The 71,613-nt window shown below is 48.0% G+C and overlaps 1 protein-coding gene across 2 annotated transcripts; it reads left to right on the top strand.

The window, feature by feature from the left end:
- The first annotated feature begins 25,410 nt into the window (after window positions 1-25,410).
- Window positions 25,411-59,846, top strand: LOC144174765 (uncharacterized). 2 transcript variants are annotated; one of them, XM_077703633.1, is made up of 14 exons: window positions 25,411-25,538; window positions 28,431-28,647; window positions 31,323-31,475; window positions 32,695-32,974; window positions 34,248-34,401; window positions 39,504-39,592; window positions 39,728-39,940; window positions 41,007-41,184; window positions 43,937-44,127; window positions 46,199-46,432; window positions 47,374-47,763; window positions 49,976-50,131; window positions 52,145-52,358; window positions 57,962-59,846. In XM_077703633.1, the coding sequence occupies exons 2-14, from the start codon at window positions 28,458-28,460 to the stop codon at window positions 58,496-58,498; spliced, it is 2,979 nt and encodes a 992-aa protein (XP_077559759.1). In that variant the 5' UTR covers window positions 25,411-25,538; window positions 28,431-28,457; the 3' UTR covers window positions 58,499-59,846. The 2 variants fall into 2 exon arrangements, with proteins under 2 accessions (XP_077559759.1, XP_077559760.1); XM_077703634.1 differs by lacking the exon at window positions 25,411-25,538 and adding an exon at window positions 27,627-27,735.
- Window positions 59,847-71,613: the final 11,767 nt, after the last annotated feature.

Below are 71,613 nucleotides of genomic sequence, written 5' to 3'. Positions count from 1 at the left end.
CCTACCCGCTGTGTTTTGAGCCCAAGCGCGAATAATCTGAAGCTCCACTCTGGACGTCTCATGTACTAATAATAATACCTCTTTTCAAACAACTTTCAACAACTGCAGGGTCAAAATTAAGTGGCCATAACTGAAGATACAAAGCATTCTTGGTCATAAGTTTACCAGCCCTGTGCAATCCTTAGAGAACGGTGCCTTACCAGGCTGGTGAGATCCGTGCGCATGTCGAAAGTCTTGTCGTCCAATATCTTCTCTTGAGATACATGAAAAAATAGGAAGACCGACAGGAAGGTCATTCGCAAGTTCATAAATAGTGGGAGTTTAATTCTCAGCACTTGCACATGGGCTATAAGGTTCGCTGTAGGAAGAAGCACCTTAAAAAAAAGAAAAAAACGGCTATCTAGAGCACAACAAAGTGTCGTGAAATCGGTTGTTGTGCCATCATCGATATCTTCAAAACAACCCCCCCCCCCCCCCCCTTCACGGTCAAAAAAATATTACACACAGTGGCTCGGGCGAACATAGACAGATCGCGTCCTTGCCATTTGTTCACATTTTCTCTCACATTTTCTGTTTCTTCTTCCCAATACTGTAAATTTTCACAATAGGGCTCGAGCGACAAACCAAGGTAACTGTTCGGTGACTCCGACCACTTAATGTTTTGAAAAGCGGCTGCTGCATTGCTTTGTGCCATGAACCCAAGGTCTTATCCCAGTTGATAACAGCACCAGTCAGTTTGCAGAAAGAGTTCGTGATTTTCACCGCTGTGCGTACACTTTCCTGGTAACCACAAAATATAGCTACATCGTCTGCATATGCCAGCACCTTAACATGGCTGGATTGAAGTGTAAATGCCCTGATGTCTCGGTTACCAAGTTAATTATACTTAAACAAAATGGTTCTAGGTATAAGACAAAAAGCAGCGGTGACAACGGACAGCCTTGCCTCACAGAGGAACGTACCTCAATATTATCATTAAACTCTTTGTTTACAACAGTACGTGTTCTGCAGTTTGCATATGCCATTTTGGGACCTTCTAGTATGATGGTGCCAACATTTGTGTGTTCTAATATCGCAGTCATAACTTCATGCAACACCCTATCGAATGCTTTCTCCATGTCTAGTTGCAACATTGCAACACGACTTTCAAAGGCATCACAACACTTTGAGATACTCCTGGCTACGTGTGTACTGGTACATATGGTACGCCCTCTTATCCCACACGTCTGGTGTGACCCAACCAATTGCTGGATAACTGACTTCAAACTTCTTGCCAACACCTTCATGAATATCTTATAATCAACGTTAGTAAGGCTGATGGGCCTACAGTAAAACCTCGGTACAACGAACACCACATTAACGAACTTTTCAGATTAACGTGCGTTTAAGAAATCCCACGCCGACTGCTTATAGTTTTAATGTAAAATTATTTCACTACAACGTACTTCAGAATAGCGAACGTTTCAAAATAACGATCGTTTTATTTAGTTTCAAGGCCGGAGACTCTTAGAAGTCCGTTAAACAATCGCGGCAACCGGGGCAGTGTGCTAGTAGACGACACGGCAAAGCGCAGCGAAGAAGAGGACGTCTTGCAACTTGCTCCGCGGAATGCGGCAGCCGATGCAAGAGGGAGAAAAAAAGTGAGGAGAAGAGAAAAAATGAAGCATGGGTAGCCTTCTCCGTCCCGAAAGCCGCGGCCGCGCTATTCGCGCTCACCCCAACTTTTTCTACGTTCCGCCCCTGCTCACGTGGCTTGCTGGATCTTCACGGACATCAGCGGAGCTGACAACAGAGGACATTGCCCAGACCGTGAGCGTTCAGGATGAAGAAGTGAAGATGACAGTGAGGACGGCATGAACAACGATGCCTCTGAGGGTGCCGCAACAGCACTCGAAGACTACGACGAGCACGCGACGACTGTGGATGTGGTGGACAGCATACAAAAACTCCGCACATGTCCGGGGAAAAACCGCACGGCCACTGATTCACTCCCCAGGAATGTGTAAGAGTTTGAGTCCTTCGTGCTAGGAAGCTTGTGCTACTCGCGCTAGATGAAAATCGCCAACCACTTTAAATGAACGTGCTTTGTTTCATGATCACTAGTGCATTTTTTTTTGTGTGAAAAATGACTCTAAGGATGCACTGCTGTACACGTAGGTCGTTTTAGGCATTGAAATACTATTTGTTTTCTTACATTTTGCGATTTTCACTATAACGACCTTTCAGAATAACGAGCAATTTTCCACGGTCCCCTGAAGTTCGTTATATCGAGATTTCACTGTATAAGACTTAACAGAAAGAAGCTTCACAGCCTATAAGACTTAACAGAAAGAAGCTTCACAGCTTCTTCATACTTGTGAATTAAAATAATGAGTGACTGCGTGAAAGACAATGGTAGCACGTGCCTTTCATACGCTTCATCGAAGACTTGTTTAAAGGGACCCTTCAACGCTTCCGATAAACGCTTTCACTCTTTCCTTCGCTTCTAGAAGCACTGCGAAAGCTACAGTTATCGCCAGCACGGAGCGGTACTGCGTGATTTCCTCGTCGCGCCAGATACGCCTTCCGTTTCTGCTTTGTTTTTGTGGCTTTATTTTTAAAGTTGCTATCGAAAAGTGTTCATTGCTGCAACTTAAGGAAAACTTGCCAACAGTCGCTACATGGCCTCAATGACGTAATTCGGGCCGTCGAAGAACGTCGAGACCGGAAAACAGAGAAAAATCTTTTGAGTGAATTTCCAAGTTACCTGATGGGCATAGAGCGGTAATTTTTGTCTGAGGTACTATGCGACCCCCTAATCTAAGTACTGGGTGTGTTGGTTGTCTACGTTCTGCAAGCATTTGAGATTTCAAAAAAAAAAGTTGAAAAAAATGTTGCAGGGTCCCATTAAGGAAAGCGGAAGCCTCGAATTTAAATGCCTTATAAAACTCAGCATTCAAACCATCTGGCCCGGGAATCTTGCCGGAACTCAACTCATCTATGGATTTTCCTATTTCCTTAACTGAAAATGGTGTCTCTAAGTACTCCCGTACCTGTTCATCTAACTTTGGCTTGAGTGTAAAAAATTCCGACTTAAAACTCTCTTCTATAGGAACACTTTTAAAGACGATAGTCTTTCTCGGGCTACTTAAACCCAGAAATTTTGGTCTGTCTGTATGTCTGTATGTCTGTCTGTCCGTCTGTCTGTCTGTGACTCGATTCAGCCACCCGGCCAAAGCAAAACAATACCTGCACAATAGTCTTATATAGTCACAGCTAAATCTACCCGTCTATGTCCGGTGTAATGTTCATACTTGTCAACATTGTTGAAGAAGAACAAGACATTACGCAAATATGAGACAACAAACCAATACCGAAGTGATATTTGCAGTGTTCTTTTATGAAAAAATCAAACATGCTTGACTTTTGCGAAATTAAATACTTCATCAAGTGCAGAAAAATAATTCACTCCGCCGTCGCCTGCTGTTGCCCGCGCCACTATAGCTTCTGGCGCCATTTTAAGAAATCAACCGGCAACAGTTACGCAAGGTTCCACGAGATAGGTTCCAGGTTCTGCTTGCAACGCACGTGGAGTTGGGAAACGCGGTTCTATAAACGTTGAAGTAGGGCGCCTCGATTAACGCGCGTCTTCGCCGTACGGCAGCGTTCGCATCGAGACACCCGGTTTGGAGCAGTGGAACGCGGGATATTTTAAATGATTTAAGCAAACCTTTGACGTCTTTACCTTGGGAGGAGCGCGACGCAAGAGGAACAACATGAGAGGTGAGCGGGAAAGCGAAGGGAGGCATTTACTTCGCAAAATCCGATAAAGACTATCGTCTTTTGACGACATTTGCAACGAAAGGAGCAGATACGCGGCCAATTTTTTCCGAGAAGTGTGTGGAAGTAGTCTACAAAGGCATCCTTGCTTGATTGTTTCATTGTCGCGCACTGTAACTCCCTTGTAGCTGATTTCTTTAATTTCATTTCGCTGGGCATATCTTTTTTCGTCGTCTATAGCGCACGCTTTGTTGGCATTTCCCAGAACCTTACCTTATACGCTCGAGCTCGTACAATGGCACCTCTATATCTCTCCTCATTTATCGCTTCAAGCTTGCTTTTAATGTCTCTTATTTCGAATTCAAGCGCGCCTCGGTTTCCACTTTCTTCTATTGGTTTTACCGGCAGCATATCGAAATGGTAGAAACTCGGTACCAACCAGTGTTGTACGGAACGGCGTTCCAAGAAACGGCGTTCCTGGAACTGGTTCCTTTTTGGAAGAACGGAGGAACGCCACCGTTACATTAAGGGTCGGGGGAACTGTAACTCGTTAGGTTTTTGAAGGAACGGCAGGAACGGCGTTCCTTGTGCAAACGTTACATCCCTAGGAATTGGCTGTTTTTGATGCCAAGGCTCGACTACAGAAATCCACAAGTCGCTTCTATGTTTTTCCCGCCCTTCAGCGGAACGTGCTTCCTCGAAGGCCAAAGGCAGAAGAATAACCATGCAGTGCACCACAGCTTGTGCTTGCTTTCATGCCGGTTGAGCTTACGTGGCTCTCGACGGGTGAATAGCGCAGCCGTGAGTATGCTTTTCACCTTTCGTGGTTTGTCTGGGGATGCCAGGATGCGCGTCTGGCCGTTCCCTGCCGGGGAAAGGTTTCTAAGTTCGAGCGGCGCTGCAGGTACTTCGTGAAACCACCGTATATTGTCTGGATAATTACCGCATTAGTGCGCGCAAGCCGCGGGTGCGTTGTTGTTGAAGGATCTGCTCTCGCTGTGAGGTCATTCGAAGGGTCACCGGGATTTCAGGGTCACCGGCAATTGTTCGGGATTGCAGGTTTGGACCCCTCAAAGGAAAGCGAGCTCGTTGTCGCCAGTTGCTTAACCTCGCGGTTTAAGCCATCATGGATCCCAGACAGTTCTATGCGAGACAAGGCGACCAACGATATAAACACAGTGCTGGTTGTGGTGACCAAGCCATCCAGCGCATTTTTTGCCACCTCGTGTGCGCTCGAGGATTTCTTTTCATTTTGGCAGCAAGCCGAATTTCAGCCGAGGCACAGGATGAGCTGTCGCGGTACCTGCTGGTACCAGTTGACCACCTTATGTCGCAAATGAAGAACTTCGAGGCACTGAACCAACTTTTCTTCAAGTACAACACGTCAGTACCCTCACTGAGCGCTTCCGTTGATCGGCTCTTTAACATCGCCAACGAAGCGTTGACGAAAAACGGGGTCGTCTGTTTGAGTCCAACATCGAGATGCAACTCTTATTGAGTTCAAACAAGGGACTCTACTTAGTTGCGACTATGCAGTCGGGCACTTTTTTCCCCTTTGTTTTCCCATTTTTTCATTCGTTCTACATTTTTCGTTCTGCTCTGCCATATCCTGTAACTTTTTTATATACTTAACTTTTTTCTGCTTGAAGAACCAAAGAATTTGTCGTTTCTGTACCACGACACGTGTTTTCTTGTTTTTTAATTTATTGATTCATGCTTATTTCTGTCATTTCTGTACCACGGTACGCGTTTTTTTTTGTTTTTTAGCTACTTTTTATTTATTTGTGCTTGTTTATTTTACTTTATAGTGTCGCACTTTGTGTCTTATTGTATTTTGTTATAGTGTAAATGTGTTTTACGCGCATGATTAGGCTCCGTGTTATTTCCTGTGCTTTTCCCTTATGCGTATTTCCAACCATTGCGACTGATTCGTGCGTCGTCCACATACTTGGCTATCTTTGGTTGTTTCCTCTATTTACCATCTTGACTGTTTTCGGCATACTTTGTAATTCTTGTGCGTAGATTTCATGTGTGACTACACTGTTGGCTTTTTTTTTTCTTGTCATCGTCTTCTGACCTAAATTTGGATTGCAAACCTCGTAGTCATTACTTGTTCTGCTGTGTTTTGTTACTCGCAAACTTGTGCTGTATGATCCGCAAAGCTCCACTTTTGTAATCCTCTTACTAAATTCCCTGAGAAGGGGCTTGGAAGGTATTTTACATGAACTGCTATATTAAATCAGCATTCATTAAATGCATATGTACTGTTCCTTTCGACGGGGTTTCTAATGCAAGACATTTAATTATGTTCCTGCATGTGAGTAACTTTCTATTCGAATATCTAAAGCGCAGTAACCTCACTGCAAATTTGTAAGACCGAAGTGGGAAGTATCACATGTGTTGTACCTATTATAGACGAGCGCCAAAATTGCAGTTAGACATGCCTGAAGTTTGTCCGGTGCTCCCTGAAAAAAAATCGTCTAGGGGCGTTTCTTTGGATTCTTTTTATCTCCAGATAAACTGTTGCCGGCGGTGTTCATATTTCTATCATATACGTAGTTCGATGTGAGTTTTAAATTTCTCTCTTTATTTCGTCTCAGGAATTTGGCACCATATTTTAATTTAAAAATGAAATATAACGTTAATGTAACGACGCGTTCCAAAGTTTGAAGTGGAACTGGAACGCGTTCCTTTCGCAATACAGAAACTTGTAACAGGAACTGGTTTCAAAATTATGAAGGAACGAGGAACGGGATTTCGTTCCTGTTTTTGAGGAACGTGTACAACACTGGTACTTACTCAGACGACAACCAAAGAATTCGTCACAGAAAGCTTCGCGTTCAACCATCGTCGTCGTTGGACGCAGGGGTGCATGATTTTTCAAGTCCAGCAATGCGTAGCACGTATCAAAAGAATCGTGGCATGCAGTATATTTTAGGCATACCAAGTCAAATCTCGATGTAACGAATCACGCGGGACCACCGACAATTGTTCGTTATTTCGAAATATCGTTGTAATTAAAAACTGGCGGTAATAAGCCAGTGCTCAAACCGAGGAATGAAAATTACGTACGTAAGCAGTAGACGCATGTGCAGAATGGCAAACTATGAAATTAAAATGTTGCGCTCACTTCAAAGCTACTTTTTTTGACAAAATAAGTAATTTTCTTCTCGCGCGTGCAGCACGCACGACCGATTAGGATTGCCTCTACATATTCCACCTTCACAATAACTCATTGGGTACGTCATTGCACCGAGCAATGAAAGTGCGGAATTTATTCCTGTGCACCAGAACATCAATGTTCGACACGATCTCATCTTCTTCTGTGTTCGGTGAACCACAGTCGTCTTCCTTCTCGTCGTCATCGTCACTAAAGACAATGAACGCTCTCGCTTCTTTGCGTTTTCGCTAGCTGCATTCATCTTTAGATCTCGCACAAACTTCGCAGCAAAATCCCCCACAACAAAGAATTACCTGCCCGCACACGTGATTAGTGTGATTAGCTGACCGGGCACCGTCACCCAACACAACGAGAGAGAAAACCAAAGCTTTGTGGTGGCTCTAGCTGCTGGCATTCGACAAGGCGATGGTGATAGCTACTGCACTCAGGGAATACACGGAGTAACAGCGGTTTCTGTTTAACGCGAGAGTTCGACGCTGTTATTTTTAGCCGAATTCGTAATACTGCTGTTCCTCGATTATAATGGGAAAAATAAACTATGTGCGTTATTCTGAAATATGCGTTGTATTGAAATTCGTAGTTCTGAAATATTTTTACATTGAAAATATAGTCAATGTGGCGGGAATCATTAAATCTTTGTAAATTTGAGAAATTTGTCAATATAGGGTTCTTAGTAACGAGATTTGACTGTATAAGACAGCATTGTGACTAGATCGATGTACATATATAGTAGCAGCGGGCCAAAGTGTAACGAGTGTGAACTTGCACTGAGCGGGCAGACTAAGCGCATCGACGTTTCTTGTAACATCGTTTTTTCAAACCCATCCGTTTCGATCTCTTTTACTGCGCTGGTCCAGCCCGTCGGACACGTGCCTGTGTTGACATCCTGTGTAAGCGAGTTGGCGATCTTGGTGGCAATGTAGTTCCATGGATACGCGAAGCTGGTGTCGCGGTATATGGTGACGTTGCGTTCTCCGAGAAGCCCGCAGCCCGTCGTGGCGCCGGCTGCGCTTGCGCCCCCGCTCAATGCCAACGACACGGCCACGACCAGGGCGGCCATGCACATGGGCTCGGAACGCTGGAACCGCCTCTCGGGAGCACCTGCGCCGCGGAAACAGCCGCTCTCGTGTTCGCCGCACCACTTGGAACAGCGTCACCTTGAAGGGACCGTGAAAACGAAATACAGTTAACCTTTTATTTGAAAAAAAAAATGCTAGCTTTTATTCTGGACTCACTCAGCCCCATTTTATCACCGAAACAAGTTTTTAAACCAAGAAAGCGCAAAAAAAAATACAGGAAAACTTTCAAATATATTGCGCTGCACGACGTTCTATATAGTACAATGCACCCCATAATATTTTCATGTATTATAGAAAAGGCCAGCGAGGGATATCAAACAATATTTTACCGCCTGCAGCATAGGAGAGAGAGGGTGGCGGGGACCCAGAGGGTCTCCGCGACCTGTTGGGCCCTGGAGACGACGGTGGTCTGGGTCTCCAGGGTCGAGCTCCGCAGGGCCTGCTCCCAGTGGGTGGGTGTGGGGAAAGGGGGAAAAGGGGAGCGCGGGCAGTCACAGAGAGAGTGTAGTTGAGAGTCCCTGGCGCCGCAGAGTGGGCAGAATGAGTAGGGGAAGAGGGAAGGGTGTGAGTGAAAGAGGGGGGCTCTGAAGGGGAAGGAGTGCGTTTGGAGGAGGTGCCAGGTTCTGGCCTCCTCCTGTGTGAGGCTGGTGTGCGGGGGGGGGGGGGGGGGGGGGGGGGGGGAGGGATAGTGGCAGCGGGGAAGGCGGTCCCGGTACGAGATGAGAATGCCTCGGAAGCTGGGAAGGCCGTGGTTGCTCCGGCGAAGGGCCTACTCGGGTAGTCATAGCTCGAGCTTCTCGGTTGGCCGCCTCGTTGGCACCTCTTCCCGTATTGGCGGGGACCCCAACAAGACCACTAGGTGGGGAAGTGTTTTTCGGGGTAGAATTTGGAGGGCAATCCTGCCAGCTTGGAAATTTCTGATTGCGGCTTGCGAGTCTGAAAAAATGGTGTATGGACAGGGGTCTTGGGCTAGGTCGAGGGATATGGCCGCATCCTCCGCCGCTGGGGCTGAACTCGTGAGGACAGTGAGGGAGTCCCGAGGTGTGCTATCCTGAGAGAGTGCTGCTATTGAGAATGCAGCTCGGGAGGGGTGTAGACGCTGCTCAGGAGGGGAGCAGCGTCTGCGTAGATGGTATGAGGTGAGGGTAGGGGGGGTTGCAGGCGTTGCAGGTTCGCTGCGCGGGCAGCACGTCTGGCCGCATGTAATGTGGGGTTGGAGTTGCGAGGTAGTAGCTTGATTCGTATGAGTTGGTGAAATTGTCGGGGGATGGGGACGGAGGATGTGGGGAGGATAGGGGTTGAGATAGAGAGTCGAGCGAGTATGGAGCGCCAAGTGTGGGTGCGGACTAGTCGGTGGATTTGGGCCGTGCGGTGGGCTTCGATGAGTTCAGACGTGGTGTTATGTGCGCCAAGCAGAAGAAGGCGGTCGGTAGGGGCAGTGGGCGGCAGCAAAAGAGCAGCCCTATATACTTTGCGGACAAGAAAGTCTGATTTTGGCTTTGTTGGTTACGGTGAGCCTGTAGCATGGGAGGTGGTACGTGAACCTGCTGATTACGAAGGCATGGAGCAGCCAAAGTCGCTCCGGCTCCGTCAGGCCATGGTGCCGAGTTGTAATGCGTCTGAGGGGTCCTATGATCTGAAGTGTAAGCGTAGTCGTTGGAAGGTGAGCGAATTGCCGCAGTTAGCTTATATCGTGACGCCAAGTATGTGTATGGAGGGGACGATAGGCACTCGAGTGTTGTCAATCCAGACGGCGATGAGGGGGGGGGCGCAGTTGGTGGGTTTGAACGGGTGGGATGTAGGCTGAGAAGTTCTGATTTGTGTGGTGAACATGACAGACCGAATCTGCGGGTGACCATACTCACAGTTTGTGCTCCTAGCTGCAGCGTCTCTTCGATCTGAGCGTCACTGCCACTGGTCATCCAGAGGGTCCATATCATCGGCGTATACGGAAATGCGTAGGTTAGGAATGGTTAGTAGGATGGTGGCCACAGGGATCATGGCAAGGTTGAAGAGAAGGGGGATATAACCGAACCCTGGAGGGTGCCGACTGGTGGTAAGGGGAAGAGGTCTGAAATAAGGGGCCCTAGGGGAAGGATTGCTGTACTGTTACTGAGAAAGGAGGCGACATAGCAGTAAGAGCGTGATCCCAGGTTGAGGGAATTTAAAGACCGTAGGATGGCTGCGTGAGAGACGTTATCGCATGTTTTGTGCAAGTCGAGGGCTGGGATAGCCGCACTGTCACTGTCACTTTTGGATGGGAAAAGAAGGACGGGAAAAGAAGTAGGTCATTGTATAGCTGAAGGTGGGGGTCCTGAGTGGAGAGGCCGGGGCAGAAGCCGGTGAGATTGTGTGGGAGAAGGTCATGACCTTCTAGGTAGCTTGTGAGGTGGGTTGTGATAATGTGTACAAGGAGTTTTCCTAGACACGAGGTGAGAGATATCGGTCAGAGGTGTTCGATGTTGACGGGGTTATTGTGTTTGGGTATGAGATAGATGTCAGCAAGGCGCCAGGAAGTGGGGAGGGTGCCGGATCGCCAGTGGTGGTTGAACGATTCAAGATGGTGTAGAGGGTGCATCCGTCCAGGTTACGTAGGAGTTTATTAGTTATGTTATCTTCTCCAGGGGCTGTTTGGCGCCGAAGTTCTGTGATGGCATGTTCGATCTCTGCGACGGTGATGTCGGCGTCGAGGGTGGTGTTAGGCAAGCGCGTGTATGTACCCATAGGAGTAGAGTTGATAGTGAGGGGGATGTATTGGGACCGGAGTTCGGAGAGTAGCTGGGCTGCGGTACCAGGGTATGTGTGAATAAGGGAATGAATGCGGGATGACGTGTATGCATTGGTAGTGGTGGTGTCGAGTAAATGTCGTAGTAGCGCCCACGTGCGTTTCATGGAGAGCCCACCATGAGGAGGAGTTTTGTCGGCGACGTGGAGGGCTGCTTTGAAGAGGGGGTTGAAGTTGTGTGAGTGTTGCTTGGGGACGCTATTAAAGTTGAGGGTGTACAGAATTGGCTGTGAGAGTTAGGGTGGATAAACGGCGAATAACACATATTGAATAGGAGAAGGGGGAAGGGTTATGAGAGCTGTGCGGAGGTTGCGGTGAACCAGGGCGATTAAAATGACTGAAACACAGGGAGTTTGAGTTTAGTAGAAGGACCTGTTTCTTGGAGCGCGATGACTACTGGGGGCGTGGTCAGAGTGGATATGAGGGCATGTAGGACTGCTTTTTGGGGGGCGAAGCCCCCTGCAATTCTATTGCCATTGCAATTTCATTGGCATTTACAAAGAATTATCAAGAACTGTTCGACCTAAATAGGCAGTATTTGCTGTGCACTTAGTAGACACTCCAGTTGGTTCCACACGGCGACGAATGGTGATAGCCAGTACTGCATTTCTTGAATTGCACAACAAGGTGGACGATAGATTTCTTCATCTGCCTGCTAAGGAAAGGCTTAAAAAGCAAAAAAAGGTAAAATTCTCTAGCAAGTCTTAGTGCAGATGACTAACAGTTAGCGTATGCGTTGGAAGTACACTTATTCTTCCACCACCAAAATTTGGCTGCATTTCGTCGACAACATCTTCGGTTACTCAGGTTTGAATGTGGCAATATACACCCATGCATGGTCCCACACTTTTAACCATGACTCGTGTCTTGTACAGTGAGTCGGGAAGGATGCAGCCTTATTATTTGATGCACCGCATATCTCCTGTCTCACAGGGTGCATACGTGACGGATTCAGCGCGATACCGGTAAAGAGGAGTTAGAGCGCAGGCCATTTCGTACGACACGGTATACCTTGCGGTACCGGGAAGCTGCTGCTTAAATTGTGTGTGACACCGCAAAAGCGATGCCGGTAGAGCGGTGGCGATATAACTGGCCAGCACTTAATATCGTTTTCCATTAACTCTAACCAGTCTTGGCGATGCTTTCAGTAGCAAAACAATCCTTGGCGCAGTGCCGACGCAGAACGGCGGTGGAGATGCATGCTTCCGAGCAGAAACAGCAACAGGATGCGTTTGTACAATATGAACATCGTTCATATTGTACAATATGAACATTTCCTGGCGGGGAATTCTCTACAGCAACCATTCCGTTTGGAAATAACGAGGCATACGTGCTATTTTATGCACTGAAAGCAGGTGCACTCCTTGTCGATATTACTATGCTCTCCTTCTGTTACTCGCCGGATCATCATTCATATAGGACGAAAAAGCTGATGCTAGTTCCGAAAAGATCAAGGAATTGCTGCATACAGCACAAATTCTGTCCCTCAGAAATTTTATTCAAACATTCCAATATAGTGTAGTTGTCGCCACGGACGCCTCGGATTGCAGCATTGGCGCTGTTCTACAACAACAAGATGGAAACACAACCCTTACAATACAGTGCGCCCTTTGAGCATTCACCCCAGCCGAGCGCAAACATTCCACTGGTGAAAAAAAGAAACTTCCATGTATTTGGCCCTGCGAAAAGATGGCACTCGCACCTATAGTGTCGTCGGCTTTACTCTAACTGCTGATTCCGAGGCTCTTGTAACTATTCTGTCATCCAAATAATCTAAACTACGTCCCGTGCGTATTGGTCACTCTTCTGGTCGTCTTTTCAGCTGTGTACGTTTGGTGCTCAGCACCGGAGGGTGGCAACAATACGGTCACCGATGCCCTGTCACGTAATTCCCAAACATGAGAGGTGGAACTAACATCATCCGAAAAAAATAATCGCGACTCTTGCATCGATCGTCGATAATAAAGGAATCCAAGGCAGCAGTGCTGAAAAGCCTGTATTATCGCAGTTCACAGCATTCTTAGGCAATCAAAGCCCCGCAAAAAGGCAATTCCAGTCACATCTTCGACCATACTTCGGAGTGATGCGTGAACCCTCATTCGCGTAGGGTATCATTTGCCTGCGTCAGCAAATATAGTACCCCTTTTAGCTTCGCATGCGCTAGCGCATCTTACACTAAGGCCCTCCCGACATTTCCCGCATGCAGACAGCCTTCAAAACAGGATATTGGTGGCCTGCCACCCGTCAGGATGTTGAGGATGTTGCTGCCAAATGCTGAAAAGTCAGCGATAACGCAGCGGGATCCCTTATGTTCAGAGGTGTGTGCGGCTCGAATAATTCTCTCTCTCTCTCTCTCTCTCTCTCTCTCTCTCTCTCTCTCTCTCTCTCTCTCTTGAAAAGCGATGGTCGAAACCGTCTAACTGCCGCTGCAGCGCAGAGCATAGCTATCCACATCGACTATTTTTTTTTCAAATGGCCAGAAATTAATTTCACCGCGTACATCTCGTCAGCTGCAGTCATATAATGTCCTGCCGACGCTTTTGCTCCGGAGGGTCACCGGGTGAGCAAGTATTGAATAACAGGACACAGTTCACATCGCTTATGCGACCTATACAGCTCAAAAGCATACCATCACGTCAAGTAATCGTTATATTATCCATAGACCATTGTACAGGTCAAAAAGATTGAGCAGCCTCTTAGAGGGGTTCATAAAGTGCGCTATCACCTAACGAAAACATATCCAGACATCCAGACAACGCTGCTGTGTGACGTAACGCACGCGAAAAGTGACTACTCCCGTGGCATGCCAAAGGCGCATGCGCGTTGGCCCCGTGCCAGGCTGCTGCGCTGCGCGGATGGCAGTGAGTTGCGCGCACTCTCTGACCATTACAGCATTGGGGAAGAGCCGCGGTATTAAGAGATCTGCAGGTGGTAAAGGAACAGTCACAGAAGCAACAGGCCTTATTGGCTGTCACTCAGAGCCCACGAAATCGCGCTGCAAGCTTGATAGGTTTCAGTAGTTCCTGGTGTAGCTCCGACCTCAAATCCTTTTTGGTAGTTCAGGAAGCTCAATGGCGTCGAGCCTGAAGCCTTGGCCCACCTGTGTCCCGGACGCTTTTTTTTTTTTTTTTCCGGACTCCCGCTTTTTTTTTTTTTTTTTTTCCGGAGTGCCCGGACGCAGGGGGCATATATATACCTGCGTGTGTCTGTCCCTGTCTGGGCGCTGGAGGCACTGACATGGCAAGCGCGAGACTGGCACCTTGTCTCTTGAAGCGACCCGCGCCACAGACAAATTTCGCGCGCACAAGAAAGCGTGGCCGTAACTCACGTCCAGGGCGCCGATACGCCGAGAGGCGCGGGTTCATTCACGTATGACGGGCCCGGGGCAGCGCAGCGTCGGACACATTCTTGCTGCGCCTTGGTATGACAGCCTTTGTGTGAGCCAATGGCGCACAGCCACTCACCGGGATTGGCCGGGAAAGGAAGCGCGGGTTGCGCTACCCGGTCAGACAGTTTGACTGCAGGAAAAACAAAGCAAGGAGAAGAGGAAGATGAACAAAAAACATAATCAGTAATAAGAGCTTTAAATGAGCAACTATATATCGACACAACTTCATGACTTCCTGTACAGGACACAGCATGCTCCGACGGGGTCAACAATGTTCGAAGACGGGTCCTTCCGAAACACACATCCGCGTGAACGACGTTGTATAAAAAATTGTCGGAAAGGCCGTGGTAGTGTGCAGAAAAGTTGAGCCATTAACTCTGAATGCTACCGCATCAATTAGCTCAGCATACAGATTGTGTCTCTTTGTTCTTATGCCCAGATAACCCACGGACTGGGAGAACCAGCGGCAGAGGCTGTGCCCCAATGACAAGTACGAGGTGGTGCTGTCGTTTTTTCTTTTATTATTTTTTTTATTCATTTCTTCAATTCGCACTCCCGGGACTTCTTTTAAAGGGACACTGAAGTGAATTTGTCAAGCTCCCGTTTTTGCTTGCACTGCGTAGACTGGCTCAAATTAGCTCACTTTTCATCGTTTATCCGGTTGACAAATCGGTAATTATTTTACAAAGCGCGAAAGAAGAAAAACTACCATGCGCGGTTTGCGGCGGCCGCACCAACTAAAGCTGTGACGTTGGGAGGAGCGGGCACCCTGATTGGACGATGCCCAAGGTGAGCAACCAAACAAGTTTCGGTTTCGGTTTCGGTTCTGTAAAACACAACCGGAGGCGTTGTTGGATGGGCATTCTCAATAACTCAGTAATCATCGTACCGCACTTCTGCCATGTTGTCAGCTGTAAAAATGCATAAAGATAAGCCTCCCAGGGCGGCTTGGAATCGTAACATTCACTAGCCGAGGCCTACGCAGTGCATGGACGCCCTCCGCGTACCCGCAGACGCCCAAATGTCATGCGCTTTCCCTTCATATTTGGAGCTTGCCTCACTCATGCCTGTACCGTAAAAAGCGTGTTCGCACCAGGCCAAGGGTCTGTTCATTCTGGCCTGTGCCCACTGCCCGCAAGCAGTCGGTGCTTATGGCAACAGCACGCCAACGAGAACTCGCTAGCGCGCCAGTGCCAGCCTGCGCGCGTTCTGTGAGCTAGTTAGTGGAGCCATGAACGTTGCGGCCCAAAAAAAGGTGAACTCAATGTAGAAAACATCGGCAGAAAACGACTCATGACTTGCAAAACACTTGCGGCAACTTACCTAGCGCCCCAGACCACTCGGCCACGGGACGGGCTCCGCCGACCTTGGTAATATAAAGTATATATTGTACAACAAGTTTACACTTTTATTTAGTTTTGGCATTTCAAGCAGCTTAGGTGACTATTTGTTGTATTGCGCTCGTGCAGTAAGCGTCCCCCGAGTTTCCACAATAGCTCACGTCTAGCAATTGCATTTCGTAGACGGAAAAGCGTTCGCAGATGCGTAGTCGTGCTGCTGACCGCTGTGCTTGTTCGCCCAGCGCAAAAAAGTGCTTCCCGCACCCTATTTTTACGCTGTACGGTAAAAATATCAGTTGATTTTATTTCCTTAGTACCTATATTGACTTCGCTGACTCTTCTCCCGCCTTCAAGAGGCCTTATATTTTCCTACTGGCGTACCAGTCAGCGAAGCGTCGCATGTGCGCTTGTGCAGCGCTTGTGTGAAGCGACCTTGACTTGGAGCTAGATACAGTGTACAAACTAACCAAGTAAAGAAAGGCCCATTCTTCCATTCACAAACGTGTCCTGGCTTCGTTTCAACTGAGCGAACGAATTGCGACGACCCGTCGGCGGCCGGCGGACGAAACGCTGGGCCGACTGACTCTGTCTGAAGGCCGGGGAGCCGTGCAGTAGCGCAGCCAATTGCGAGCTCGGCTCCTCGCGACGTCACACGAAAACGCCGCAGAAAATGGGCGAGCGTAAAGAGAGGAGGACAGCATTTTCGAATAAATTTTTCTACTAAATAAAATCGCGTAAACGCGCCCAGAGTGGTCGTAACATGGCCTGGGGACTCCGGACTACAATTTACGCAAGTAATCCCGCAATGTTTACATATCACTTAAGTGTCCCTTTAAATGTGGCCTTCTTTGCTGGTCCACAAGGCCCACATTCTAGTAAAGCGAGCGTCTTCAATATGCGACGCTTTCGGAAGTACCACTTGCACAGTAAGGGCGCAAAATCGTGCCGTCTTCTTTTTTTTTTTTTTTTCCCATATATAGAAGGGTACAAAATGTCAGCTTCTGGCATTGTAATGTCTAGCTTAGCGAAGGTGTTTTGGCTCTGCTCCGCCGCGTCGGTACAGTGGAACAATCAAGCAGGATTTGTGTATTGTTCTCACTGTATTGTCCTCTTTACGCCTTGTGCGGTAAAAAAAACAAAAAAAAACGCGGTGGCTCAGTGGTCAAGGCGTTGTGCTGTTGAGCCCAATGATGCGGATTCGATCCCTGCCACGGAGGCTGCTTTTCAGATGGATACGAAAAGCGAAGACTCCCGTGTGCCGAGATTTCGGCACACGATAAAGGTCCCCAGGTAGCCAAAATAAATCCAAAGCGTGACTTATAGCCCAGTTGTAGCTCCGGTACGTTAGACCCAATAATTATTTTGTATGTTTATTTCTGCGCCTATGATTACTCATTTCCGCCCTGCGTGCAGCTCAGCGTATCGGAGGTAACCTTCTTGCAACGCTCCGGAATACTTCAATCTCCCAAAGTAGTCTGAGAAAGCAAGCTGTCTACTCGTATTTGCACTATAGAAATAGTACGAAATTGAGGTTTTTGAAATCATTTGAATCCACAAAAAATTTCCCCAGCGAGCACCTTAGGTGGAGATTTACGTTAATAATTGCCGAATTTCAAGGTTACCTAAAAAACGCCACTGAAGCTGAAAGAAAAAGCGTTGCAAAGCGCCTCTTTAATGTAATGTTATACTATGTCGGAGGCCGTTTCTAAACGTTCATAATTTAATGGTCAGCGCCCAAAAGACGAGACAAAAAGAGAAAGAACAGACTCTTATCTCCTTTTTTCGTCTTTTTAACAGCAAAGCTGATTAAGCGTTTAGTTCCGCCGTGGAGCGTTACCATAAAACTCAGCCCACCCGAGCGCATGAAAGCGTGCGCCTCGTGGGGAGCGCCCGGCGTCGGCCAGCTCGGCATTCGAGCTCACTCTGCCCAGCGGCCGTGGCGGGCTCTCCCGCGTCCTCTCCTTCTCTCCAGATCACGTCCGTTCGCGCTACAGACGCGGAGTTCGCGAAGCCGGTTGCCGCGGGTTCTAGTGCGTGCTGCTGACGCGGTCCACTTTCGGAGAGATGCGAAAGGGTGCGGACAGAACGATCCGGGCCTGCCGGTCACGAAGAATCTTCAGCGGCAAGTTCAGAAATCCCTGTGAGGTGCAACAGCCGGTTCTCCGACGAAAGCGGAGGGGCCGCCAGCTCTGCTGTTTCTCCTGCCTTGCACCGTCAGTGCAAGCTGCACGAATTTATTTGCTGACAGTTAAATTTGAATGTTGCCTAATTAGCCTAACTTGCAGTCCTCTTTGACCATATTTCCCTAAACATACCCTAAGGTACTCAATTGTCGGTGGGAATTCGCGGATGAAGGCGCAAATCGCTCTCTAAAGCCGACTTCACTATTACACACAAATAGTTTGTTGGGAAAACATTTAAACATAGGCAGTGTGATATGAAAGTAACAAATCCCCGGGGCCTTTTATAAGGTACCCTCTGAACAGTCCACGTATCCCTTCAAAGTCGGCCCTTCAGGTATACATAAATGTAGTGCCGAGAAGACGTCTTTTTAGGGGAAATATAAGGTGTTTGAGATCAAAGTATCAAAGCCGACCGCCTTAGTAAATACCCTCTCAAGGCCCCATGTATCCCCACAGAGCGCTACAAAAGCGTAGCTCCTTTTGAGTCGGCTTTAGTACTATACACAATTGTATTGTAGGGAAAACGTTATTTAGGGACAGTATAGTTGTTCATGCGAGAAATGAAGGCTCTAGCGGCTACTTTTAATATCATTTTCGTATGCGGCAAAGCAAAAGTGTTACACGTCAACTGTTACAGGCCGACAGGTGGGTTCCCTCGTTGACTCCCCATAGAAAAATTTCCCCGCATTTCCCCGAGGGGAAGAATGTGAAAGTGCGAATGCACGAGTTGAATTTGCCCGGTTCGGTAATGTTCGTGAAAGAGAGATCACACACACACACACACACACAACTACAAAGAAAGAAAGATGCATTTATTCACAGACACCTATTTGTGTTGTCGTTGTACTTGATTGCTAGAGCGGATCTCAGCTTTGAAATTTCGTGTCAGTACTCCTTTAAGCGGGTGCATTAGCCCTTCTCACGCCCGATTCCTGGCCAATCCCCCACGTGGGTATGCGCCATGCACAGACACCTATTTGTGTTGTCGTTGTACTTGATTGCTAGAGCAGATCTCAGCTTTGAAATTTCGTGTCAGTACTCCTTTAAGCGGGTGCATTAGCCCTTCTCACGCCCGATTCCTGGCCAATCCCCCACGTGGGTATGTGCCATGTCAGCGGCCAGGCAGCGCGCGCCCATCTCCCCCCGTTGCCAAGGAAGACGAGGAGATTCCTGGCCAATCCCCCACGTGGGTACGTGCCATGTCAGCGGCCAGGCAGCGCGCGCCCATCTCCCCCCGTTGCCAAGGAAGACGAGGAGCGCGCGCACCCGCAGCTGTTGCTATGTGGACGGACGGCGGTCGCCGGAATTCAGGGTCGCTTATAAAGTGCATTCGCACTTAAAACGCTTACGCATTTCAAAAGCATATGGCGTCCCGTAGTTGGTCTGTGGGATTGAGTATCGAACCATTTTAGCGATGCGCGTGCCGTGGAACGCGGGCGGCCTTCATTTTCCCCACTGTCACATAGTCAGGAACGACGCATTTGCTCTTGTATGGTTCAGTGGAGCGATCTTGTGCTCCGCAGCAAACTCTATGGCAATTGCGGAAGAAGCATGTCGAAAAGAGTAACGCCCAGAGTCTAGAGTCGGCGAATTGAATATCGCGACGTTAGAACCACATGCATTTATCTTGAAGCGCATCCCATTTCAAAAACATCTAATGGCAGCCGCAACATACGTTGTCAATTAAATCAGAACAACCTGATTAGTGACGGATGGTATTGCAGGGCGCAACGTTCGAGAGAGAGAGAGAGAGAGAGAGAGAGAGAGAAGGCTTTTTATTGGAGGAAAGCAGAGAGGTCTGCCGCCACACATGTTGGTGCCAACATGGTACTCTGCAGGGATGCAAAGGAGGGAATAAAGTCACGGTAGGAAGTAAGCGGAAGAGAAAAAAGAAAGGGGGAATAAATGAAGAGAAAAAGAAAGTAAAAGAAAAATACTGTGGTTGATTCCTCTGTCAAATGAATAAGTAAAACACGAAAGTGAAATGTGCAGCAAAATCTGCAGCTGAGCATGATTTGCGGGTCGCCGGCTGTCTTGTGGGTGTGCTTGGCGAGCGACGTCCGGCTGGCGGGTCGCTTCGGCAAAGGTGTACTGGCGTCATTTCCGTGACGGATATGACGTCAGTGAAATCTTATGGCATTGCGGCATAATACAGTTTCGTGCTAAAATATGAAACCCGAAAACGAGAAACTATAACGTACGCTTTCGTACTAAAGGTTGCTTCCCCGCAAGAAGACCCTGTGCGCCGGGGTGCACCCTTTACAGGCCGCTTGTTTCGTTTTACTGGCGTCACTTCCGCGACGTATATGACGTCAGCGAAATCTTCGTGTGTCCGGGAATAAAACACTTTCGAGTTAAAATGCTTCCCGTAGCCGGAATCAAACCAGGGTCCCTCGCGTTGTGAAGCCGGCGTCTATCCGATTGTTCCATTTCGACATGGTCAGCAGGTACCGAACAGCAAGGTACCGATTCGCGCAGTACACCCCAAACCCAAACGTTAGACCTACAGAGCGCACATCCGAGAGTTGCTGTGGGTATTCAAGGGATGCGCACCGACTACGTTTATTACACAGCTTTATGATCAGCCGCATACTCTACCACCACCTCCCCTACATGCATATCACAAACACTCAAACAAACGCCCTGGATGTCATGCTCCGCAAATCATATCGCGCGGCCTTGCTCCTTCCTCCCGGGGCTCCTACCAATCGCCTTATGTCACTAGGCATCCATAACACCATCCCTGAAATCCTTGAGGCCCACCGGACAGCCCAACTCGCCAGACTCTCCACCACACCCACGGGCCATTACATACTCCAAATCACAGGTCATACGCCCCTCACAACATCCACTACCCCCCAACCTATTCCACGCAACATCCGAGCTCTCATCCGCATCAAACCGCTTCCCCGTCACATGCACCCCATATTCCATGCCAACCGCCGGGCAGCTCGTGCAAGTCATCATGCAAAACTCCACCCCCCTGACAAACACACCCTGCACGTAGATGCAGCCAAATACCCACATAAACCGGCCTATGCCCTCGCGGTTACCGGACCTGACATCAATGTCCCGACACACACTGCCACCATCTCCACCTCATGTGCAACTACGGCGGAGCCATTGCCCTTGCGCTCTCCCAGAGCTCCACCCCAATGACCGTCCTATCAGACTCGCGGCAGGCCATCCGGCACTTCTCCAAAGGCTTTATATCCCCCGTAGCCCTCAAAATTCTTCTCCAAAGCCCCCCCACCGACCCCGTGCAGCTGGTGTGGACCCCGGCCCACACCGACATAGGTGCTAACGAGGCAGCGAATGCACAGGCTCGAGCTCTTACTTCCCGGGCCGCTGTTTCTCGTACAGCTATATACACGGGCCTCCCGAGACCGAGACTTCCGAGTCTCTCCTCAGTTTCAGGGAAATTACCCTTCATTATCGCCTCGGCCGCCGTACTCTCCCACCCCCCCATCCCCACCTATCCCCCGAGGCTGCCCACATGTGGCGGATACTACAAACGCACACGTTCCCTCACCGTACTCAACTAATACATACCCGTCCACATCAATTCCACACACCCCACTGCCCCAAGTGCGGTCAGCTGGATACTCTGTATCACTCTCTTTGCGAATGTCCTGCTGACCCATATTCCCCACCCCCTCCTCATCCCACTGGGAGCAGGCCCTGGGCAGCTCCGAGGAGTCCAACCAAGTGCTGGTCACCTGCCGAGCTCTGGCGGTAGCGGCGGACCTCTGGTCCTCCGCCCCCCCCCCCCCCCCCCCCCCCTCGCTAACCCGGTTTTCTTTTTTTTTTAAATAAAGTTTTGTTCTATCTCTATCTCTATCTCCCTCCAGAGTAAAGCTTTCTCGCAGTGTGGGATTGGCCAACCAAAAAATCCATCACAAGGAGGCTTCGCGTTTAGCATCGCCGTCGTTAGAGGGAAAGGTGCATGATTTTCTCTCACTTCACCCGCGATCATTCATCATCATAGTCAGAGAAAGTTGGCTTCCTGTGCGGGGCGTTTTCGCTTTACAGACACCATCAGTGAGAACACTAAAGCTTTGCTTTAGTGGAAATATGCGTACCACTCGCAATAGCAGCACTTACTCATTAACGCCGAAAATACCAAAAGCGTGAAAACATATACCCGCAAACCCATATAGTACTTCCCCGCACTACATTTTTAACATCACGGATCTTGAATGGTGAAGCGTGGGCTTGGTGAGGCTTGCTTAAGCGTATATTTGAAACCAACCCTGAGGCAGCAGGGACGTAAAAATGCGAAATGAAACTTCTGCTCGTCGTGTGCTTGTGAAGGGACGCGAACTCTGGCAAGTAAACATTGCACAATAGTAGACGCGTCAGCCCTAACAGTACGCTTTGTTTTAGTTTCGATTTCGTTAGAATGTATCACCATACGCACGAGCCCAATCAAAAGACGCATACACGCGGGTGAGCGCGAGAGCCTAACGCACCTACTTGGCGCCATCAGTACAGGAGCCTTTGATAAGTATGATATCACCTGGGGAGCCCTGTCAGGGTCCTTCCCCTTTCAAAGCCCGTATGCTAAGAAAATTTGAGGACGAAGAACTGTTAGTTCCAGTGTCAGCGAAAGTTATTATGTACTGAAACAATTGGTTGAATCAAACTTTATTTGTTTGATGGACAGATTGATTTATTGATTTGCTCATGTTATACACTTAGTCGATTTACCAAGCCTTGGCCAATCTCTTTTTGAGGGTAAGCCCAACTCTACGACGGGCTTTCATACAGTTCGTATTGTCAGTACCATAAACTTGGATCGGGTGTACACGACAGGCACGAAGGTGATCAAGCACGAGCAGACAATGGCGAAGAAGTTCCAAGGAGGTTCGTGCCAAGCTGTTAGTGGGTATGACGCGTCATTACCACGGTACACCGGCGCCAAGAATTCTTTCCCCCATGATCAGCACCGTATACGTTCTAGGCCACGCCGACCAAACCAAACAATGACATCACCGGTACCTATGACGTTACGCGACTTTTTTGGCGCTGGTTGTTACAGTTTTGGTAGAGTTAACTAGTTTTTGTGTTCTGGGTGCCTGGTATGTCACAACGCCTGGTTGGAGTTGACGGCGGAGTCGTTTTATTCCTTTTACAATCGAGCTTATATGCAAGATTCGCGAAGATTTTTCGCCTCTGTTTATAAAAAATCACAAATAAAACTACCCAGGCTCCGCCTGTCTTTGAAGCGCGAGCGTCGTTCCGTGGCCCGCGCTTTGACTCGGCAGTAGGGAATGGTGGCCATTGCTGTTGTTACTCCTTCATTGATGGCCTACACCCACGGGTGGGATTGGCCAAGAAACGGGGTAGCTTTTTGGGGCTAAAACGTCCTACTCAAAGCACTATAAAACCAGTCTGTAGAATTGAATTGAGGACACGGCCACGGAATTAAATAAAAGAATTGGAGAATTATAGATTGACGTCATCGTTGGAAGATTAGGGGAAAGACCGCGTTTTGAACGGGTCAACAAGACAGGCGTTTAGTGTCTGAAATGTGGCCGACCACGTCAGCACGAGCACGAGGCAGGTGGTATAGATTGTGCTGCAGTGGTATGGGAAGGTCTCGTGTAGTTCGTACAGAGCACGTCACTCACACTCATCGTCGTGAGCGTACACGTGAGCGCAAGGCAGCGCCGATCTGCCAGGAACAGCGAGGAGAATGCCAACGGAGCTGCTCGAAGATGAGAACGGTCGCCACGCAGATAATGCCGCTAAGCGACCGACCATGACCCAAAGTTGGTGCTGTAAGGGAGAGTACACAAAGTTTCAGATGGCAAACAGTCTGGCTTCATTTGTGCGGTAGGTGCGTAACCGCGAGTGTGGTTCTTCAGCGATCTAGCTACGATCTGGAGCATTCGAGATGGTACCAAACATCAATGCGGCTTTGACGTTTTGGCGCAAGCTTGCCGCCCCCACGAAGAGTGTCACGACCGTGCGGGGTGTGGGACGTCGTCAACCGACGGGTATGTGTATTCCCCCATACGGGGCACTTGGAGGCGATGGCCGAACTTATATGACGTAGCCCCCATTTGCCGTGTTGGTACAGGCTCGGCAGGCGACTCAAGCCGCCCCCCCACCCCAAGCTCACCAGAGCGGAAGCCGTGCTATACAGACAACTACAAACGAACTCGGTGATCACCCCGGTGCTGGCACGCCACGTGTGTCCAGAGGTCTACGAAAGTGTGCTGTGCAGTGTGTGCGCGAGAACGAACGCAACGCTAGCCCACTTGCTGTGGGGATGTGAACGACACTCGCTGGAGGCAGACGGTGCAACGCGCCTGCCCGAGGACATTACGTATGGCATGAACTCGGGTGAGCACGAGGTGCAACTACGAACTATCCAGCGGCTCGAGGCTGCTCTCGCAGGGCAGAAGCGCAGGGAAGCGTCGTCGGGGGGTCGGCGGGTCAACACCCGAACACCCACCACGCACCGACCGCGCCGACGCCCGCGAGGCACTGCTTCGGGGACGACCTAATACTCGTCTAGGAAGGGCAGGCCCTGCGTGGCCGAGGTCCCTACCCTCCGCAGGAACCTTCAATAAAGTCATTTTCTCTCTCTCTCTCTCTTGCCGTGTTCTCCGTAATTACTCAAATGATTGTTTTTTACTTTGCATACGATGCAAACTCACTGGACATGCATTCTCATGCACAGAGTGGAATGGCTGAGCAATTTTAACACTAAAGTGTTTTATTCTCGGGTACACAAAGATTTCGCTGATGTCATATCCGTCACGGAAGTGACGCCAGTACAACAAAGCCAGTAACCTGTAAAGGGTGCACCCCTGCAAACAAAGTCTTTTTTGCGGGGAAGCAACCTTTAGTACTAAAGAGTACGTTATACATAGGGTTGTTCGTTTTCAGGTTTTATATTTTAACACGAAACTGTTTTATGCCGCGATACCCCAAGATTTATTTCACTGAACACCTTTGCCGAAGCGACCCACCAGCAGGATGTCGCTCGCCAAGCACACCCACAAGACAGCCGCCGAACCGCGAATCATGCTCGGCTGCTGATTTCGCTGCCCATTTCACTTTCTCGTTTTTTTTTTTTCTGATTCCTATGACAGAGGAATAATCCACAGTTTTTTTAACACTCTGTCTGTACCCATAAACCCGTAGAGTTCGTCACTTAGAAGCTCTATGCATCAACCATAGCGTTTTCTTGCTGTCGGACGTAATCGAGAGTCCGTCCGTTCCGTCGTGTACGGAGTTACCGGGTTGACCGGGACCCGCCTGGGGACTTGTGCATTCGTCGCGGTAGGGGGATTAGTTCCGCGGGCCTGCCTTCGCATGTACGCGCATCCTCGCCCTTCCTCCTCGCCCTTCCGCGCGCGCAGGCGCAGACGGGGACCCGTCAACCCGGTAACAACGTACATGACGGAACGGACGGAATGCTAAAACTCTCTAATATAATTATTGTTCACTTTAGCGCGGGCAGATTGCTCATTCTCCTTCCTACACCGCGGGCAGTAGACAGGTAAATTAAATAAAAAACGAAATTCGTAACGCTATTTACAGGTTTGCCTGTTTTAAATCTAATAGTTAGGGCAATTCATATGTGTAATTTTAGCTTATCTGTTCGGCTTTAGTTAGGCTAGCTGATCCTGAGGTCCACCTGGCATTGACGGCGAATAGTTCGCGGTCTGGCATCAATGAGCCCATTTGTATTGTGCTTTTGTTTTTCTTTGCGAGCTAGCCGTAGCGGTTGTTGCTGATCAAACATGCCTTTGGAACTGGTGGTGCATATCAGATGAGTGCAGACCACACTCATCGAAGATATTAAGGTAAATGTAGTAACGTTACATGCATGCACGCTTGTTAGGTTTCCTTGCAACTTTTCGCCAGCAGTGGCCAAACAGGTCGGTGGGCCCATGCATGATCGTCTCCGAGTGCGCTCTCCTGTACTACTTTCGCGCGGTTTCTTTTGGCAAGTAAGGAATAGGCTCGCGTTTTGGTTTAGATCAGAGCCAGCGTAGCTTTTTTTGGCGACTCTAGTTTGGCCTACACGAGTACAACCACGCAAGGTCTATTCAAAAGTCTTCTATTCGTACAGACCAAGCATGCCTCGTACTTGTTAGTACCTTGTTGCATGTAGCTGCTTTCTCCAGCGTGCGAAAAGTTCTTCGCTTGCGTTCACCTTATTTTTTTGTACTAAGTAATTGGGAGTAATCGTTTCGTGTAAGTCAAGGCCCTTATGGTCTCTTTGCGAGAAAGCTTGACTCTACTTTCCCGCCCAATGGGCTACTCGCAAGAGCAGCTGCTTGTGCTAACTGCAAAAGAATGTTGTGCCGAACGTATTATGCCGCTCCTAGGCTCTGTCATCATAAGGCACGGAACGGTATGAAACGAGAAACATAGATGGAAAAGCTGGTTCATTGTGACTTGTAACTGGGCTTTCAAAAACAAATGGGACCAGGGATTCGCGCGGTAAAGTTTTAGTCGAATGGCAAAGGTGCTGTTGTCGCCGGTGACGTCTTGTTCAGCCATAACGTTGTGCCCCATATCGAACGGTAAAAATTTCCCAAGGACATCTGATCGTTTTAAGGCACACGTTCAAAGTTAAAACACGGTCGCGCTGTCAAATGAGCTTGGTACTAGAAAAAGTAGACGCGGGCGGCAAACTGTAACTTCATAAATTGTAGCCTGAAATAGCACGTATGCACTTAGAAAGGAACGAGGGAGAGGGAGAAAACTTCATGTAGCTGTAGGACGCACAGTGAAGTAGTTACACACAAGAGGGGTTACACTTTTTTCAGCAATGTGCACTATTTAGCTACTTGATTCACAATCCTAAAACTGGGAGCGCGAACATTCTGATAATGATTAGAAGCAATGACAGGACAGGCATTCTCTGTTTTTTTTTTTCAGTGTAGCTGTTATCACAGAGAGAGAGAGAGAGAGAGAGAGAAAACATTTTAATGAGCTCAAGTGTGAGAGTGGAACCCTAGTCCGGGAGTCCATGCGTTGCCCTCGCCGTCTTGGCCCGTGTCACCAGGAGAGTCTGGTCTTCCGGTTGACAGCTGGTTAACAGTGTCTCCCACAGCTCAGGAAAGGAACAGGTGGAGAGGGGTGGTAGGGCTGGGTTGTGAGCGCATTCCACAAATATATGCTGGAGGGTACCTAGCTGTGGACAAAACTTGCATAGCGCGGTGTACTGTGTGGGAAACAATAAATTCATTCGAACTGGGTGAACGTACGTGCCTGCTTGTAATTGTCGGAGTGTTATTTCCTGAGTTTTGCTGAGGGATGGGTGAGGGCACGGGAATTTTTGTCTGGTGGTCCGGTAAAATTGAGTAATTTCCTGATAGGTGAGAAGTGGCGTCGGAGCTGCGCCAGTACAACAGTACTGGCCCGTACTGGCCAGTACTGGCCCACCTCTGGGGCTTGGTGGGCCAGTTCGCGAGCCTGTTGGTGGGCGAAGTTGTTGCCCGTTACAGAGGCATGGGCAGGTGTCCAAACAATCGCCACTCGGTGAGATGGACGGTATCGCTGAAGTAACCGCAGGGTCGTTGGTGCAACCCTCCCTGAAAGGAAACTGCGGCAGGCTGCTTGAGAGTCAGTGATGATGACTCTGCTGGAGCATTGGATGAGGGCTAAGGCAATGGCGAGTTCTTCGGCGTCTCGTGGGGATGTCGTACAGATGAATGCGCATGAAGTTAAATGGCTTCTGGTTGTTGTCACTGCAACCATGGTTTGGTTGTCAGCGTAGCTCGCCGCATCGGTGTAGGACACGTCAGAGCGATTGCCATATAAGTGTTCATGGGCTTGGCTGCGGGCGGTCCTGCGCTCGGGATGGAGGTCGGGGTTCATATTCTTTGGCAGAGGTCGTACAGAGATATGTTTACGCCACTCGTCTGACAAAGGGGCCAGGTGGGAGTTCGCTTCGTTGCTGGACACAAAACAATCCTCATCCAGGAAGGAGCGTGGCCAAAAAGTGGACTATTAATGACCATAATTGTCATCACCTTCGATATGTAAATGGTTAGTAGCCAAAACCATCATCATCATTGCTGTCGTCATTGGGGGATTATCCGAAAGGGTAAATGTGAGCTGTCATAATTGTCGTCTTTGCATGTGGCATCAAATGGTGTGTTGCCCTTGCCCAGCAATTTTTGTCACTCAATTTTAACGCAAGTCAAGGTCGCCCACGGCTCCATTGAATTACACTGCACCCTCTGTGATTGCCTGCCAACTTTTTTGAATGCCAGAATTCGACAGAAGTCTGTCGGGTCAGGTTGTGAGTTCATAACAAAGTTGGTGTGTCACCGATTAAGTCAAGTGCACAATATTGACGTTTCGGATCCCATAGGGTCTTCGCTCACAAGGACCCTGTATGGGATCACAATCTCATCCCCATATGGAATACAGGGTTTGTGTGTGGGAACATTATAAACAAAGACCCCATATGAGATCCGAAATGTCGAAATTGTGCACTTGACTTGGTCCGTGACTCTAACTTTGTTATAAACGCATCCTTTGTCTTTTACTTCAATACCAATAAACTATCTTCGTGACGCACTTCTGTATATGTAGCTGGAAACTGTGCAGTTTGCTCTCAGCATTTGTTTTTTTACCTTTAAGGTGTGACATTATTATAATATTCTGCCTTGTTTCACGGTCTGTACTTTTGATTGTGTCGTCATGAGTATTTTCTTTTCTTTTTTTCCGTGTTGCAGTTGGTCTCCTGACAGTGCCAGCTGACCATGGCCACCCGCGTCTATATCAACGTGGACTTAGACCCGTTCTGTGCAGAACTGGTGTTCCCCAAAGGGCTCGATGTGGGTGGCTTCGTGTCGCTGGTGTTTGGTCGCTTCAGCCAGGAGGCCCCACGTTCCACACAGGACAAGGGAGTCCGCCATACTTCGCTTCAATTCCCCTTAAAGGCCAAATCCAGTAGGTCAAAGCATAATGAGCTCAAGGAACCCTTGTTTCTTAACTCTCTTACTTGTCGTGTATGCTTTATTGTTTCTGTGTGTGTGCGTGCAAGTGCGCTTGCCATAGTAGTTAGGTATAGATTCCTAGGTTGAACCGACGTGATACCACTAAAAAATCTAGGGTGCAATGTAAAAACTGGCTCTTTTCTTTCTTCGTGCCTTATTTTGTCATACAATGCCAGTCAGAAACATGTTGCTACGTCCCTTTATTATGATTGTTTTGTTTTGTTTTGTTTTTAACATAAAGCTTGAGAGCACACAATGCATTTCTCCCAAATGGCATGATTGCAGTTTAGATGTGGTGCCTTTTTTGGGCCAACAATCAGGGGCGATGTGTTTGTTTAATGCTGGTGTAGTGTCACACTTTGGAAGAACGGGTTGAAAGGAGAGATGGGGAGAGGAGGAGTGTGGGTCCTTGTGGTGCTACTAAAGAAGGAAAGCCCCCTTGATGAATCGCATCCTTTTTGCCTTTGGCAGCAATATTGTTCATTAGAGATTGTCAGAAGAGTATTCTTATTTTAGGGGGAAAGGATGCAGGGTGCTTGAAGGTGTTTTTGTAATGTGTAATAGGAGTAATAGTATTTCAAAACAAGGAATGTGAAGTAAAAAGGCTTCAATGTTGGTTGAAAAAGTAGCCTTCATGTCATCCAAAAATTTCTAATGTTCGCCTTTAGCATATGCTTTGGTGTTGTTGAAAAAACAGAGGTGCGGATTGTAGGATGTGAGTGTCTTTTAAAGGGACACTGAAGTGATTTGTAAACATTGCGGGATTACAAGCACAAATTGTTCTCTGGAGTCTGTAGGCTATGTTTCAACCACTCTCGCTGCGTTTACGTGACTTTATTCACCAGAAAAACCATTTCGAAAATGCTGTCCGCCTCTCTGCATCCTCGCCCACTTTCGGTGGCATTTTGTATGACGTCAGACAAAAATGGCTTGGCTTGGCTGTCCTACTGCACGGCTCGCTGACCTTCCGACAAAGTCAGTCGGCCCAGCGTTTAGTCCGCGGCCGCTGGCGGGTCGTCGCAATTCGTTTGCTCAATTGAAACTAAGCCACGACATGTTTGTCAATGGAAGAATGTGCCTTTCTTTAGTTTGTTAGTTAGTACACTGTATCAAGCTCCAAGTCCTGGTCGCTTCACACAAGCGCACATGCGACGTTTCGCTGACCGGTACGGTAGTATAAGGCCAATTGAAGGCGGGAGAGAAGAGTCGGCGAATTTAATATAGGTACTTGGGTGCAGGAAGCACTTTTTGCGCTGGGTGAACAAGCACAGCGGTCAGCAGCAGGGCCACACACCTGCGAACGCTTTTCCGTCTAAGAAATGCAGTTGCTAGGTGTGAGATATTGTGGAAATTTGGGGGACGCTTACTGCACGAGCACTATACAACAAATAGTCATCTAAGCTGCTTAAAATGCTAAAACTAAATGAAAATGTAAACTGGTTATACATTATATACTTTATATTTCCATCACCGGCAGCGCTGGCTCGTGGCCGAGCGGTCTGGAGCACTAGGTATGTCATTTTGCAAGTCGCAAGTTTGGATCCCCGATAGAACATCGTTTTTTTTTTTTTTTTTTGTAAGTAGATTATTCGTTTTCGGTTGATGTTTTTTTATACTAAATTCACCATTTTTGTGCCGTAACGTTCATTGCACCATGAGCGAGTTCACAGAACGCGCGCAGACTGACACTGACGCGCTAGCGAGTTCTCGTTGGCGTGCTGTTGCCATAAGCACCGACTGCTTGCGGGCAGTGGGCACAGGCCAGAATCAGCAGATCCTTGGCCTGGTGTGAACACGCTTTTTACGATACAGGCATGAGTGGGGCAAGCTCCAAACATGGGGGAAAAGCGCATGGCATTTGAGCGTCTCGGTTATGTCTTGGTTACGTCTTGGAAGAAACTTGGTTATGTGATTGTTAGTTTCATTTAATCCCACCACTTATGCTGACGCATTGGTATTCCTGTTTTTGGTATTTCTCTCATGATGTCAGTGCTGATGTTTGTGTAGTGCAAAATTTACAAGTTTGGCAGTATTTCTTACCTTTTCAGGAAAACTATGTCCTTTGGGGTAGGAATGAAGTTGATCATGCAGGTCTGAAAGGTTCTTTCAACAAAATGGACCAAGGTTGCGTTTATCTTCACGGCACCTTTAAACAAAGCCTGTAACAAATTTTGGATGCATCCAACTAGCCAAATCTTCACCTCTGTATGAATCGGAGCATACTGTGGTTGTGGTCAGTTTTCTACATTGCTGGGTTCTGCAGTGGTGTACAGATTTGTGCGGAGAGGTGTGAATCCAGTTTTACCTGGAATGTATGTCACCATGAATGTATGGTTCCCTAGAGTAGACATCTCTATCTTCTCTACACCTTGAAATTAACATGTAGTAAATGGGCTGCTGACAAGATTTTAGGCCCTGAAGTAAGCATGAGGTGGGGTTTTGTGGTGTGCTTGTATTCCATTTCCCTCCACTGTCGTGATATCTTGTCAGAGAAATTATTACGGACATCCTCCGTATCATCAGATATGTAATGTGATATGTATACTGTATGTGATATGTGCATATGTGATGTGTATATGTACCTATATGTGACTTGGTCACTCTGGTTATCTGGTGCATTCCTTGCAGAAGACGATGTTCCCGTGCAAAAAAAGGTGTTCATAAGCGTTCCGTATGGAGAACGAAACCCCCTATGCATTCTACGGGACGCCCCTCTGCCGGAAGACCTCGAGGACATTCCTGACGCCTCGGACGAAGAAGCCGTGGATGACCTGATTCTAGGTAATGTACGGTGAATGCAGTGTTGTCATATTGCACTGTGAATTTTGCTCGCTTCGTTTTGTCAACGCATGCTTGCTCTATGTTGTATCTTAGCCCCGACAATTCACACGAAGAAGCCGTGTATAACATTATCCTTGGTTATGGACAGTGATCATGTCTTCGTATGGTTAGGGGCCACATTGGCTAAGACTAGCTGAAAGATGCCATATAATGAAGCTTAAGCCAGCTTTTGCTACGTTTCTTTAGTTTTTGTAGCTACGTGTGCTAACGCCTGTTTTTGCTGCTTTTTTTTTTTTTAAGTTTTTGTAGCTGTGTGCGAGGGAGTGATCTTGCCTGTTTTTGTGAAACCAGATCATATCATGGTGTGGTGGGGAAATTTGTAGGAATTGCTTTGGGGCCGAGGTCCTTAAAGGAAATCAAAATTCTTAACAAAAATGGAATGCTAAAGAAACTGCACTGTATTTTTTGCAAAAATAAAACTTTCACTCTTAATTAGAATGGATGCCAAAACTGCAGCAACATTGATAACGCTGCAGACGGGAGTTAAAGGTGATTCACTCATTTAAAGTTGAAGGTCATTGACTCAGTTAAAGGTCATTTCACTCAACATCAACACATTTTTTTGAACAACAGTAACACTGTTTTTATTTGAGCGGCATTTCACTCCCTGTAAAGTGTGAATTAGCAAAATTCTGCCACGTTCTACCCTCCTCTTTAACCTTGCGTTCTTATTGGCCTTGTTTGTCAGTGTAGAGGTTGTCTTCAAGCTGTCTACAGAGTGTTCGAGTTGTCCAGAATATTTGAGGACTTGGCTGAGCAACCAACAGAGGCAAATACTTGACTTGAACAGTTTTCAAACAGCTTATCCACAAATTAATGGGGTTCAGAAAAGAAAGATCAGTGCGGTAGCAGCTGTCTTGGAACAGGCCCCAGCACACAGGCAGCAGCACTTACTTATCTGCTTGCTTGCTTGCTTATTTATTTATCAGTGAATCAATCAATCAATCATACCTCAAGGCCTCCCTGGTGGAGGCATTACATGAAGGCTGGTGCAAGTGGTAGTTTTGGTGCAAGCAGTGAGGGGTGGCACAAGCTTCATAACTATACAAAAAAACTGGTGCACTGTACTATTACGTACAGTGTGTTGTGTACAGCATGTTACATACAGCATCTGATGCGTTTCGCAAGAGTTCTGTCTCGGGTGCCTTTTTTGTTGCAGGCCCAAGTGCGAGCAACAGCAGAGAGAATGGCCCGCTGCGATCTGAGCTCCACCCGAGTTCCCCTTTAGCCATTCCGGGCGGAGCCGCCTCTGGCCTGCTGTGTCCGACCTGTGGGGGCCTGTTTGACAGCCCTGAGGTGCTGCAGCTCCACAAGGCCCTCAGCCACGCGCGGAACATCATCACTAGGCCCCAGCCCGAGAAGACGCTGTATGGCTGCTCCGTGTGCAAGCAGATTTTCCCCACAAGCGCCGAGTGCCTCCTGCACAAGTGGAAGCACAAGTCAGTTCACCGCCGCTTCACGCTCCTATCTTTTAAAGGGGCCGCCAAGACAAAAGTACACCTTTGTTCAGTTCGGAAGAACCAGCCTTCAGTAACTCACTGAGCTCCATTTTGGCCATGGAAGACAATTTTTTTTTTAATCGAAAAAGCCGGAAGAAATGTTTGAAAAATTTCAAACTTTGCACTGCAGTCACAAAATATGAGCAGTAGTGTTGTGATAAAGGCCAGCACGAAAGCATAGTTATCGGCGTGTAAACTGCAGTTTAGCATTCAACTGATACAATAAAACAGGACTAGAGGCACCACTACAGTCGCCCGGTCATGTTCCTTGGCATTAGCTAAGGTCGGCGGCTGTCAATTGTACAAATCAGACATCATCCATTCTGTGACATGATCCATAGATATCACCATCGTCATCGTGATTGTCGTCACAGCCTCGCTGATGCAAGGAGTGGAATAGCATTACGATCTTTCTTTTGGTAGTTATCCCACCTCTCAGGGAGGGGAGTGAAGCGAGAAGTGCAATCGGGTTCTCATTTCACATGAGAGACAGTAGCAACAAAGTAGAGAACAAAGTAGAATGACATTGAGGAGTGAAGTCAGAATCTCTCTCCCAGCAGGGAGTGCCACCCTTTTTTTTAGAAAATGGAGAGAGAGAGAGAGTCACATTTCCTCTTTTTTTTTAGACTGGCTGGTTCACTGTTTTACCCCTAGCCATCAGATGAATGCCATGGCAAAGAACAGTGGCGTGGCATTTCAACTGAGTGGCTGTGCAACTCGTTTGTAGCTTCAATGTCGTGAATGCTAGGTGGGTGATTATTTCTTCTAATGATTTTCAGTTGGGAGCTGGTATTCTTTTTTTATGATAGTTGTATACAGTACTGGTAGAAATTGTGAATAGTGTTATGCCAGTTGTTCCTGCGTAAAAATAAGGGTGCTCAACAGTAATTTAATGCTGGCGAAAGTGCCTCAACGCACTTGCTTGTCGCAGCTTTTCATGGTCGCTGACTTTTTTCTTCTGTTGCACAAGCGAGGAGAGACGGGGAGGCATGATTGTCTCTTTGCATGCTGATGCTTTGCGGGATGTACGTAAGTTTCTTTGCGGTCACATTATGCCGCTTCATCTGTCCGCCAGGGTGCTCATAGTCCGCTCATTGTAGGGAATACTCATTGTGGGCTCAACAAGTACCTTAGCCCCATGTGTCCTTTTGGAGTTGTTGAAGAAAATCACTTCCAATTTGCACTCTGATCGTCTGTGGTGGCGTTGGTGCAGAGACGAGTCGGAGTGGCCCTTCCAGTGCAAGTCGTGCAACCGGGGGTTCATCCGGCAGGCCGCCTTTGTGCGCCACCAGCAGAGCCACTCGTTCGACTGCAAGGAGTGCGGCCAGGTCTTCGCCAACCAGAAGGAGCTGCAGGAGCACAGCATGGTCGGTTGCTCCCCTTGTTGTGGTCACCCCATACTTTTTTCCGCAGCTCGTGCTGCTGTACAAAGCCTATCACGCAGTGTGCATACCTTGGCGTTGTCTTCGATATGCTAAAAAGCGCAACAAGACGAGGGCATGCGAAGGGACAGTTACACAGGACGTGCACTAGACATCAACTCATACCGGCGTTGTTGCGTGTAGTGTGAATGCCAATTGCTTTGCAGAGTTGGCGGTGCTTGGAGTCATTGTTAAGGAGCTCTTCTCCATTCCTTTTTCGTGCACCCTGTCTGTGAGAGGAAAGTGGGAAAGGAGTTAGGCTATTTTGTTCTTTGAAGGTGCAGCTCTCATGGCTAAGTGCTGTGTGACTTGCTTTTAGCCCTGCTTCTAACTGAAGCTTGTTGGGAGTGTGTCCACACAGGTGTGCAGCAGCAAGCATGTAGTGGAACAAATGCTTGGTATTGTATTGTAGCTGTTCTCATTGGGGTGGTTACTTTTGTACCGATGAGCCAGATAGATGTAAATATTGCTACAAGAAGGAAAAAGAAGTCGACAGTGGTGCCTAGCGCGCCATACGTAGCTGGCGTCAGTGCTGTCATGGCCAGGGCCAACATCATGTAAATACCGTATTTACACAATTGTAGGTCGACCCTTTTTTCAAGTTTGACAATCCAATGTTGGCGGGTCGACTTAGAATCGAAATCGAACTTTTTGCCGCTTGTAACGGCAAGAGAAATGAGAAATCAGGGCTGCTATGAACTGGGGAAAGCGTAACACCCTCGTTTGAATAGTTACAGTCGAAGCGTAGCATTTAACATTGCATGCATTCTGCCGCCAATAAAGGTGATGCCGACTTTGAAAGTTGGTGTTCCCCATCTGTGTCCTTTGTCCACTGCACCTAGAGCGTCTAACCTTCCACCAGCACATTCGGAAGTGTAGAGAATGTGATATGATTGTGCCTACGTCAGCGCCGGGCATTGATTCAAGGGAAATCAGTTTATTAGAGAAGAACAAAACACTTCTTGAATGTAACGTACTCACGAATCAAGGGAAATTGCGAGCGACTGATCCCGTCAGCCGCCATGTTGTTTGTTTTGATATCGCGCAGCAGGGGCCACTGCCGGTAGCTTCGATAGCTGTCATCTCGCAGCTAATGTGTTCTCATGATTGGGAATAAAGTTTCCTGCTCAACCCACAGTGCATGGTTATTCTTCGTGCTTAATTAAACAAAAGCTTTTCTTTTTTACCATCTACTGCGCGCACCACGAGTGTACGGCTCTTGTGAAAGTATCGATCATTGATGGAAGAGCTTCTCTTTGTGATACGATTTGCTAGGCAGCCACGTTGCCGCTTGCTTGCATCACTTCTGTGTTGTGCTGTATCGTCCCGTCTGTCATGAGTGCCCTGGGCTTGAAGAACTCTCGGCGCTCATTCACAGCAGTGTTCAAACAAGCTGCTTCCTGCGCTCGCTTCTCTTCTTCTTCTTCTTCTTTTTTTTTCTTTTTTTTTTAGAGAGAGAGAGAGAGAGATGCCATTTTGGGGGGTCGACCTTTGTTCGATTTGACTCACAATCGTGTAAATATGGTACGACACTTTTCTATCAGTCATCATTCGTTTCATTTGTCCTGCCGCCACGTAACAATATGGATTGATCTTTTCTTTTTTCTTTGGTTCTTGGTACCTTGAAAATCGAGTTTAGTTGTTGATGACATGTGAGAAAGGACTGGCAGGCCAAAAAAAAAATGTAAGCCTGTCATGTTTAACAGACAAGATTTAGCACAATTGGCGACTGGTGTTATTTGTTGAGTTTATCGCGGCAAAGGGTGTGGCAAGAAATGCCATGCCCTGTACCAAATACAGCAGAAGAGGTGGACTAAGTGGGCAGGCAGTGGGGGCTGCAGTGAGCATGCAATAAAAGGGAAACACAGAAGAGGTGAATTAAAGGGACACTAAAGGGCCGGAACAAGTTGGCCTCTATCGATGGATTAAAGTGCCAAGAATCCAAATCCACCATTCTCGCAACCAGCAGTTGTTTATATGCCAGAAACATGAAAATAAGACGGCACCTGATACGCATTTGGGTACTACGGCTTCAGACGTCGCAAAGGTTTTGAACAATGAGAGCTCATTGGAGAAGCCTTTATTGATCTTTTCGGGAAATATGAGTTCCTAAGTGGTTAAGGACGTGAAATAAACTTAAATCAAAGCTTTCCGTGAGCTCATCGTATCTAAAATTCACAGACTACAGCTTTCGTACACTGCGAGGCAGGCTGCTTCCCTCACTATTTAGTCAGCCATGATGCTTTCAGTTTCATTTTCGAAAAGCATTGGTGCTCAATCAGCGAAGTCGATAACTGACGACAGCGAGCGCCCTATCTTCTGCTAGCAACATACCTGGCATGAAGCAACTAAAGTACCTTCATTATACTTGTCAAAAGGAACAAGATGCACTGCAGGTGGCTAAGCAAGCCGCCCGAGCTTGCTATTTCCCGTTCTCCGCTCGCGCAGGAGGACTAGGAGGAGAGCACTTTTTTTTTTTCAATCTCAATAATTAACAGCTGCCTAGAAGCTACAGTTCAGGCGACTATACTGATGCACTGCTGTGGCCTTCTTTTTATTAAGACACTCCTTGCCCCTTGTACAGTCAAACCCGGTTATATCGAAGTCGCAAGAAACACTTATGAGTTCAATGTAGGGGATAATTTGATGTAAGCATGCTATGGAACTGGACGTCATAAAAGCACATACCATTTATAGAAACACTTTATTGATGAAACCTTCTTACTTTTGCACGAATTAGCCTAGTATCTTCTGCTTTTTTATAACGTCCAGTTCCATAGCACGCTTAACCTCACTGCCTGAGACAGTATACATTGTTGAAAGAGTCAGAATAGCTGAGGCCACCACCTTTCACATTCGTGAAGAAGCGCCAGACTAGTATGAGTGCACCAATCACGTCGGAGGTTGTTGGCAAAGGATCGTAGTTGCTTTCCTTGTTGCACCCACTCTCGCTTGCACTCAGTACAATGTCAACAATAGAGAGCTTTAGCAGTCTGTCTGTTCCATCGTTTACGTAGTTACCATGTTGACCGGGACCCGACTGCGCCTGCGCGCGGAAGGGCGAGGAGGTGCTCCCATCAGGACGAATGCACGGGCAGAGGAACACTGTAGACATTACAACGATACCCTATACAGATGTCAAGCCACACATAAGACAACACTTGCGCAGAACGTGGCAAACACACTGGAATGAACAGACAGACAACAAACTACATGTAATAAAGCCACACTTGGGACGGTACACATCTGACTCACACAACAGACGCATGGAAGTCGCCTTGGGTAGGCTGCGGATAGGGCACACACATGCAATGCACTCGTATCTGCTGACGCGATCTTCTAGACCCTAGTGCAGCAGGTGCAGAGAGGCCTTATCCGTAGTGCACATACTAATCACATGCAAGGCACTTCACACAACACGACACAAACACTTCAGAGAACTCTACAGACAACATATTCCCCTACATCCATCGTTGTTTCTAGGTGACGATGCCATGGTTTCCGTGAAACGTGTGTTTGAGTATTTGTCAGACGTCAAGTTTTTAAACCTCATTTCCTATCACGCATAACCAAATCTGGCCCTATACACCAGCCATCACCATTATCTTTAATTGATTTTACTATGTTCGGTTTAAACGTTTTTATACCTACCCGTGTGTGGTAATCACTTCTCTTCATTAAATAACCTCTTCTCTGGCGCTCTTTGCCCTCGTTGGCCTTGTGCCATTAATTACCATCGTCATCATCATCATCGAATGCACGGGCAGGGCGAGGGCCGGCCTGCGGAACTAATCCCCCTACCGCGACGAATGCGCAAGTGCCCAGACGGGTACCAGTCAACACGGTAACCACGTACAACACGGAGCATACGGAGTGCTAAAACTCTCTAATGTAGTCTTACAAACTCTCCCATGGTCGCGACACCATCATCCACTCGCACAAACTCGCCAGCTGTTGATTCGGCAACGGCATTTGGAAATTCCGACAGCTCGCTGCACACTTCAGCAACATTGGCGGTGGCTTCGTTGCACTCCTCAGGATTCTCAAAGTTGTCGCTGGCATGCACAAACGGCAGATTCGAAGCAATAGGTAGCATCTGCCCAGCACCTGTTTCAAAATGGTTAATCTAAGCACCCTGCCGATCGTGCTGAGGGTGCTCTTGGGAACCTTGTGTGCTGTGGAGACGTCCGTCGTTCCACCGCGGTCAACTCGATTTGTGATTGCCAGCTTCACGGTGAAAGGTAAATTCGGCCGCTTTGTGCTAGCTAGAGCCGTCAAAGAAGTCTTTATTTAGTGACACTAGCGCTAGCCACCACAGCTACACTTGGAAGAAAGCCCACAAAGCGGGAGCGACGCAAACACGACGAATGCAAAACAAAACAAAAAAATAGGCATGGCGGGCCGGCCACGATTGTTTTTGGCATGGGGGAATGTTGATGGCTTGCCTTACACAGTACAGCTGTGCAGTCACGATAGAAAGAGCAAGGAGAAAGGGGGAAAGAGCTGCCCGCTGCCTGTGAACGGCCGGTCAAAGCAACTTTTAGGGTTGTGCTGGCAAAATTTCTCCTCCGCTGTGAGGGAAAGCTAACTTGGGTTGGCACTTCTGCTGCATTTGAATTTTGGTATATCAGGAGTCACAGGTTTTTTGGTTCAGTATAGGTGTAATTTTCGCTTTATGTTCTCACTGCAAATATACCATGACCGGCATTTGTTCGATATACAGGATAATTTGATGAGAACGGGTTCAATGTAGTTGGGTTCGGCTGTATCTCCTAGGCCAGGTGGCAAGAGGAGATAAGGGGGGCATTCGGGAAGTCTCTGCCTTTATGCTGCATAGAAGGCAGGAGTCATTAACTTTTTCTGAGTGCAGGAAAAACAAGATATAGTGCAAATAATGAGCGGTGTGAGTTCTTTCGTGTTTAAAATCGCTCGTTATTGTGCATGCATGTGTCGCACGCATGATCTGTAGCAGGTCTCCAGAGACAGTGGCTTGAGTTGGCTAATTCTGTCAAGCTCACTTGTGATCTCCTTCACTGTCTTTTGTGCAGACACACCAGCATGGACGGGAAACCTTCCTGTGTGTCCACTGCGAGCAGCTTTTTCTCAGCAAGGCGGGACTGGAGCGACACACTAAGAAGTGAGTGTACTGTCTAGCTTCCCCAGATCTTCTCTCCATTCACTGTTTCACCTTTGTCACTTCATGCCACTTCTGCCACAAAGGGTCCCTTTTTAGTGTTGGGTATGAGTAGCGAGTGTGTAACTTGCTGTGCAGGTACCACAAAAACGTCGCAGGCAACTCGGCAAAAGGCACCGACGGGGTTGCTGAGGCGGAAGGTGCGGATCCCGAGACGGCTCCAGAGACGGCCGCCATGCTGGACTCCATTCCAGTGGCCCTGACCTGTGACCAGTGCACCTTTGGCTGTGCGCAGCCCGTGGAGTTGGCCCAGCACATTGCCTCGAACCACCCCAGTGTGCCGGTCTTCAGGTACGTGTAGTGTTGTTGAGCAACACTGACTTGGTGGGCTGGCTGCCCAGTGTGGTAGCAGTCCTTGTTTTCCCTCGGTGCCTGTTGTATGCACGACCCTTCTGCTGGTAGTTAGTCATTCCACAAACTGCTTTATTCAGTAAACGCTGAATGTCTTATGCTCATGAACATATAAAGCCACGTTAGCGCCATGTGCTGTTTATGGGAAACGTCAGATGTGACTGTAAGTCTGAAGTGACCTTAGCTTGAAAAAAATGTGAAGAAGGGGGGGGGAGAGATCAAGGCCACATCTGGGTAGTTCAGCTGAAATTGTAGCATGGCTTTTCAAGCCTGGACCTTGCCTTTGTGTTCGTTCATGCTAGGGTGAAGAACATTAACTACCCAACAAGGCAACGTGTTTTAAGGAGAGCAGTGCCTTACTTCTCTCTGCATTTTTCGAGACACAAAACTTCACTGTGTGTCCCTGTGAAGGTACGTTGCTTGAGCGAACTATGAGGCATCTATTTTTGTACTAAGGACACATAAAAGATGGCGTAGCTAACAACTGCCTCAAAATTGTAACTTACCGTGGCAGCAAGCTCGGGACACAAGTTTTTTTTTTTTTTTTAGTGATTTAGTCCTGTCACAAACCATTTCCATTGGGCCCTTCACAAAAACAGGGTCTTTCCCACAACTCTCACCCATTGCGCAGACGCAACTAGCTTAGCATTGTAGATGCAGAAGGAATCTTTTGATCATTTTGGGAGAATGGAGTTGGTGCATTGTGCATATTTTCTGGAACTTATTCAGGTCGCAAGTGTGCGGCCAGCCATGCTGTGCTGCTGTACTGTGCCAATTTTATACCGTGTCAGTCATGCAGCTAATGTTGTGGTCTAAGTGCAGTTGAGCTGTTTTGCACCTGCCCATCTTGGCAGAAAACACATGGTGAAAGACAAATGTGTAGACTGCGGCTATTTTTCACTGGTCAGAACAAGTGTGTACAATGAAGCAAGAGAGAGAAAGAAGTGGGTGAATAGGACGCCTGTACCCCTCCCCCTTTCCCCTTTTCCCCTTCATGCTGCCGCAGGTGTGAGAAGTGCGAACAGCCGTTCCTGCAGGAGTCTGAGCGGGACGAGCACGTGCGGCTGAAGCACCAGCTGCTGCACGTGGAGCCCACCTCGGACGGCAACTACCTGTGCCAGATCTGCGACCGACGGCTCAAGACCTTCAGCGGGTACTGGGGACACCTCCGGAGCCACTCCAAGGTACCGACCATACTGCGGTGTGGTGCCCCTCCTTTCTGCGTTGCGCCCACCACAGTGGTTCAGTGGCTATGGCGTTGTGCTGAGCCCAAGGATGCGGGTCCGATTCCTGGCCACGGCGGCCACTTTTCTGATGGAGGCGAAAAGCGAAAACACCCGCGTGTTTGGCATTTCGGTGCCCGTTAAAGATCCCCAGGTGGTCAAAATTAATCTGGAGCCCTCCACTACGGTGCGCCTCATCGCCAGCAAAGCGTCAGCTTATTAAAGGAGCCATGAAGAGAAAACACAAGTTTGATTCATTCGAAAGATTGCCTCATTAGAACCATAACGACACCACTTATAACGCAAACTTCGCTCAAATAAGCTACATAATTAGGAAAAAAGGAAATGACCATGCGACCCACCAGCTCATTTTCCGCAACAGAACCTGTGATGTCACTTGGGAATGCTCTGCGATTGGCGGAGGCCGGCAAAAGCAAACGCATGTTAGGCAGGGCTTACAGTTTGCATAGCGAGCTAAATGCCCGTGAAACATACTGCACATTCTTTTTATGACAAAGAACGGTGGAGTAAACGGTTGAAGGTCCGAACGAACTCGCAAGCGTGTGCGCCAATGCATACAAAACTAGCGCCGGCCGAGCTCGACATCTCGCCGTCGCGCAGACGAATTTTCGGGTTCGAGGCTCTTCGGGGCCAACGAACCGTTCCAGCACGCACAGCCGCGACCTTGCTTCGTATCGTAATCCCTTCACAAGAGGTTGGCTGTCATATCGCCAACCAGCAAAGGTAAAAATAGAAACGAGGGGAGTAAGGAACAGCAAGAAGCGACGAGATAGTGCCAGTCGTCGCGTAAGTTTCGAATGGTGTTGGCTTGCTGCTGTCGTTACGAGCTCGTTCCCAGTTTACAACCACTGAAAACTTCAGTTTGTTCGAGTACTTTTGAACGGCTTTCCATACACGACACCGGCCAACTGGCATAAGTGATACTGCTACTGAAATTGAACTATTATTAACCGTAATCAAAATACGGCACATACGTACCAGTCTATATTCGTCCGTCGCGACGGGGCTGACGAGGCAGCGGTGCCGACGGCTGGGCGTTCGTCTGTTGTGGCTATCGCGGAATGGTCGCTTTCCCGTCCACCGCGCATCCCACAACTCTTGCCGCTCGTGCACTTAGAAGCATTGAGCGTTTTTGTGGTGTGAGGTTGTTAAATGCAAGCCCGAGCTCCTCGGCGAGAGTTTTGTTCTCCGGATCAGGCGATTCCATGACTAGGGCTGCGGGTGCACTAGGTTTTACTAGTATTTTTAAAATGGCCGCCGTCTCGATCGACTCCCACGTGTGGGTGCTATATGGAGTCGACATACTAAGTATCTGTTTCATGGACCGGCTCTATGACGCCATTGTACACGTCACGGAATGTTCAATTTTAGCGGGAGATTTAAAATTTTGGCTTAAATTGCCTTATTTCTCAGTGAATAAAGCATCATTTGCTTCCGGGAAAGCGCTTGGGGTACTATGAAACACCTAATCTTTCGAATAAAACAAACTTTTGTTTTCTCTTCATGGCTCCTTTAAACCCCACAATCAATCTTTCTGCACTGCCTCGTTCGCACCGCCTGGGAGAGCGTATGATAACTGACCGCACTCTTTTGCCAGTTGCAAAGTATCTACCGTAGCTGCATCTGAAGTGACATTCACAAAACAAAGGTTATGGGGACGTTTAAACACTGGTCACGGTATGGGGGAATATAAGAGCCTTAGCATCCAGTTGGTAGACATGTCCTCTTGTCATCTTCATCATTCTGTGTGTTTTTTTTTTTTTTTTTTTTTCATTACCATAACTAAATGACTGTGAGCCTTGGCCTTTGTTCAAGCTGTGTCCGGGATAAATGTTACGCAGCCATAATGCCGAGCCTTGTGCCATGCCAAGTGACGCTAAACTCTGTGTACATCAAACTGGGAATGCTGGTTTACAATGATAGAACTCTTGAGCTGTGGTGCAGCGTTGAGTGTCAGGAAAAAGTTAAATTTAATTGGGAGAAAAAAGTTTCAGCTTTAATTATTTATGTTTTAACGAGGGGAGCACCGTTTGTCACCAAATAAAAGCTGCAATAGCTGAAGCTTCGTGATGTTTCAACTAAAACAATGTTATTTAGGCTTTCCAGACCAGGCTGCCTGTCTGCAGGCCCGCTCAAGCTGGTTGGCCCACTTTTAAAATGAGTCATTTTGTGATATACTTTGATGCTTAGGCCCATGTTATGCTGCACCTCATTTTTTCATCTTGCGAATTGTGGGGAGGATTAGAGGTGAGTTGAGGGGTGGAGGGGGGAGGGGGCATCATACTTCCTTGCTGAGTTAGGACGACCCTATGGAGATTTGGTGCCGATAGAGGCTAGCATAGTGGCAGTTTCGAAAGCATTAAGCCTAACTTTACTGTGCTATCTGAAAATTTAGCTTACATGCATGCAGTCAACTTATTTGCACATGCTTCAGACAAGAAAGGTTCTACACATGAAAAGTCACATTGCACAATTTTTCTCCTCAGATGTAAATAAATAAATTTTGTTAGGAGGTGGGAATTAATTGTAATTCATTATTCATTTAGCTTTTTTTTTCTTTTTTCTGAGCATCAATCATGTGGCGGAATACCGGGCAGCACCACCTGGAAGAATTGAGAACAAATTGTGTTTGTAGGTGGGAATGTTGCATCATCCTTGAAAGCCTTGGCGTACTGGTATTCTGTCCGTGCAGGCCAAGCCATTCCTGTGTGACCAGTGCGGCCACCGGTACACCAGCCGAGGCAGCCTGACCAAGCACAAGCGCACCCACGACTTTGCCAATGCCACCAAGTGTCCACACTGCTCCAAGGAGTTTGCCACCTTGGACTACATGCGCAACCATGAGCGGCTGGTCCACACTCGGGACTTCAAATTTGCTTGCCGGTCAGTTGGGTTTGGCAGGTGCAACGGGGCGAACGGAATGCTTACACAGTAGTAGAATTTTTGTATGCGTTTCTTATTTTCGTCGGTAGCTTTTCAGAGTTACAGGCCTTGAAGTCTGTGGTGTGCAGTGTACATCAATGTGCCTCCGATATGAGTCAGCAATCAGTTAAAATGAAACATTGGAATTGAGGATCATAAATTTAGCCACTATACAGCCTTACAAAACCTACGGAAAGCAAGGTATGGTAAGGTGCCCGGCAAAGTTAAATTACAGCAAACAGCAGTGTATAGATGCGTACTTGTACTGATATGCTGTGCAGGTTATCGGAATGAAAGCAAAAGTAGAACCGAAAATCGATATGTTTGGCCGGAACAAAAACAAAAACGAAATGTTATTTATTATTTCGTTCATGAGCAAAATTGGAAAAAAAAGGGGGGGGGGGGGGGGGGGTTGTTTTTGGTTTGGCATTAAAGTTTTAAGGTGTTTCAGCATTCATTCCAACTTCGATATAGTGAGGTGAGAGACTGCCGTAGTTTTCTTGGCATGGAATCCTCTTTCGGCTCGCTGGTGCCCTCCTGTTTGGGAGGCTTGCTGCTTGCTTCCATACTTTCTCCGTCTGTCTCCATGGTCAGTGCTGAGCTCCCCGCGTGTAGAACGGGCGCATCTGGCTGCGACGCCGATGTCCCGGCCTTATTTATTTAATTATTTATTTACGGCATTGTTGTAGGTGTTACACATAAATAAACATGCATTTTCTGAAACGACATAACATTTAAAGAAGAAAAATGTGACTTCATCACTGCCCGAGCCCATGCAAAAGATATTTGAAGTGGGAATATAATGTGATCAAGAGGCATTAAAAGCAGGAGTACTCAATGCATTATCTGAGAACGCTGTTAGCAAAAAAAAAGGTTGCAGACGAAAAACAAGTTTGTTTTATTTATTCAAAAGATTCGGTGTTTTATAGTGCCCCCAGCTCTTGTCCAACAGCAAATGGCTTTATTCACTGAGAAATTATTCACTTTAGGTAAAAAATTTTATTCGCGCACCAAATGTGTTTTATGACATTGTCTGCGATGACATAACTAAAGCAAGTCTTCAAGCAAACGTTAGTGTGCCATTAGGCTCTGCTGCATACTGCGGCATGGCCGAGCTAGAGAAGCAGTGCGCACATGTTTGCTGTGCAGCCTAGTTTACTGTCAGTCCTGCTAAATGACGCCACCATAACGTTTTCATCACTGTTAGCCTTTGCGTTGTTTTTGACCAAATTTCCACCTGGCTTGGTTTTGTTACTGTAGGTAGTAATCGTTTTGTGAAACATTGGGTATGCTCGGCAAACAGAGTCACGTAAGACAGTGTCGCTTATGCCAATTCACCTGTGTCGTGTCAGACAACTCCAAAGCGCCATACTGCTGTGCAGCTATAACAAGCATAGTGCGCGAAGTGCCAACAACAATACGCTTTGGTACACTTCTATGTTTACGTGTACTTTCATAGCTTCCATGTTAATGCCACTGTTGTTACTGCTTTAAAATGAATATGCATTACATTTAAGCGGCTATAGCTCGTTTTGTAAGCTTATAAGCCCTGCCTAACTTGCGTTCCCTTTCGCTGGCCTCAGCCAATCGCACAGCTGTGCATATGACATCATAGGTTCTGTTGTGGGAAATGAGCAGTGGGTCGCATGGCCATTCCCTTTTTTTCCTAATTATATAGCTTATTCGAGCAAGTTTACGTTGGAAGTGTTGTCAGTATGATTCTAACGAGGCAATCTTTTGAATGAGCCAAATTTGTGTTTTGTCCTAATGGCCCCTTTAAGGTAAAGGAGGGTATCACAGGTAGGGATGGAGAATAGACTTTGGAGACGACAAAAACCTTAAAGGTTCTGGAATGAAACCCTCGTTCTGTTCCAATGCCCCTCATCAAACGTAGGTTTTGGAGAGGCTGCCTAGCTTTTCTTGCAGCAGTGCTGTTATAGCGTGCTTCGTAATACTTCTTGCTAGAACGAAGCTTTTGTTGTCGTTTTGGAAAGGACTCCCCCCTTCCTTCCTGCCTTCTGCCTTTGTCCAGGCTGTGTGGGCACAAGTTCCCCAACGAGCGCAAGCAGCAGACCCACATGGCGGTGGTGCATGAGCAGGAGCTGACGGCCGAGGAGCTGGCGGCCATGAAGCGGGTGCGGCACCTGCGCTGCCCCGACTGCGCCTTCGCCACCTACAGCGCCCTCCAGTTCCGGCAGCACCGGGCCACCCACACGGGCCGCTACCCCTTCTCCTGCACCCAGTGCGAGCGGGCCTTCGCCTTCCGGTGAGCTCTCTGTGGTGTGTTCCACAGCGCGAGATGCTCCATAGTGCGAGCCTAAACTCGGCAGCAGCGAGAGGTGGCCGTCAATGTCAGGTGAAGCGAGAGAGCGAGAGAAGGCAGCAGGACGAGCAGACAGACAATCAGCGAAATTCTCGGTGCATAGGAGACAAGATTGAAGCTATGTGAATGCGCAAAGGTGGATTGTAAAGCGAAGTGTCCCCAAGTGGCAGTATTATACGAAGCCCTTTAAAGCAAAGCATCTCGGGCGTTCAGCTGGACATTAATGTTTTCGGCTTCGCAACCCATAAGAAGTGCCCAGGTGTCCTCAAACTTTTTTCGGCTACCAACCTGCTGACGGTGTGGAAGGCAGGGGAGGCAAGAAGGCCGATGCCTGAGACTTGCTTGGTGCCCACTTTTGGGCAAGCTTCTAAGGGGGCATGTGCACCAATTGGTGCACACGGAACAAATGCTCTTGGTGCAAGCAGCATATGGTCTACCGTTGCTAGTTTTTATGTGTGCAACTTGTACCTTGCGCTGTACCTTTTGCTTTCTAGGGGAAGAAGGAGGGCATGCATCCATGCAAAAAGATCCTCCCATTACTGCAACTTCTAAAGGACAACAGGAGCTGTTTATACTGAGAGCAATTAAGTCAACAGTGGAGGGAATAATGCAGTTTGGTATCTTCTATTTACCTGCCCAGAACAGTGATAAGCACATTGCGGGCAGTGCATCACTGCTCTAGGAGTAAAAGTTTTATGGGGGGGGGGGGGGGGGGGGGGGGGGGGGTATGTGGAGCTGCTCTGGAGCAGTCCTGAGCAGTTCATAATCATAAAGAGACCTATTTGAGGGCACGGGGAAATTGCTGCCTCAGTATTGTAGACTCGGTGTATGAAACCCCAGCTGTCTGAATGTTGGACTCTTCTCGCCCCCTGTGCACCGCGCAGTTTCCAGCTGACCCTGCACGTGAGGCGGCAGCACCGGCCGGGAGGCCCGCTGGTGTGTCCACACTGCCCGCGCAACTTCGTGGCGGAGGACGCCCACGCGACGCACGTGGCCCTGCACGGAGCCCCGCACGCGGCCTCCCTGGAGTGCGGCGACTGCCACCGGCTCTACGAGACCCCCCGGCTGCTGGAGAAGCACCAGGCGTCGTCCCACGGGCCCCCCCCAAACACCCGCTTCGGCTGCGCTCTGTGCGGCAAGCGCTTCCGCACCTCCAGCGGCATCGTAGCCCACCGCAGGGTGGCCCACCCGGACCAGGGCTCCACCGAGACCACCAGCTGCACGGCTGCGGTGGTGCGCTCGCACGTCAGGAGCTGGGCCCACCGGCCGGGCAGGTGGGCGAGAGCTTTTACTCGTGGCGAGTCCACTTGTATTTGTGCCTGTACCGGCTTGATTGCTTGAGGTGTGCAGTGCAGTGGAAGCATTTCTTGCAGTTTTATTCACTTGAACTTTCTGCTTCCCCCTGCCACTCTTGCCTTCCCTAGGGATCCACTCTCTTACCCTTACTGACCAACGGTTATCTTGCCTTTGCATTACGTGCCTTGGCCACACCCATCTCTTCTTAATTTCTACTAATATGTCCTTAACACGCGTTTGTTCCCTGACCCACTCCGCTCTCTTCTTGTCCCTTAATGTTACACCTATCATCTTCCGTTTCATTGCGCGCTGAGTCGTCCTCAATTTAAGTCGAACCCTTTTAGTGAGCCTCCAAGTTTCTGCCCCATAGTAGAGTACCGGTAAGATGCAGCTGTCATACACTCTCCTCTTCAGGGACAATGGTAGGCTGCCATTCATTATCTGAGAATGCCTGCCGAATGCACTCCACCCCATTCTTATCCTTCTAGTTATCTGTCCTCATGTTTGGGATCCGGGGTCACTACTTGCCCTAAGTAGATGCATCCGTTTACCGCTTCCATTGCCTCGCCACCTATCTCAAGCCGCTGTGCTCTCCCGAGTCTATTGATCACTACTTTAGTTTTCTGCATATTAATTTTCAGGCCTACGATTCTACTCTGCTTGTTCAATGCAGTATTCATGCCTTGCAATTCGTCCCCCAAGTTGCTTAGCAAGGCAACGTCATCAGCAAATCTGAGGTTATAATATAAACTCATAGCTCATAAAAGACTTCTTTTTCGGGAGTTTTGTGGGCTTCATGCAGCCTTAACAAGAAAGAAAAACATGCTGCCCTTGCTGTTGTCTTTGTTGTCAGGTGCCACAAAAAAGCATGTTCCAAGCCAGGCTCAGTTAGAAAGGAATGCTGTCAACTGCTGTGGCAGTTTTCCTTTGACTGCATGGACAGATTTCCGGCTAGAGTATATTACTATGGAACTCTGTGGTTCACACAGGGTGCAACACATGCCCATTTCGGCTAGCCAGTGCACCACTGGTGCAGTTTTCTGGTGGCACTTGCCAGCGAGGGCAGACCGGGGTCATTGCTTTCCCAGCGCTGCCAAGATTGAGTGCCACGGAGGGAAAAGCAAGGCTGGAGGCATTGATTGCAAACTTTTGTGTGTGCAATCAGACAGGACAAGTCAATTTTAAAAAATCCTTGAACCGTTTCTGTGCCATGGTCCACAAACAAGTCTCGCTCTTGCTGTTATGAAGTCTGAGGCAACGAGATTGTTGTTCTTAATGAAACCAATTTAATTAAGAAAAATAATTCTCTAAATAAACTGTAAAAAAGAACTAACGTCAAGGAGGTGGTCAAACTGAATGATGTACAGGGAATCAGTGAACCAAACGCTGCGGCGTTTGATCTGCATACATATACCTTAGAGTGACGAACAGCTTACACTAGTTCCTTATCAAACAGCATATCCAAATGGGGCTTAATGCCAGAAGGAACAAGCAGAAAGATAGCCGTGCCAGCGAGGTGCTGGAAAAATGTAGAAAATCAAAGCTCCTTTTTTTAATTAAGAGAAAGATTATGACACTGATCTTTCTCCCAACAACCTAAGTCAGAGTCCAAAATCCAAACTGCTTCGACCATGTCAGAATGGTGCAGTCAGATAAACGTTGGCTTCATAACACAGGGGACCCAGATTCAAGTCCGACCTCGGGAAGCGTTTTTTTAGGGCGGGCACTTGATGTGCCCCGCCCCCAAAAAAAGACTAGGCCTTACTATGATAAGGCCTTGCCTTATCGTCATCGTTTTGTGAAACTAATTGTGTAAAGTTGGCTTTCTTGCTGTACGTTTTGGCACGACATGGAACGGCATCAGTAAGTCATAGAAGGCTTTGTTTTAGTAAATTGCGAAGCGTATGGCAGTACGTGTGTTCGGACCAAGATTTTGCCAGTGATGAGTCTGACTCAACCTGGGAGGCCGTTTCTTATGCTAACTGAGCTAAGCCATTAGTGGTCACATTTCAGCAACTTGCGGATGGTGTGGACAACTGCAGAAAGAGGTGAGGCGAGACTTATTTAGAGGCCACAGCCCAGGTTTCGACACTTTTAAGCGTGACGCTCGATGACTTCATGGGCCAAAAGCTGGTCCTAGGTAGGGTTTGGCAGTGTTCCCGACTCCACGTGCCCTCGTGTCTTGCGCAGACGGTACGGCTGCTCTCGGTGGAAGTACAGCTGCGAGCCTTGCGGCCGCTTCTTCAAATTTGATGGCAGCCTGCGCGCTCACCGGGTCTTCTTTCACGGCATCGAGGGCGAAGCGACCGAGGAGAGGAACTGCCCAGAGTGCAACAAGTCCTTCCAGTAAGTCTCCCGTTCACATCTAGCACCACGAGGCCACTGTTAACCTTGACTGCTACTGCATTGTGGGCTGTAAGTTAGCAGTTAGAGCGCTGCAAACGTAATGTGCAACTGCAGTTTGGTTGTTTACCCCCCTGCTGTTTTGAAGGGCTGCCAGGATGCAAGCGTCACTTTGAATGGAAAAACGTAGGGCCATGGGTTGTGCTCTGTGGCCCAAACAAGTGAGCTGTGATCCTGCAGAGCTGGCACTCTGGCAAGTAGAAGTTAAGGAACTAAAGTGTGAAACGCTTCCAATATAAGACAGGCAAGTGGGCTGGTTGTTGTAAAGCATAATAAGAAATATTTTGCAGTGCCCTGAATACAAATGTACAAACTCACGGCTGCGTCAGTTATTTAAAAAATCTTGTACCCCTCCGTCTAACGACGATGATGGTTGAAAGCGAAGCTTTCTTGTGATGTATTCTTTGTTTCAACCCCGCACTGCCAGTATGTGCTACTCTGGAGGTACGCACCACTTTTCTAGATTACCCACGGCAACTCTCGGGTGTGCACTCCGTAGGCCTAACGTTTGGGTTTGGGGTGCACGGCGCAAATTGGTACCTGCTGGTTGGCGTTCGCTTCCACCATGTTGAAATGGAGCAATCGGGTAGACGCCGGTTTCATAACGCGAGTGACGCAGGTTCAGTTCCGGCCACGGGGAACTTTTTTTTTTTTCTTTACCTTCACCCACATCATTCATCATCATCATCATCTGAGAAAGTTGGTTTTCCTGCAGGGCATATTGGCATACAACGGCATCAGTGAGGACAATAAAGCTTCGCTTTAATAAGGCACAAAATGCCAAAACCGTGAAAGTGGGCTAGCACCACACCATGCATTTTTTTGCGGTACAGCTTGTGGCATGACTAATGCCGTATGTGGGGAGGTGGAATCGAAGGAGCTTGTATGAGCGTTTTTTTAGCTGGCAAATTTTGCTGAGCACACGTTTTAAAGAGGCACAAACTTTGGCTAATGAACATTGTCAAACAGGCTGTCTCACTATACAACCGGTGGTAGGGTTTGTTTCAGGTTCAATTTCGGCCTTTCTGTAAATTTTTATCGAAAGATTTGTTCCGGTGAAAGCAAGCAGTATTGTCCCTTCTTAAAGCCAGTGTCTGTAAATAAGGTGGCCAGCAGAAAAGGTTGCATATTGTTAGCAGAAGTGACGAAATAACCGAGCGGGTTCTGATCGTCATGTTGTGGCCTTTTGCCGGTACTTTCTGCACCCTCACCCAGGCGGTAGCACACCAACGGCTTGGTCATCTTGCTATGTGCCTTGTTGCTGCTCCTTTGGCTCTGATCAACTTTGTTATGTGCTCTTTCGCGTCATGAAAAAAATTGAAGTGAAAATGGCAAGTGCTGTCGGCTTTATTGTCGTAAACAAATTTTGTTTACAAGCTGAGTATTTTGCAAATCAAACCAAATTTCACAAAGTAATGTTACAAAGAAGGAAAAGTGTCTTAAAAAGAAAGCTTCTTGCCAATAGATTTTTTTTAATGCTTTAAAGTCCCATACATCTGCCTGCAATATGAACTATTAGTAATGCTATATGTCTAAAAAGGTGACAAGCAGCCATTTACTGGCATGATACGCGAAGAACCATAAACGCACAAGACTCCGCGCTTACCTCTCAAAACGGAAGGGTGCAATGCGATGGTCACCGACTTTGGTAGGCATGCTACCTGATGGTTAGAAATGATGTTTGTTCCACCAATGCGATTTTTGTATGCACGGCGTTTTTGTATTTCCCGCAGGGCATAGTTCTACAGCTCAGCATGATTATTAGTAGTATTAGTAGGGGGTGCTTAGAAGCAAGGCTTCTTTCTTTTACTTATTGGGAGTTTGACAAAACAGCACGGCAATACCTTGAGACGTATTTTTCAGGTGCTGGAGGCGATTCATCAAATACACAGAATCATATCCTCGTGGTAATTGGAGTATTTTTAAGACCCCCCCCTGGTGCTGTGCGGCGTGCAGGACGGAGCTGAGCCTGGCGATGCACCTGCGCACGCACACGCACGAGGTGCACTTCAAGTGCAGCGTGTGCAGCAAGGTGTACCGCAGCCGGTGCAGCCTCAAGAAGCACATTGCCACCATGCACCGGTCCAGCCTGCGCGTCTTCTGCGCCCTGTGCGGCCGGGGCTTCCTCAACCACGGCTCCATGCGGCTGCATGCAAAGTTTGCCCACAAGGTGCGCGCCGTGGGCGCACTTAAAAGTGTCCAACAGCGGGGCACGGATGGGCACGCGGCGTGGACACCTCGTGGTGTGGACACATGGTGTAGACACACATAGTGTAGACTCATGGCGTGAACATGCTCTAGAGACACGATGTAGATGCACAAACACAGTATAGAAGCTAAAACGGAAGATTGGGCGAGTTGCTACATGTTCTTAGTAACAGCGCTAACGACACGAGGTAAAGACACGAGGCGAGCATGGCAGCCAAATCGTGCGAGAAATCTTAGAGGCCACAGTAGTTGACAAGTTAGGTGATCAATGCATAAGCACCCCATCTATCGCCCTCACAGACAAAGAATGTAGATTCCTAGCGCAGTAAGCCCCACCCTGGTAATCTTTGTCTTGTTTCCTAATTGATCTTGTGATTACAAAATGGGCTTGTGTTTTGTGTTGATTGTACATCTTGCCCCGTAAGTAGATTAACGGGTAAATAAACGTAAAGTCAGTGTGATGCACGCTTGCGCTCTCACAAATGTTCACGTGTTAATTTAGTGTTTCCTTCTTTTTTCCTTTTTGTTGTTTTTGCCCATGTGTGTTAAAAGCCACTGGCCTAAGCAATAAAACTCAGTTGTTAGTCAGCGCCGTGTTTGTGCCCTCTTCTCCTTGTCTCGTGTCGTTAGCGCTGTTACTATGAACAGTATAGAAATCTTGTGGTGTAGCCACACTCCTGGTGTGTCACTGTGGCAGTCTTTGGCTGCTATTAATGAATCCTCATGTCATGAGTGGTACATTATTTTGTAACAGTACTAGCTGCTCTTTGGTGGCATTGCTTGTGGAATAAGAATTTTAATTTTTTGTGTGTGTGTTGGAAGTTGTAGCATTCAGCACACCAGAGAATGCTGGTGCACTGGGAAAGTGTAAATCCGCGAAGACGCACTGCTCCTGTGATGGGTTAAACTCCCTGAGGTTTCTGTGTAACACAACATACAAGGTGCAACCACGCGAGTTTATTAAAGGGTGGGAGGATGGGAGTTCAGTCACAGTTAACATTGTTATATACGAAAATAGGCTACCTAAGGAATGAATGAACATAGTAAATCGTTATTTGCCTTTGCAGCATTTTGGTAAATGTGGGGAAGCCGTTATAATGAAGCAGTGGCCATAACTAATTCCTTAGCATCTGCATAGGCATGTTGCAGCTGCTACCTAGATTGCAGCAGTTCAGGCACATTTATGCTGCAGTTGCGGGTCACTAGAGCGTGAAAATTTTATTGTGAAATTGCGGTCCCTTATGGCTCTGCCTCATCGATGTCAGTGTACCCTCTCAATTTCATTCCAATGTGCCGAGAAAAAAAAGGTTACCTTTGAGCAACAGTCCCACCTTAAAACATCTACAGTTGAATCCTGTACAATGAAATTCACGGACGTGTGATAAATTTCGTTAGAAATTCGCTGGGGCGAAATCTGCCCCAACATACCACTGAAGGGTGACAAAAATAGCCCTGTGTATTATCCGCATCATTGACCGTATAATGCAATGTTTAGAAAATAGAGTGACGTGCAATTTTGCTCTGTTTATTCAGTAACATACATACCAACGATTATCTGTTCTTTTACCTGCTTGGAAAGAGCGTGTAACCAAGGGGTGGAAGGAGGAAAAATGCAGTTGCAAAACATATTGCTGTACAGCAAGGCGTATCTACTGAGCTGATTACTTGCACATAGCTGCTAGGCCGGCAGAAGCCCATCTCTCACTTTTGGCAGGAGCGGCATCCATTATCTTATCCTCTGACTGGGCACGGCGGCATGTCACCGTGGCGGCCAAGCCGTGCACACTTGAATTTATCACGACCGCGTGCAAGCTCACAATTAAGATAGGAGGACGCAGGTTCAAAACTAAGTACGAAAACATTATTTTTGCTTTTGAGTTTGAAGAATGGTAGAAGGAAAACTGCAACGACAGCTGCTCACAACTCATTCGTGGCAGCACAGCACCAGTAGGGCACATTTTCACAGCGCAGTTTCTTCCGGATACGGATTGGCTGTATGTCCGGTTTAGTGAACCGGGGCTTGCGCCTCATGTAAAGACAGCCAGCCGCATTGTTATCACCAGCAAACAATGGCGTCCATCTATGAGTTTGTTCTAGTTTGTAGGTGGCAGTGTGGGCCCACGGTGCACGCTTTTGGTGAAACTAAGCGCCCTGAATGTATACAAAGTTACAGATGGCTGGCGTTATGCTTATTTTATTATTGAGTAAATGTTCAACCCCAACCTCAATGAGCGAAAATTTTATGAAGCGAAAACAAGCCAGACAAATGGTTTGTTGTGGCGAGGACTTTGTTGCATTGACTTCTTATGGCTAGCTGATGGGGAATCGGAAATATTTCTTTGAATTAGAAATTTCGTTGAAGCGAAGTTTGTTGTAGCGGGGTTTGACTGTAACTACAGTGATAACGAAATCCTGCAAGTAAAAAATTCCCGCGGCAATGAAATATTTTCGGATCCCCGGAGAATGTTCATAGAAGCTGTATATCATATCTCGTGGCAATGAAATGTTTTTGGGAAACGATCCCGCGTTAACAAAATTCACTGCACGTCCAGTCGGCATTTTATCTACCCATTTGAGGCTACAGTGTGTGAAAAGTTCTCATGCATTTTTTTTTTCTGACTTCAAAGCGCATAAACTTCTGCTGCAGTGTGCTTGCATGGCTACCGCAAGATCTCAACAAAGTGGTGCTCACTTAGTTTTGTGGACAGCATTTGAACAACAAGGTGCCGCTGTCTGCAAAGTTTGTCAGCAGATGCTGGGCTTCGCTTGCATGCTCGGACATACTCGGTGCTGAGGACCAAGGAAGGCGAACCCGCGGGATGTTTTGGATGCGTTTGACGCGATTTAGTCGTTTTTAGAGGCGCACGACTAGCAATGAAGCACTTCTTGTTGTGTGAGAGTTGAGCTGTGAAGTTACTGCAAGGTAAGGCTCGCAAAGTGGTATAACCGACTTTCAGAAATAAGTTTTCGGTTTGCGGGCAATTTTCGTGTAGTTTGTTTCACTCGCATGGCCATGATATTCCCGCAAAAGCAAATTTTTTAACTTTCCCCGGTAGATTCTCAATGGTAGTATAGATTATATAATTACAGTTTTGTTGCACCAATGCATGAGGGGTATTGAGAACATTGATTGCATTTTATTCGCCGCGAGCTCGACATGTAGGTGGCGACAGCGTCGCGCTGCTAGTGTGGATGCTCCGCTGAGCGGCCCGTAAGAATGCACACTGTGGGCGCGCTTCGTGCCTTTTTCCCGCCGTATGTGCGCACGAAAGGTGCAAACAAGAGTGGTATGCTGTAGTTCGGTTCCTAAACGTTCAATGTATAGCATGGAAGCGGCAGTCAGTTTTCATTACTGCACCAAAAAAAGCGACGACTCATCGGGAATCTCAGAATGGCCGTAATTGTGACAATGAACTTGTACGCTGTGGCTCGTAGCAAGCTCGATCTTTCCAGACTACGGATTTGAGCCTTCAATAAGAGCATAAATAGAAACAAATCAGGAAGTATCGATCTCTTAAATTCAGTTTACAACGGCAATCTCAATCGCTTTCGATGGTAGCATGACGCATTCTTGCATTTGTGGGATGCCCTGAAATGGTAACACTACTTAACTGCCCTGAAATTCTTTCTAAGAGCTTACGATATTTTTTGTGTGTTCAAAAGGCAACACAAAATTACTGAATTTTGATCAGCGCAGAAATATAAATGTAACCGCTCTAACGGGTCTTTTAAATGAAATTTTAGCGCCTCTGAAGGAAGGTTTGATGAATAACGGTTTCGGATCACTTATTTACGGCTTTCGTCGCAAGTGAACTTGCGAATTGAATTATCGACGCACGCAGTACAATCAACATCTCATGTTTAGCTAGGTTTTCGCAGAGTGACAAGCAGGTTTACAGTGTGCAAACCAATTGCAAGCTTCTGGGACCTCACAGTGAGCACAAATTTTTTGTTACGGCGGCTCTGTTGACCATTTGCGTTCCTTTTAAAATCTAACAGGTGCCTGCAACAGCGAGATGTGTTTGCATTCTTCCGTATAAGGTCGCTTACGAACCCTAAAGATGGCAATAAATGAAGTTGCGCTGTTGCAGATGTAGTAAAACATTTCCTTTTTATTTCTCGTTGCGAATCAGCGCAACGGGTTCCCGGTAACTACTTTGTTTTGTAAACTGAATATCGCCTTTGTCTTGGCGTTTAATTCTTGAGGATTGGTTAAAAAATGAAATTCTGGGCATTTAGTTTTTTTTCGAGAAGGGGGGGTCCTACCAACGTTGCAAGAGCAGCGAGAAGAGAACGCATGTACCGCGAAAAGCCAAACTATGGTTATCAATATTACTTACAATACTAGGCGTCGTGTTCTGCAGCGGTGAAAGAGCAGTACCTATTTTTAAAACTGATTAATTCCCCTTTGGTCCGGGATTGTCCAGGTATTGTGGCTCGCCTTTTTCAAAATTGTATTGAAAGCAAGCATTGTGGAAAAAAAAAATAAAAAAAAAAACAGCGAGTCATGGCACACACCCCTCACACATGTGGGCAACAACGTGCATTATATTACGCGTTTTCTCTTTCTTTAAACTTAGGTCCACCTTAAGAGGTTAAGACGTGACCATATTAGGCATTTGGTTATGCTGAGTGAGGCACGTTTCTGGACAAGGTGATTCATGTCGGATTTGAAAATGATATATATGAACATGACACACGAAATGCCACATGACAGACGCAAACTCACAACTGCTTAATTTTACCGAAGAATCCCCCTAAATACTCTTGGGCATCCATAGAAACGTATTTTAAATAATACGTAAAATTAGCAACTCGATACAGTTGAATAATTGTTTATTCCTCCTCCTCAGTATAAACAACGACTGTCCAAAAATAGTATTTATTTTAGAAAAGGTACGGGAAGGACACGATCACACAGGCTCTTGCGGGTGTAAAATACGTGTCCGGTAATGTATGGGCGATAGCGCACGGGTCGTGTGCAGTGTAAATGTTTTTGTTTGTTTCTTATTTCTATAAGAACACAGCGCAATTTTACAAGGGTGTGGAATTTGCCCGCGTGTGCAGTCTTGTCCCTTCTTACCCGTTTCGCGTACTAAACTTTTATCCTTTAAATAATCACCACGCCACCTTCAAAAATCACCCTTCGACGTTCCCGAAATGGCAGAACACTGCACTCAACAATAAGAAAAGTGCAATGTGTGGAAGCAACGTTTATAACACGTTTCACAATCAAGCGGTGACCAGGGCGAAGATGTTTCGTGGAATTAAACCAGCGCACTGACCCTCAACGGCCGCTGATTATTGCGTTTCTAGAGGAAATGCGCAAGCAGAAGTAACTATGTCATTGCTTACTGCCAAACGAGCTCACATATTGGTTGTTTTGTCGTGTGCAGCACGCGTCTTGCGCCGCACGCAACGTTAAAAAGCAGACGACGCGAGAGCGCCATCCACACTAGGAGCGGTTCGTCCCGCCGCCGCCAGGGGCCGACTGTGTTCGCGCTCGGGGCGAATAGTAGCCTTAGTGAGCGCAACGAGACAAAAATTTTCCTTTCCTTTTTTAAGGATGACGCCAAAGCTGGCACATCAGTCGAAGTCGTGCCCTACCCGGACCCACCAGTCTCCTCCGAGGTCTCTTCCGTTGACGCCGCAGTTGCAGCCTTGGGCTCAGACACAGCGGAAACAGCCTCAGTCGTGGCTCCAGTTTCCGAGTCTTCAGATGCAACTCCCGCGCCTTCGGCCCTGTGTTCAGTTCCAGATGTGTCCATGGAAGTCACAGACATGACCACCGATGGCCAGGTTATAGTTACACTGGAAGCCATGGACGAACACCTGCCGTCACCAACCACAGCAGCACCGAACGTCATAGTCGAAATGGAGCCGGCACCCGAGATAACAGAGCTTGCCCGCATGGAACCTGGGAGTCACGAACATGCCGCTGTGGAACAGCTCTTCGCCAGCATCCAGCATCCGACAGACGCGTTGCCCGTGGTTGGGTCGACAGAACACATGCTGCACATGTTGTCGGTGTCTCAGGTCGAGGAAGTGGTCAGCGAAGTCAATGTGTGCATGCCGCCAAACACGTGCCCCGGCGTGTGGTAAACGAACGGAGAAGGGAACCGTTGTTTATGTTTGTTCGTGTACTGCTCAGTTGCATACTTTCAGTTTCGCGTGGCTGTACTGTCTTTGGCCCACTAACACTGCCTGTTTTAGAAAGTGGCTGGAGTGGATTTATTCTGGCCACACAGTCGTGTATATATAAACTAGGTGAAAGACGCAGAATTGACTGCTTTGATTTGTGCTTTTAGAGTAAGATGGTCTCTGCATAGCATTTTGAGATGCTGTTGTTTTTGCGGCTCCGGCTCTGTGTTCTGTTGTGCAAGAGAGTTACTAACTTACAGGGCATTTATAGGTTCACTTCATTTGTCGTCTGCTTTGAAGAAGTACTGACACAAAATTTTCGTGTAACGTTATTTTTTTTTCCGCTGCTATGTGTGCCTACCAGCCCACTAATCATAGAATGACACATTAGATGATCGAGCACAGCGTAAGCATTCGTTTACAGCATCGTTTATTCGCGTCAGTTTCGGTTTCGCCTAAACGAACGCCGAGCGGCCGCCATGACAGGAGGACGTACCTGCCGTCACCATTCTTGCCGCACCGCTGCTTTTGTGGATGCGCGTGAGAGCGAGAACATGCGCTCACCCAGACCAGCTGAGGTTTTCGCCATCCCCACGCGTCTGGGCAGCATGACGTCAGTCGCAAAACCATGATGTGCTACACAAGGCCTAGCAGTGCGCGCCAACCGCAGCCAGCTCATCGGCTTTGTCGCGGGAGCCCCCAACGTTGGCGGTTTGGGGCTAGTAGCAGATGATGTCATGCTGGCCCGCTGTAGGCTTTCACGTGCGGGCAAAGATTAAAATGGATTTAAAGTATGTGATACTGAACGGTTACTGTTGAAACTTGCCGGGAGATATCTCCTGATGAAAAAGAAGCATTTTACATAGTTATCTCAGCTTTGAAATTCCGTGTCACTACTCCTTTAATGCCAACTACACCCAAATCTGTCCCTGCCCAAGCTTGGCCTAAACTAGTCGTCTATACATCCAGTGTGGTCATGACGAAGTCCTAAGCCTGTTAGCTCTGTATGATATCAATTACAAGCGCTTATTATGCTAGCTGTAAAGCAAGCCGCACTTCACTTGGCAGATAGCTGCTTAATTGCGCGGGGCCTTTTAGAGGCTGCATTGCTGTCTTGGAGGCTTTTCCATTTTCTTACAGCGTGGCCTGTAGATCACCGATTGCGTAAAAAGGCTTTTTAAAAATATCTTCTCGCTGCTTTGTTTACACTTGTGTATATTTTGAAACTGTAGCAAATCACACTTTATGTTGATGCCCATCTTGACAGGTTTTTACTTCAAGTCATTGTTGAATGAGTTTCTGTACATAACGGAAAATGTAGTTAATGCTGCATACTTGCAGACATTGTTTTGTATAACTGCATTGCTGGAATGGCACTGTCACTTTACTTGACATCAGTTGTGGCACCCAGAGCACCTAGCTAAAGTGCACGAATTCCCTGGTCACTCTGAGAACCATCTGATTGCTGGCGCAAGGCAGGGAGCCCGAAAAAGTCGCTTCCGGGTTTTCTAGTGGTCCTGCTTACTGTGGAAGTCAGAAGTAAAGAGAAAGAATTTAAAACACACCATGCCATTGATGTTTTGCTTTCACACTGCTCTGTCGTTATTGGTGCAGTAGCAACTCATCATGAAATCGCAGCTTGTTGGATGTTAGAAGGCTTCTGGAATCTTGTCAAACTTCTTTTTTTTGTACATAAACATCGTACAATTGGGAAAAAATAGGGAAATTCAACAGTTTGTTTGTGTTTCACATTTCATAGTATGCCCACATGCTTGTTACACCATTGCATTCACTAGTACAGATAGTTTTTTGTAGAGAGGCTGTGTTTGATAGTCCAAGCTACAGGGCCCAGCAAAAAGCCTGTGTTGGATGCCAAGAGAAGGCAAGCAAGCTTTCCAGCCTTCTTTTCTGCTTTTTTTTTCTCATCTGTTGAACTGTTCATCTGCTACCTTTCTGGACCCTCAGTGATCAAAATAAAATTTATCTTATGCGAAGCTACAAAACATCTGTGCAATTCTCTTGCATTGCATTAAAGGGGCCATGCAGGCAAAATACGAGTTTGTCTTATTCAAATAATTCTGTGTTTCATAGTGCCCCCAGCGCTTATCCAGAAGCAAAGGCTGTATTCAATGAGAAATCAATCAATTTAGGTTAAACTTTTGATTCTCCCGCAAAATTGTGTGTTTTTGTGACATCTGCCATGAAGTCACAGGGGCAGGCATTGAAACAAACTTCCATTGCGCTATTAGGCTCATCAGCCTTGCTCACCATCAGTCCTTCCAGGTGGTGCTGCCATCCTGAGTAGTGCGCCCAAAACCAACAGCAGTGTGCACCAGTTCTTCTATGTTTACGCGTATTTTTGTAACTTAATTTTCATTATTTACCCCACCGTTCTTACTGCTGTAAAATGAATATGCATTACATTTAATTAAGCACAAATAGCTCGCTCGGCAAGCTTATATATAAGCCCTGCCTAATTGCATTTGCTTTTACCGGCCTCAGCCAATCACACAGCTGGGCATAAGATATCATAAGTTCTGTTGCGGGAAATGAGGTAGTGGGTCGCATGGCCATTCCTTTTTTTCCTAATTATATAGCTTGTTTGACTGAAGCGTGCGTTAAAAGTGGTGTCAGTATGATTCCAAAGAGGCAATCTTTCGAATGAACCAAACTTGTCTTGTCTGCGTGGCCCCTTTAACACAGCCCAGTGTTCCTCCCCAAAATTGAGACAAAATTGTGGCGGTGAACTCAAAAAAAGCAGTGTGGTGTCCACAAATTTTTAATTCCAATCCAGGCAAGAGGTTTCGTTGTAAAATATCAAGTATCTTCTGTTGACACGCTCCTTTTAAAGTGTCTTTTGTTAGGGTGCATTCACAAGCTTCATGTGGCGACAAAAAAGTTGAGTCTTCCTCAGCGTCCTTGTGCAAGCTGTTTTCTCCTCCTGAACCATACATTTTCATTGCTGCAGCAGAGATGTGTCTGGACTTGCCTTTTCAAGAATTTTTTATCAAAAGCAGCACAAGCTAAAAATTCTCTACAACCATAATTAAAGCACTTTGTTATGGGACTCCCTATTTCAGTATATCAGCATTACACTCAGGTGACAGTCGCAATAATGCATACAGAGGCAATGTACTAAAATTGCAGTATGCACAACAGGGCGCGTGGCTTGCAGTTCATGCAGCGCATCTTGGCAACGGGCCGCGTGTGCGCAGTGCGAACTAGTTATGAGAGTTTGTGTCCAATGTTGATGTATAAACACCGTCGTTCGGCGTGCGAGCATTTTGGTTTGTCTTCCCACCGCGTTAGGCACCAGCTCACGCAAGCGTTATCTTCGTTGCTGCGCTGAGTGAGAATGGTGTTCACATGCAGCTATACCCCTTAATTTTTATTTCGTGCTGAGCACCCGATGGACGATGAAAATGCGATGTTTTTTCCATATCAAGGTTGGTCACGAACTCTTGCGACTTGCTCGCAGTGCGTACACACGGCCCGTCGCCAGGATGCGCAGCATGTACTGAAAGCCACGCCCTCCGTTGTTCGTATTTCAATTTAGCACGATGGCACATGGTGTCTTGATTGCAAAAGTAATGTTGACACCCCTGACAATGCCGTGGTGTAAATCTAGTTGCCCGCTGTGCAGTTTTGTGCTTCGTGGTTTATACTACGGCTTATATGAAACATTTTTATTAGCAGTGGCAAGGCATTTGCAATGGTCTTCGCAGTAGAAAGTAAAAAAGACCTTTCTTCGGCCGAAACTACAGGCCAAGCATATTGACAGCTTCTGTAAAGTTGGCTGTTGAAGTTTAAGGTGCTGAAACGGTGCGTCATGATAGAACGGAGACCACACAAGACACGCTGTGCACCCCTTTTTCTTCTTGCACATCTAGTTGCACGCCGGTTTATATATTCGAAACTTTAAAATGTCAATGTCACAAATATGATACTTGGCTTCAAACCGGTCGGCACAGTTCGAAAACTAAACATTTGCAGTTGGACCTCGATGTAACGAAGTTGGTAGAACTCGCAATTTACTTCGTTACATTGAAATTCGCGGTTAAACAAACCAAAACGAGGAGCGCATACACGGCTGGCGCACTGTTTGTTTGTCGGAGCTACGCGGGCATCAGCGTGAACCGCATGGGGCATTTTCTGCATGCAAAAACGCGCCTCGCGAGCCACAGTCGCGCTGACACTTTCGCGGAGACCACCCGCGTGATGCTGGTAGCTCCAGCGAGTGCTTCTAACCGCTCGCTGAAACGCAACGCGAGGGGCAAACGAAGTTGTTCACGCACGAAAAAAAGCTGATAATGTGGGCAAAAAGTGCACTGTAAAACTTCATACGCGCCGCTTAGGAAAGCGCCCATAAAAAAAAACTGGACTGCGGGAGCTACAAAATGTACACTTCGGAAGAAGCACTACGAAGTTACGAAGTGTAGCTATCTTTCACACGGGATGAAGATCATCCCATTCAGCCTAGATGACCATATAATAATGGCTTAGTTGTGCACAAATAAGGAGAGAAGCGCCTACACATGTATCACCTCACCACTTAAGCATCACCTCAAAAGAACAGTGAAATAACAATGCACGCGTACAAAGCTCCACTGTTCGCGTCATGGCCTGCGGCTCCGCAACAGCGTACCCACAGAACAGGGGCGGATTCGTCGTGTGAGGCAAAAAATTTTGGTCGCTACTTCCGGTCTGCTTTCCGGAAGTCACGTGGTGCAAATAATTGTTTATTTTTGAGTAAAACAATAATATATACCACGAAAACTTATACAACACCAAAGTTGTTACAAAATCACATTTAAATTGCAAGATTGTGAAACACCTAACTCAAGCCTATTTCGCGAACAAGCGAGCTATCATTTGCGACATATTTGCGAGCTATCACGTCGCGGTGTCGTCTGCTCAACGCGGCTTCCAGAGGTACATACCTCGGTCGCGAACAACGCTAATCAATGCGTGTCAGTTGCGTTACCCATGGACGTTCTGGCATATATTCCACGGGCACAAAAGTAAGAGTTATCACCTTAACCTGTTTGCACTTCTACTCTGCCCAGACGATAAAAATGTCTGAGTGCGCAAGCGAAAAATGTACCGCCTTTTGTATCGAAAAATGTACCGCACAAAGATGCGTAATTGGCGACGCTGAAGCTTTGACCTCCCCCCGGAGGTCAAAATTTATCCGGAGGTGTAGTTTCGGTGCTTTACACCCAAAAATCAATCAATCAATCCCTTTTCTTTGCTTTCGTTTCTCCGCCTAACGGCGCGAATTACGTCTTTACGTATCCAACTTTACGTTTGCAGTTTTTGGGAAGCGGGCGCATCAGCGCCTCCGAACTCCCGATTTCTGGCCAATCCCTCTCGTGATATGGGTCACAGGAACAACACCAACAACTTTTGTTCCGCCGAGTTCGAGTAGCCCGTTCTCCAGCGGAGCGAGAGAGAGAGAGAGGATGAACATCTTTATGAGCAATAAATTAGCAGAGTGGCGTCCATATTCCAGGACCCCATTGAACCAGAGAAGTGAACCAGAGCAGTGCAAGGAGATATGGGCTGGGCGTCGTTTGAAGTTCGAGAAGCTCAGAGTAAAATATGTTTTGAGGGGAGGTTGAGAGCAATGGATCAACGTAAGCTAAAGTTTTTAGGGACATATACACGAAAAGCGTGGACACGAAGTGTCTAAGGAAGACTAGAAGGCTGACGATGAAATATTAAAAGAATTAACAGTGGAGAATCAAAGAGAGCCAAGGTAACCAAAAGGAGCAAGACAGACTGAAACAAAAAGAGCCCACCGGGACACACGTTTTCCAACGCCTCGCGCTAGAACGTTTCATCTCCATGGGCAAAAACGCGTACTAAAATCGCGGGCCATCTCCACTAACGCGAAACCTGGAGAGGGGCGAAGCATGCAGTGCATAAGTGTATTCTTGGTGCCTTTGGTGCCTTGGCATTTGTTTCAACATAGATGAAACCGTTGGGGTGTAGAGGCTTCAGGAGTCAATTGTCTTTGAAGCACGAAGCGTTCTAGCGCAAGGTGTAAACGAGTGTCCCGGTGCTTTAGTACCGTGACTACATGAGACTATGGTTACGACGACGACATGAGACGCCGACAGCCCAAGCCCCAAAGGGGCTTCGCCCCTGATATACTCCGCGGTGCTAAGCCTAATCGTTTCTGGCGGGGCCATCCAGCATCCCTGAGCGCTTCGAAGCTCCCGCCATGCGGTGCGCACCTTTCCATTGGCGAAAGCCGTCTGGCTCCTCCCACTGACTCGCGCAGCACGAGTCGCTTTCTGGCCGATGCGGAAGCCGCCGCCGGCGCGCAATCGCGGACGCGGGCGTAGGATTAAAAAAAAAAAAAAAAACAACACGCGCGTGCAAGGTTTATAAAAACTCACAAATGCTCACGATGGAACCCAACAAGCATGAGCGAACTCGAAAGAAGGGCAAAACGGCGGCATATGGTGTCATCGCCATATGCACTTGTAGGCAAGGAGCTTGTAGGCAAGGAACTCACGTACTCCGTGGCTCGCTGCGTCCGTGGCATTGGGCGGCCCGAGTCGCCGTTCGCGTTTTATCGAGACCCCGTTTCGGCGCTTGCATCTCCCAAAATCTACTCCTACAACCGAAATTTCGTGCCTAGTTTCGCAAACGGGACTTTGTTAAACAGAGGGTGAAAATACATGGTGTGCATACACGTGAAGTTGAAAAAAATTACGCGGTTCATTACATCGGGGGTTTCGTTACATTGAGGGTCGTTACATGGAAGTTTGACTGTATTTTCAGGTTCGCAAACTCGGATATTTATTTCAACGAATCCGGGCGCATAGAGTTATGCCGCGTTTTAAAAACAAGAAATGCCTCGCTAGAATGCATGCATCTTTTGCAATGAGTAAGTCGTCGGATACATTGTGACTGAAGTGCCTACGAAAACCGCCAGAACGCGCCGGCTTCCTTCTGTAGCAGTGACGGGCCTACCCACAATTCATTACTGCAGGTAAGCAAGATGGCAGTAGGACGTTGACGAAGTAATACTTACCTCTTATCATTTCCTTGGCGATGAACCTTTAACACTCACAAGCTCTCTTTTCGCGGCCCAATCACCTGTGGCGAAACTCTGAGCTTCGTCCTTTTCATGTCCTTTTCATGACGATTCATCACATCGACTAATAATGCGTTAAAAAAAACTGTGAGCTGGGCTCGTCGGTACTGATTCATTCTATTACTGTGCGAAGCAACAGCTGGAGGCAATGACAACACGAGCACAGTGCACTCCTTGCGTAAAAAGTTGGTAAAATTTCTTTTTCTGAAATATTGGACATACTGCTATGGATATCCCTATAATGAACTGTCCTACTCGTCCAATTGTCCCGCAACAAATTGCCCTAGCTATTACGAATTGCCTTTCAAAGAATGGTCCATAGCCCCCTTCTAGATAAGGAACCCTAGCGGCGCACGAGCACACTGTTTCCTGGGCCCCATTTTCCTCCACCGGTCCCGTGCTCCAGCACTTGAGATTTGATATGTCACGAAACGCACAGCGGGAAAGTGTACGGGCTGCGACTTCTGTTTTCATGATTCTGATATTTTCCGCATTTCTGCACTAATTAGCAGCTACTGCTGCTGGAACACGAAAGTGTAAAAAGCAAGTTGGCCTGCATCAGTAATTGGAGTGTCGTGAATGCAAATATACCACTCACTGCAGCAGCAGTCACTTAATAAAAGCAGAAAATAAAAACATCCTCCTTAAGAGCAAAGTGTCAAATGGGTGTACCTTGCCAAAGCGTTTTTCTGAAGAAAAAAAAACATTATAAAATAGTCTGCTCCCCACAGGAGGAGGGTTTTGTTTGAGTATCGTGGAAATGTTCCATACTGCGGTTCAAGCACGCTTAAGAGGTGCATGTGAGTGAACACGAGAGCCTACCTTACCAACTTACTACTAACGCATATGCATGCTTATATAACAGGCGTTGCGCTGCGCTGCTAAGGCATTGCGCTGCTGAGCACGAGGTCGCGGGTTCGATTCCCGGCCGCGGCGGCCGCTTTTCTGATGGAGGCGAAAAGCAAAAACGCTCGTGTGTACGAGATTTCGGCGCACGTTGAAGATCCCCAGGTGGTCAAAATTAATCCGGAGCCCTCCACTACGGCACGCCTCATCGCCTGCGTTGCGTCGGCGCGTTAAACCCCACAATCAATCAATCAATTATATAACAGCCAGCGGTTAAAGTCAAAGATTATTAATGCAATCAGTTATGCAATTGGGACGTTCCGGCAGCAAACTTCATTGCTGGTCCATTGAGTGCGTATTTTCTAAATCTCCCGGGGCGCAGCACCTGATACAAAGCCTTGCCAGGAGTGGCGGGACTGGATGGCCGAATTTGCCTGGGGGCCGCAATACCAAGGTGGCGTTAAAAAGACCTTTGCAGTACGCAGCATTTCGGCGGCCGCTACTGTGGTTTGGCGGCGGCGGGAGGGTCGTAACCGAGCGAGCTAAGACAAATAAAACGGCGAAGGAAAGTGTGAGGGGGAGGGTAGTATGCTGAGCCCGCACGAGGCGCTCGTCGGCGGCGACGCTTGGCGAAAGTGCGAGGGGGAGACAGTGCTCCCCGTTGCGTGGCTCATCGAACCACGGGTCATTTGCGCGGGAGGTTCAAACACGATTTGCAACAGCATGCTCGGCGGCGGCGACACGCTGCGAGATAACGGCAGAGTAGCGCGCGCCGCCGTGCGTTCGCTGATCACGAACCTCAGACGCAGCAGCTATGCGCCGTGACAGAGAAGACTGCAGTTCGCGCTGTGCACAAGTTTCGCATAAGGGAATATAGTAATCGTCAATCATTTTAGGGCGCAGCCCTTTGGCGGCCGTCTCTGGGCTGAGCCGCATCGTCGTAACCGAGTGAACGATGGCAACACCGAATAGTGAAAATACCAAGTGAACAATGGCAAGACCGAATAGTGAACGAAAGCAAAGGAGGAAAGTGTCGCGAAATTGTGAGGGGAGGGCGGTTCACCATGGTGGCGCGAGCGCTCTCCGAAAGTGTGTGGTGGGAGAGGGGTGGAAGTTTTCTGTGCCCGCACGAGACTGTCGTCTGGGCGACGCTGGCGAAAACGTGAGGCGGGCGTGCGCGTGACGATGGTGTGCGTTCCCTGCCTAACACGCGGGCCGCGGTCCCTCCCTGAGACAAACTTCGCGCCGCCGACGCAGAGGCTCATCATCGCTGCCGTTGAGAGAACCCACGAGTGCGTGATATGCCTCAGCTCACTGCTGCTGCGCCCAAATATCGCATTAGGGAGGGTCGTAATCGCCATCCAGTTTTTGTTATTGGCTTTTAATCATGACATGGCACTGCGGCGAAAGTGAAAGTGAAGAATACAGGCATTCAGGATGATGGTGACGATTGAGAAAGTGGATCCCAGGATCGCTTTGAGCGCAATTGTGACGCTCTCTTTAAAGGGCCATGCAAACAAAGCAGAAGTTGAATTCATTCAAAGGATTGCCTCGTTAGAGTCATAGTGACACCACTTTTAACGTAAACTTCGCTCAAATAAGCTACATAATTTGGAAAAAAGAGAATAGCCATGCGACTCACTAGCTCATTTCCCGCACAAGAACATATGGCGTCATATGCACAGCCTTGCGAATGGTTGAGGCCGGTAAAAGCAAACGCTATTTGGCAGGGCTTATATGCTTGAAGAACGAGCTATTTTTGCTTAAGTGTAATGCATATTCATAGCAGTAATAATGGCGGGGTGAAACAACGGAAGTTGCGACAGTACACGTAAGCAGTGCGTACTGCTGTTGGTACTGCGCGCACTATGCTAGTTATAGCTGCACAGCAGTGCGGCGCTTTGGTATTGTCTCAGACGACACTGGCTGATTACCCGCCGCGGTGGCTCAGTGGCTAAGGCGTTGCGCTGCTGAGCACGAGGTCGCGGGTTCGATTCCCGGCCGCGGCGGCCGCTTTTCTGATGGAGGCGAAAAGCAAAAACGCCCGTGTGTACGAGATTTCGGCGCACGATAAAGATCCCCAGGTGGTCAAAATTAATCCGGAGCCCTCCACTACGGCGCGCCTCATCGCCTGCGTTGCGTCGGCGCGTTAAACCCCCCAATCAATCAAGACACTGGCTGATTGATGTAAACGACACTGTCTTACGTGATCCTATTTGTCGAACATGCCCCATGTTTCACGAAATGATTACCACCTGTTGTAACAAAAACAAGTCTGGTGCAAATACGATCAAAAACAAAGGGTCCGTTCGATTCTCCCTACACCTCTTCAATAGTTCACAGCAGTGCAAAGCCGGTTCCGCCATCCTTCAGAATCGGCAGAACAATACCTGCACTTTTTTCGTCTGCTTCTGCACCTCACCGGCAGAGAGTGCAGGCAAAGCCATGAACTCGGTCCTGCATCCGTCGGCACCACCGGTGAATCGAATGGCGCGTTTCAGGTGCCGCGAGCTGCGCCACTGAAACGAACGGCGAGGAGCTGCACCACCTGAACTGGTTCACGTGGTTCACGTGAATCGAACAGACCCAAAGCAAAGGCGAATAGCGGTGCGGAGCAGTATGGTGAGGCCATCTAGGAGGACTGACGGTAAACAAGGCTCCGCAGTCATGGCCGGACTCGACTCTCCTCCTCCCGCCCTCCCCTTACGACCTTCGCATTGGGGCGTCTTGCTGCCTGCCGCCGCAAGTTGTAGGTGGCGCTGCTAGCCCACTGTTGCGCCGCCGCCGCCAAGCGCGTTCACAGGCGCAGTGTGTGCGCCTCAGCTCTGGTTGCAGCCGCATGTGTGGCAATTTCTGTCGCAGAAAGCGCATGGTTGCATATCCTGCGATGGATATGCACTCTTGTCCAGTAAGCTGCCAGCAACGTTGGCCAGCAGTCATATCGGCGAAAACTGATGGTGGCGCCATGAAAGGGTGTCCTGAAAATCGACCGCATTGTGGAGAAATGGCTTCGTGTTCTGCAGATTCAATGCAAGGACCTAAAATCGCTTTATTCACATAACGAGCGCCTTATATGTAGTGATGTTGCCTTTAAAGCAAGCTAGCATTATTCGGTCAGTTGAAGCCTCTAGTTGAAATGCTATGCACTCAACAATCGGATCTACTATTTGTCAAGGAGTATTTCCAAGCTGTATATAAATATCCAGGCCTAACCAATTTTTCAGAGAAATCAACCGGAAAAACTCGTACAGCGGGGTAGGAACACAGCTCACAAGGAATATATTTTTTATACATACACTGCAACTCAGTGCACACTGCCGGAAATGTGAGGGCACGCCTCTCTTTATAATGAGACTGTAGTGATAGCAAAGCATAAAAACCAGCTCGCCAGAGAAACCCTTGGGATGTTTTAGATGGGTCGCCGTAGTCGCACTCGCATAAGTAGGTCGTCATTAGGTTTATCGGCCAAATAAATTGCGTATCTTATCCCTGATTAATTCCAAACCGCCACACCCTGTTTTTTTTCTTTTTCTTTTTTTAAATGCAGAGCATTTCTTTAACTCACGATGTGACCCGGCGTTGTCGGCGTTGGCATGCCTCGGCGTCCGCAACAGCCGTTCCAGGTGCGCCCTCTCCCCCACTCCTCCTCGCCTGCTCTCCGCTGCTCCTCGCGTGTTTGACAGTGCGCTCGCTTCCAGCGGTCCGCTCAGCCTGACCGGAGCGTGAGCAGCAGAAACACGTTTAGATAAGCGATAACCGTATCTCCCTCGGCGGGAAATCATTCGCGTCACTGGTCGTGCCCTGTGCGTGTGCAAACCAAGGCATCATCCGAAAGGAAAAATAACAACTGATTTTCTAAATGCTCTGCATTTGACCGTGCCCCTCGCGAGGGGGGTGTTTTTTAAATGCAGAGCATTTCTTTAACTCACGACGTCACCCGGCGTTGTCGGCGTTGGCGTGCCTCGGCGTCCTCAACAGCCGTTCCAGGTGCGCCCTCTCCCCCACTCCTCCTCGCCTGCTCTCCGCTGCTCCTCGCGTGTTCTCTGCGTGCTCGGATCGCGTTCAGCAACAGGTGGGGCGCGCATGCGTCGTAGTTTGGCGCGGGAGCAACAACAGTTGTGGCGTGATCATGAAGTAGTCGTGACGTGGTCGTGGCGCGGTCGTGCCGTGATGGGGTGGTTCTCGGCGTTCGCTCTCGCTGTCAATTTCTTTCGAACCAGATAAAATCGGGTATGTGCGCCCCCCGAAAATGCTCTGCATTTGACCTTGCCCCTCACGAGGGGGATGTTTTTTTTTCTTTTTTGTGCGTGTCGTATCGGGTGTCACGCAGTTGTCGGCTGTTGCCTAGTTATCTGTACTTACGAACACGAGCTGTGTCAAAACATATTGCCATTTTGTCCACACACACACACACACACACACACACACACACACACACACACACACACACACACACACACACACACACACACACACACACACACACACACACACATACACACACACACACGTACGGACACGCGCACGCACGCACGCACGCGGTGGCTAAGTGGCTAAGGCGTTGCGCTGAAGAGCACGAGGTCGCTGGTTCGATTCCCGGCCGTGGCGGCCGCTTTTCTGGTGGAGGCGAACAGCAAAAACGCCCGTGTGTGCGAGATTTCGGCGCACGTTGAAGATCCCCAGGTGGTCAAAATTAATCCGGAGCCCCTCCACTACGGCGCGCCTCATTGCCTGCGTTGCGTCGGCACGTTAAACCCCACAAATCAATCAATCAATCAATCAATCAATCAATCAATCAATCAATCAATCAATCAATCAATCACACGCGCACACGCACGCGCGCTCGCACACACGCACACACACACGCACGCACGCACGCACACACACACCGCCGCCGCGGTGGCGAAGTGGCTAAGGCGTTGCGCTGCGGAGCACGAGGTCGCTGGTTCGATTCCCGTCCGTGGCGGCCGCTTTTCTGATGGAGGCGAACAGCAAAAACGCCCGTGTGTGCGAGATTTTGGCGCACGTTAAAGATCCCCAGGTGGTCAAAATTAATCCGGAGCCCCTCCACTACGGCGCGCCTCATTGCCTGCGTTGCGTCGGCACGTTAAACCCCACAAAT

The sequence above is a fragment of the Haemaphysalis longicornis genome, unplaced genomic scaffold (assembly GCF_048455015.1).
Source record: "Haemaphysalis longicornis isolate Haplotype H1 unplaced genomic scaffold, Haemaphysalis longicornis Haplotype H1 scaffold_3, whole genome shotgun sequence".
Lineage (NCBI taxonomy): Eukaryota > Metazoa > Arthropoda > Arachnida > Ixodida > Ixodidae > Haemaphysalis > Haemaphysalis longicornis.
This window is presented reverse-complemented; position numbering and strand designations above follow the sequence as displayed.

Bases quoted from the DNA above. Each gene is read 5' to 3' on its own strand.
- LOC144174765 (XM_077703633.1), top strand. From the start codon at position 28,458: ATGGCCACCCGCGTCTATATCAACGTGGACTTAGACCCGTTCTGTGCA. The intron at 39,941-41,006 runs GTACGTGTAGTG...ATGCTGCCGCAG, and splicing joins CCCAGTGTGCCGGTCTTCAG to GTGTGAGAAGTGCGAACAGC. The intron at 47,764-49,975 runs GTGGGCGAGAGC...TGTCTTGCGCAG, and splicing joins TGGGCCCACCGGCCGGGCAG to ACGGTACGGCTGCTCTCGGT.